The sequence below is a fragment of the Equus przewalskii genome, chromosome 26, assembly GCF_037783145.1.
Source record: "Equus przewalskii isolate Varuska chromosome 26, EquPr2, whole genome shotgun sequence".
In the NCBI taxonomy this organism is placed as follows: Eukaryota; Metazoa; Chordata; class Mammalia; order Perissodactyla; family Equidae; genus Equus; species Equus przewalskii.
In genome coordinates this window covers 4,001,401-4,073,489 of record NC_091856.1, presented here as the reverse complement: position 1 = coordinate 4,073,489, position 72,089 = coordinate 4,001,401, and the positions used below count along the sequence as shown (strand labels likewise).

The 72,089-nt window shown below is 42.3% G+C and overlaps 1 protein-coding gene, 1 long non-coding RNA gene and 2 pseudogenes across 2 annotated transcripts; 2 read left to right on the top strand and 2 right to left on the bottom strand.

The window, feature by feature from the left end:
• The first annotated feature begins 5,600 nt into the window (after window positions 1-5,600).
• LOC103541917 (olfactory receptor 2S2-like) lies at window positions 5,601-6,685 on the top strand (annotated as a pseudogene).
• Window positions 6,686-37,793: 31,108 nt separating this feature from the next.
• On the bottom strand, window positions 37,794-44,040 carry SPATA31F3 (SPATA31 subfamily F member 3). Its single transcript, XM_008536011.2, has 6 exons — window positions 43,803-44,040; window positions 43,262-43,307; window positions 42,667-42,727; window positions 41,524-41,626; window positions 41,264-41,426; window positions 37,794-38,310 (listed from the first exon to the last, which is right to left on the bottom strand). Exons 1-6 carry the CDS (start codon window positions 43,944-43,946, stop codon window positions 37,874-37,876), a joined length of 954 nt encoding a protein of 317 aa, XP_008534233.2. The 5' UTR covers window positions 43,947-44,040; the 3' UTR covers window positions 37,794-37,873.
• On the bottom strand, window positions 38,739-40,222 carry LOC139079721 (protein SPATA31F1-like; annotated as a pseudogene).
• LOC139079655 (uncharacterized) lies at window positions 44,037-70,944 on the top strand. Its single transcript, XR_011533434.1, has 4 exons — window positions 44,037-44,744; window positions 45,979-46,061; window positions 58,128-58,538; window positions 68,081-70,944. It is a non-coding gene; the product is annotated as an uncharacterized lncRNA (long non-coding RNA).
• The last annotated feature ends 1,145 nt before the right edge of the window (window positions 70,945-72,089 follow it).

Sequence of the window (72,089 nt, the reverse complement as noted above, 5' to 3'; positions counted from 1 at the left end):
TGGAATTAATGAACTTAGTTACAGTCATAAACGTGAACGAATCTCACAAACAGTATTGAATAAAGAAACAGGTCACAAAGAACAGCTCCAAATGGTTCAATTCATACAGAGTTTACAAAGAGGAAAATCTAAACTATGCTGCTCAGGGATGCATCATAGGTGATAAAATTCAAGAAAAGCAAGGAAATGATTTTAACTTAAATCAGGAGTGGCGTTATCTCTGGGAGGAGAGAGGACCAGGAGGGGGAAGGGATAGCCAGGGAGCTTCTAACACACTGGCAATGCTGTATTTCTTAAATTAGGTGATGATTCCTTTATTGCTCTTTAAATTTAAAATGTGTGTTTTACATACTTTTATATGCATTTATATATGTGAATCTGTGTTTCACATTTTGAATTATATTTTTAAAGCCAAAAGTTTTAAATACAACAATGCGATGTCACTTCTCACCTGTCAGATTGACAAAGACCAGAAAGTCTCCAGAGCAAGATGCGATGTTGGCAGAGTGTGGGAAACAGACATCCTCACACACTGATGACAGGAATGTGTAAACCTGGCAATATCTATCAAAATTACAAGTTACATAAAACAGATACATTTGACCATGTGCTAAATTACAAATATGCAATGGTATTTAATGTAGCACTGACTATAGCGTGAGATTGGAAAATCTAAATGCCCATGAACATGCAACTGGCTAATTAAATCGTGGTACATGCTTACAATGAATAAATGCAGCCAATTAAAAGAATGAGGCAGCCCTATGTATGTTTTTTTTTTTCCAGGAAAACTCTCCAAGGTATATTGTTAAGTGACAAAAGTAAGATATTAAGACAATGTATTTTTGCTAAATTTATCTCCAAAATACTTCTTAGTATATGCCTAGAATACCTCTAAAAAAATACAAGAAATTGCCTTGAGGGAGAATTACCGGGTGACTGGAGACAAAGACTGAATTTTTATTATATATTCTTCTATATCTTTTAAATTCTATTTCAAGTACAAGTGATACTCACTAATCATGATGATTAATGGTTAATGGTGATGATGCTGCTGCTGCTATCAATGATGATAAAGAGACTGAGATGTATTGACATTGAAATCCCAGCTCTGCCATTCACAAGACATGTGGTCTTTGGTGAATTGCTTAACTTTTTAGTCTATTTCCTCAAATGAAAAAAATAGGGGGATAATAATGCAATCTCCAGGGAAGACTAGAAGGAGATACTCACTACACACGTATCGCTGGATTTTATGGAATTTATATAATGTGTGTAAAGTGTTTGTCACAGTGGCTGGCACATGGGGCCAGCTCAATGAATGTAGCTAATTCTGCTGCTGGTTTTTGTTAAGCATCTGTCCTAGCACCTCCCCCCGCCCCCCCATTCTGAATGTCTAGGACTTCAACTTGGGGACGTTTGCTCTGTCCCTGATGCGAGTGCTGGCTTCTCTGAGACCAGGGAAAAGCTCAGGAGGAAGCCTGCCTCTGCTGCGCCCTCCTCTCCACATCCAGTTGGCTGCGTCCCAGTCACTGCCTCTGACTGGGACGGGGAGGTGTGGTCCCTGGACCCCCCAGGTATGCTGAGGGCCTGCACCCTGGGCACACTTGACGTTCCAGACTTTAAATTGCTTCTGGAATTAGCAGGATTCCTGTTGGCACCCACGGCTGCTGCTTGAGGTCTCCCTTCACTGCTGGGGAACGTGTACCCTTGGGACTTCTGGGCCTCAGACCAGGATGACATGTCCTCTGCATGAAGAGTCTGCAGCTGAGGCCCAGTCAGCCTGCACAGCTGGGAGGAAGGAGGGAGAGAAACACCCACCAGAGGCTCAAGTTCCCACAAGGTGCTGGGAGGAAAAGGAAGAAGGAGGGTCTCAGAGTAAAGGACGTCGGACAGGGGAGGGTCTGGGGTCCTTCTCTGGCATCCAGAGTCTGGCCCGGGGCGGTGTGAGTAGTTGAGAATCTGGGATCGGGAGACTCAGAGGAGTGGCCACAAGCAGGATGCAGGCGCGAGAGCTGGGCTGCGGCGAGGACAGAGGTGGCGGCTATGCTCTCTGCAGGGCGTTCCCGAAGACGGACTGTCCTCCTCGCCCCACTTCTGCCCCAGGAATCCTTCCCGCAGCTGGCGCTGGAGCAGGGAGGGGCAGCCGAGAGGAAGGCCAGGCAGTCCTTCATGCTCTCTGGTCTCACCACTGTCCAGCCCCTGCCCTGCCCTTTCCGCTCCCTCCTCTTATGAAGCCGGAGCTGGGAGGGAGGTGGGCAGGATTCCCAGCACATCCTGCAGAGACCCTCAGAGGAAAGGGCCTTCCTCGGAGTCAGAGGGTGAGAGGACAGGTGAGCAGAGATCTGCACCCTGTTCGACTGACTCCCAGTCTGCGGCTACTTCTTTCCTTTTTCCTCACTTTCCTTTTATAATGCTGAGATTTTTCCCCTGAATGCAGATTAACTTGCGCCCACTGTATGAATAGAAAATTTGGTGATGCTGAAGAGGTTCAAAGAGGAGTCCTCCCCCTATTGATCTTGCTATAGTTTTTCCAGTCACTTTTATCCACACGTCATTTACCTGGTTGAGATCGTAACAGTATATACAATTTTGCATTCTCTATTAATTTATCATTGTAATGTAATAATATTACAGTGTACAAATAGAAACTTGACTTTAACATCTGCCTAATATTCCCTTACATGAAATGGCATAATTTCCTTAGGCGTCTATTGGTGGACGGTTATTTTGATCCCTGCCTTGACTCACAAATGTTGCTCTGACGGACGCCTTTGTTGAGAGATGTTGGCCCTCCACTCTCATTGGTTCTCCGGACTTATTTCCCGGAGGGGGGCTTGCTGAGGCGACGGGTGTGCAGGTTTTTCAGGTTTCTCCTTTTTGTAGGCAAAGTTTCTCCAGAAAGGCTGTATGAGAGGCTATGCGGCTCTTTTGGCCACACTGCACTGCCTCCCATTTCTCACTTTCCTGCTGGCTCCCAGGAGAGGTAGGGATGTAGGGACGAGACCACAGCAAGACCAGGTCCCTGGGACATGTGGAGGGACCACACCTGCAGGATGCAGCCGCAGAGGTCAAAGCTTCCTTCCTCCTCGCTCTCCCCGCCAGCCTCCCTGCCCTCCTCTCATCAGGAAGTGGGTGTCAGAGCTCTTTGTTTGCCTCCATCCCCAGTCCCTCCAGAGCCTGACACAGCTCTGTTTCCTGCTGACCATTTCTTGGTGGGAAACCAAGCACTCAGATCTCACCCTATAACCACCCCCCCCAGAGGAGTGTGCAGCCGCCTTCACCAAGGACCGCTTCCTGCCTGCCGAGCACAGCACCGGGCAGTCCACGACAGAGCTGGGAGGCCCTGGGAAGCCCCTGATTCAGCCTTCTCATGATGCATGTGGGGAAACTGAGGCCTTGGGAGGAGAAGGGACTTGCTCAAGCTACACAGAATATCCATGTCACAGGCGGGGCAGGCTCCACAGCTCTGGTCTCAGTGTGCAAGTTCTTCCTAGCTGTTCACTTCATTCCAATTGAACCAGCTTTCATTCGGCAACTTTTGCACAACAGGCACGAAGACCTGCATGGATGCAGCTCTCACACAGCTCAAGTCCTGGGCATCACTCAGGCCCACACGCATTGTTTGTGGGCAGGAGCTTCTGTGGGCAAGGATTTGTCTGACAGGAGTGGACAGGATGGCTGCTCTAACAGAAGCCACTTTCCTCGGCCTCTGCGGCCACAGCCTGTCCTTGTCACTGTTGAATCTTGTTTGTGACACTGACTGTAGTGTTGACTTTTGAGTTTCTGGAGGGGCTGGGAGAGCCAGTGGGAGGAAGGTGAGGCAAGTTGGGCGCCCAGCGGGGCCTGCACTGAGCAAACATTCCCCATGGGCTGCTGGCTGGGGGAAGGGCCCGAGGCTTCGCAGGAAGTACGGTGAGGCCTCTGACTGCAGACAGGGAGACCTCTCCGGGATTAGTTCTCTGCTGGCCTCAATCCTGCACTTCCCTCTTCTCCGGAAACATTTGGCAATGTCAGGAGACGTTTTCAGTTGTCACGACTCAGGGAGCAGATGATACTGGCAACTGGTGGGCAGAGGCCAGGGATGCTGTTAAACATCCTGCGGTGCACAGGACAGCCCCCTCCAACAAAGGGTTCTCCAGCCCAAAATGTCAGTGGTGCCGAGGTTGGGAAACCCTGGGTTCAATTCAGGCGGGAGCTGCGCTGCCTGACAACACGTCTGACATAAACTCTCTGACTGAGAAGGGAGCGTGCTGGACAACGAGCCATCAGAGGATACGGAGAGTGGGTTTGGAGAGACGGACTCTTTCAAAACTCTGCACCAAGAGAGAGAGACAGCTGCCTGGTGGAAGGAACTCCGAGTTGGGGCCTGAGACCCAACCCCAGCTCTGCATTCAACCCCACGTAGCAAAATCTTGAGCGTCTCTGAGCTTTGGTTACTTCATCAATAAAACTTGAGTAACAATATCTTCCCCATAGTGTGTTCCAAAGACTGTGGCACAGAGTAGATGCTCATTAACACTAACCACTCATCTCCCATCGTCCACCCACTCCTACACATACACACCATTGCAGTTAAGAAGGAGCTATAGAAATACCATCAATGAGGTTTTTGAGTTTACAGTCTGGGCAATTGCAGCTAGGAGACCAGAAATCCTCCACACAAGGGCATACGGGCCTTCCTATAAGCTAGCTGCCTGTGTGGAACACAAGAATGGTGTCAGAGAGCCAGAATATTACAAGAGAGCATAATAAAAACATAAAAGAACAAAGGAAAAACCTTCCTTGGTCACCCCTGGCTAAGAATTTCACCAGTATGCTAACAGAATGGGATTAGAAGTCACTGTCCTAAACCCTACTATCTGACGAGTGTAGGCAGTGTGGTTATTAATAACTGAGCTGACTTGTCAGTGAGCTGCCCAGTTGTCATGCCATCATGTGGGCTCAGTCACCTCATGAAGTGTTGACTTCATAAAGTTCTTCCCCTTGTGGGAACCACCCCATGTATTGCCATCAATCCGTATCTAAAATAGGCAAATCCCAAGGCAGACGACAGTCAGGTCTGTGTCGCGGGTGGCGGACAGACTGAAGAGGTAATCCTCCTGATGGCTGAGCCTTCGCCCAGGCATGTCTGTCTGGATGTGGATTAACACTAAGCTCCTTCCAAATGTAATCAAAGTTTAAAAAGCCTTGAAAATTTGATAGTTCTAAGTTTAGGAGTTTTCCTGAGAATCTAAGAAAGCTCAGATTAAATGAAATTTCTATACATTTACCTTAAAGAGAAAGAATTCACAGCATTGTCCAGCCATTCATCATAATGCAGAGGGAAAGCCCTTCCTGACCGCAGATTAGCTCTGCTGGGTTCAAGTCCTGTCTCTGGCACCAGCTGGCTCAGAGGGCTTGGACGGGCCACTTCCCCTCTGTAGGCCTCAGTTGCTTTTATGGGCCACGAGAGGATGCAGCAACGTTGGAGAATTCCTCGCATACGGCTGGAATATTTGAGGTCCTCACCCAGTGCCACTCCCTTGTAAACTCTGTTCCAGCTCTGACCTCCTCCCATCTAGGAGCTGAGGACTTCCCTGCTGCCTCCCTTGGTTATTTTTCTCTTACGCACATACGCTGTGCTGTTATGCAGCGTGGACTTGACCACATACCGGATGCCTGGGACCCTTCTCAGGAAAACCTGACATGCTGCTTTTGTACTTTGCTGATGACAGAGGGGATATCACATGGAAGAAGCCAGCTGGACCTCCCCGGTGGTGGGCTTCATTTCCCTGGGCCTCTCAGCCCACCCAACGCTGGAGAAAATGTTCTCTGTGCTCGTCCTGCTGATGTACCTGGTGGTCCTGCTGGGCAACAGGGTCGTCATGCTGGTGACCACTCTTGACTCCCACCTGCACACGCCCATGTACTTCTTCCTGGGGAACGTCTCCTTCCTGGACATCTGCTACACCACCTCTTACATCCCTCTGGTCCTGGATGGCCTCCTGATCTGTCCAGGAAACCATCTCCTTCTCAGCCTGTGCCATGCAAATGTTTCTCTCCTTTGCCATGGGAGCCACAGAGTGTGTGCTGCTGGGCATGATGACATTGGATCGCTATGTGGCCATCTGCAACCCCCTTAGATACCCTGTGGTCATGAGCAAGGCTGTGTACGTGCCCATGGCTGCCAGCTCCTGGGCCATTGGTGGTGCTGCTTTTGTGGTACACACATCTTTGACAATTCAGCTGGCCTTCTGTGGGAACAATGTCATTGACCACTTTACCTGTGAGATCCTGGCTGTCCTGAAGCTGGCCTGCGCTGACATCTCCATCAATGTGATCAGCATGGGGGTAACAATTGTGATCTTCCTGGGGGTCCCAGTCCTGTTCATTTTTGTCTCTTACGTATTCATCATTGCTACCATCTGGTGGATCCCCTCAGCTGAGGGGAGGCAAAAGAACTTCACCTGCTCTGCCCATCTCACAGTCATGGTCGTCTTCTGTGGGACCAACCTCTTCAAGTACAGGAAGCCCAAGTCCACAGCCCCGTGGGGGCAGACAAAGAGGACCTCTCAGATGAGTTCATCCCCCTCGTCTATGGAGTGCTGGCCCCCATGCTCAACCCCATCATCTACAGCCTGAGGACAAGGATGTGAAGGCCACTGTGAGGAACCTGGTGGCTCAGGAATACTTCAGCCAGTGATATAGGGGATCGTCTGTGGTTCTCATTGCCGTATAACATAGGACTTCCAGTCATTATGGCTGCCATTGAAAAGCCAAGTCAAGATAACTGGAATGGTCTCTTGCCCTTAAGTCCATTTTCGTGGAATGTTTAACTTTTCAGAGTCTATCTCCTAAGTTTTGGCTATATGTCTAACAGCTTCACAGATGCCAGGCAATAAATACTCTAATTGAATGTATGAAGGCATCCTGAACACATGCTAAAACCAAGGAGACAGGCACATTAGAGCAAGCCAGATGGCCCTTAGTGTCTAAGCTGTGGAGTTAGTCCAGGGGAGGGCATGGCTCTCCCAGCCATGTTGCCGCCCCTCCTGCATTCACCAGGAGTGTCAGAGGTACAAAGAGGAAGTGGAACTTTCACTTGGGGCTTTCGTTTACTAGATTCAGTTTGCCTGAAGTGCTAAGAAGAGACAAAGACGAGTTCAAAAACTAGTATTCTGGTAGATGATAACTCAAGTTCTGAAAAAAAAAATAGATGATAGGTAAGTAGGTAGGTCAGTAGATAGATAGATAGATAGATGGTAAGAAAGAAAGAGAGAGAGAGAAAGAAAAAGAAAGAAATAGAGAGCCATTAAACACGTTTGAAGACTTTGGGGCTAAAACGTGATAGGTTTCTTTGCTCCAGGAATTCTCAGAGCCTGTACTATGGTAAAGTACACTGTGAATGTCCAAGAGGTATAAAGTCTGCAGCGTTTTCTGAACCTCCATAGTTTAGCACAATAAGAACTAGGAAGCATGTTCTTACCTATGACTTTGGGAAGGTTGCTCAGCTTCTCTCAGCTATTTCTTCATATTTTAAATCCTAACCACTTGATTTTACAATTAAGTTGGTTGGGATTAGACAAGATACTAGAAATGAGTGCTTTGTAACTGGTAATTATTAGCAGTAGTATTATGAAGGCTGCACAGTGCTATGTGCCATCTAGAAATGAGCAAGACATAGTTCCTGTCTAGAACAATAGACACAGAAGACAGGTGAGTGATTCAGAGATGGCAGTGGAAGGACACACCTAATCTGTTTTCTTCTGATATATGAAGATAGTTCTTCTGGTCCCCTGAGTCTATTTCCCTCCAGCCTAGACAGCCCCAGTTCTTCCTCCTGTGCCCAAATCACCCAGCATTACCCAGCTGGCAGGTACTAAACTATGTCGAGAGCATCATCTAGTTTATTCCAGCAATGAAAGAATGTGATATTTTTGAAAATACTTTGGGAATAATAATGACACTGCTAAGCTAACTCTATTTCCCCAGGGTGCCTGACATCAGTCTACACCGGACTAACCTAACAAGGTCCCCTTCTTGTAAGCTGTCATCTACTCATTTCCTTTCCCCCTGAGTAATGGCAGCCATGTCCTTTTCTATTACAAATTAAATGATCCTGATGTAACTGTTAAGTTAGAAATTGCATGATATGTTTTCTCTAGGAACAATGGCTACCTCTGCTCCAACCCTCCAACTTCACATTCCTTGCCTTTCAAAGTCAGTCACCCTTCTCCTGGACCATGCTTTCAAAAACAACAAGATGCAGACGACATCAGCAAAATGGCAGAGTGAGCAGTTTTCTTTGTCTCTCCCCCTTCGAATCTACAACTAATTGGACATTCATTGGTCAACAAAGGCTATCCACATCGCATCTCAGGATGCCTGAGAGACCTGTGCTGCTATACATTGGAAGGCGGACCAACTTCCCCCCAGAAGAAGGTGGAGATAGGTGAAAACTCTCCAACCCCCGACCCCTGGACAGCCTAGTACCTGCAAGCAACTTTCTTCCAGCGGACATGCTCACAGCATTGCCAAGCACAAAAGGCGGGCGTGTGCGGGTATTGGTGGAGCAACGGTGGAAACAGGTGACTACAGCCCTATCTAAAACCCCTGTGACTGCCCCTAAGCCTAGGGGGAAAGTCCACAGTCCTGCACCAGTGGCAGGGAAAGCCTCTACTCACCATTAGTGGAGAGGCTACGCCCAGCATTCAGAATGCTGGGAGGCTCTGGGAGAGGAGGATCCCAGGGAGGGCAGCAGCCCGCCAGCCGCCTCTGACTCATGGACTTCAGCTGTGTCCCAGAGGGGGCAAGGGACACCCAGTGTGACTGTGTGCGAGGAAGGGGGCGCGTTGTAGTCCCAGCTGCCCTGCTCTGTGGTCCAGGGGAAAATCCATGGTCTCACAGCAGCCACAGCAAAAGCCTCTGGGCAGCATTAGTGGAGAGGCCCTGCCTGACAATCACAAGGCTGGAAGACCCTGAGGCAGAAGTAGCAAAGCTGGGTGAGCTAACCACAGACTGCAGTAGATACCCATAGCTCTGCTGTGGCCCATAGTGGACAAATGAGATCTTGTGGGCCCTGAGAGTGACAGAGCTGCGAATATAGGTGATCCTGCTCCTGGCTGCTGGGAAAGCCCATAACACCACTGCAGACCCTAAGGAGGGAGCGCGTTTAGGTGGTCTGTGACAGTAGGCACCAGCAACCTGAGGCCCCCTTGCGATTGTCCCCACAGTTGATGAGGAACCCCACAGGACCACTGTGACTACAAGGAGGGGCTCAGGTCCGGGCAGCAATAGCTGACAGGGATCCCAGTCAGTGTGGATTAATAAACAGCTCCCCCCCACTCCAGTAGAAGCAAGTGGAAGCAGTAACTAAACTCTATCTCTATGCGGAGGCATAAATCCATGCCATCAAGCAGTATGAAAAAATATATTAAATCTCCAGAACAGAAGGAAAATGACAAGTACCCAGAAAACAATCCCAAAGACAATGAAATCTACAACCTAAATGACAATGAATTCGAAACAGCCATCATTTAAAAACTCAACGAGTTAAAAGAGAATACAGATAGACAACTCAACGAGTTCAGGAGCTATGTCACAAAAGAGCTTGATACCATAAAGAAGAACCAATCAGAAATACTGGAGAGGAAGAAGACAATGGAGGAGATTAAGAAAAATCTGGACTCTATGAACAGTAGGGTCAATAATATGGAGGACAGAATTAGCAATTTGGAGGATAGGAATATAAAAATGCTGCAGATAGAGGAGGAGAAAGAACTAAAACTAAAAAGAAATGAAGAAACTCTCCAAGAATTATCTGACTCAATTAGGAGATGCAACATAAGGATTATAGGTATCCCAGAGGGAGGAGAGAAGGAGAAGGGGGCAGAATGCCTGTTCAAAGAAATAATGGCTGAGAACTTTCCAAACCTGGGGAGAGAGATGGAACTCCATGTGACAGAAGCCAATAGATCTCCAAACTTTATCAATGTTAAAAGACCAACCCCAAGGCATATAGTAGTGAAGCTTGCAAAAGTAAATGACAAAGAGAAAATACTAAAGTCAGCAAGGCAGAAGAAAATAACCTACAAAGGAACCCCCATAAGGCTGTCAGCAGATTTCTCAGCAGATACCTTACAGGCTAGAAGAGAGTGGAATGATATATTCAAAACTGTGAAGGACAAAAACTTACAGCCAAGAATGCTCTATCCAGTGAAAATATCCTTCAAATATGATGGAGAAATAAAAACCTTCCCAGATAAACAAAAGTTAAGGGAGTTCATTGCCACAAGACCTCCTCTACAGGAAATGCTCGGGAAGACCCTCATACCTGAAAAGTCAAAAAAAAAGGAAAAGGGCTACAAAACCCAGAGCATAGGAGATAAGTAGAAAGACAAAATCAGAAAGTTGCAGCTCTCCATCAGAACAGGTTAGCAAAAGTCAAGGATAACATTAAAGATAAAAGGAACAGAAACACCAAGGATAAATATAATCTTGTCATTTTAACCACAAACTCACAACACAAGAAGGAAGAAAAAAAAAATCTGACAATAACAACCAAGAAGGAGAAGAGGAAAAGGAGAGAACGTCTTAATCTAAGGAAATAAGAGGCTATCAGAAAATGGACTATCTCATCTGTGAGATGTTTTACACAAACCACTTGGTAACCACTAAACAAATAACAAGAATAAAGACACAAATTTCAAATAAGAAAATAACCAATATAGAAATCTACCTACCTCAATTAGTAGTCCAAAAATCATGGGACAGGAAACAAAGGAAATGCAAAAGAACCAGAAAACAAGTGATAAAATGACAGCGTTAGGCCCCCACATTTCAATAATCACTCTAAATGTAAACGGATTGAACCTCCAATCAAAAGACATAGAGTGGCAGGATGGATTAAAGAACAAGACCCAACAATATGCTGCCTCCAGGAGACACACCTCAGCCCCAAAGACAAAGACAGACTCAGATTGAAGGGATAGAAGACGATACTCCAAGCTAATAAGGAACTTAAGAAAGCAGGTGTCACCATACTTATATCAGACAAAGTAGACTTCAAAGCAAAACGTACAGAAAGACAAAGGGGGCAGTTTATAATGATAAAAGGGACACTTAACCAAGATGACATAACGCTTATAAACGTATATGCACCCAACACAGGAGGACCAAAGTTTGTAAAGTAACTATTAACAAAACTAAAAGAAGACATCAACAACAATATAATAATAGTAGGGGACCTCAACACTCCATTAACACCAATGGATAGATCATCCAGACAGAAAGCCAACAAGGAAATTATAGAATTAAATGAAAAATTAGACCAGTTGGACCTAATAGGTATATATAGAACACTCCATCCAAAAACAGCAGGCTACACATTCTTCTCAAGTGCACATTGAACATTCTCAAGGATAGACCATATCTTGGGAAACAAAGCAAGCCTCAACAAATTCGGGAGGGGTGAAATAATAGCAAGCATCTTTTCTGATCATAATGCTATGAAACTAGAAATTAACTACAAGAATAAAGCTGGGAAAGGGGAAAAAATGTGTAGGAGACTAAACAGCATGCTACTGAGCAAACAATGGATTATTGAAGAAATTAAAGAAGAAATCAAATATTATCTGGAGACAAATGAAAATTAAAACATGCCATACCAACTCATTTGGGATGCAGCAAAAGCAGTCCTAAGAGGGAAATTCATTGCAATACAGGCTCACCTCAACAAACAAGAAAAATCTCAGATAAGCAATCTCAAATGACATCTAACAGAATTAGAAAAAGAAGAACAAACCAAGCCCAAAGTCAGTAGAAGGAGGGAAATAATAAAAATTCGAGCAGAAATTAATGATACTGAAACAAAAAAGACAGTAGAAAGGATCAATGAAACGAAGAGTTGGTTCTTTGAAAAAATGAGCAAAATTGACAAACCCTTAGCCAGACTCACCAAGAACAAAAGAGAGAAGACTCAAATAAATAAAATTAGAAACGAGAGAGAAGAAATCACAACAAATACCACAGAAATACAAAGGATCATAAGAGAATACAAATTTGACAACCTAGAAGAAATGGACAAATTCTTAGACTCTTACAACCTCCCAAAACTGAAACAGGAAGAAATAGAGAATCTGAATAAACCAATCACAAGTAAAGAAATCAAAACAGTAATCCCAAACCTCCCCAAAAATAAAACTCCAGGACCAGACGGCTTCTCTGAGAATTCTACCAAACATTTAAAGAAGATTTAATACCTATCCTTCTCAAACTATTCCAGAAAATTGAGGAAGATGGAGCACTCCCTAACACATTCTATGAAGCCAACATCACCCTGATCCCAAAACCTGACAAGGACAACACAAAGAAGGAAACCTACAGGCCAATATCACTGATGAACATAGATGCAAAAATCCTCAACAAAGTTTTGGCAAACCGAATACAGCAATATATCAAAAAGATTATACACCACAATCTAGTGGGATTTATACCAGGGACACAGGGATGGCTCAACATCCGCAAGTCAATCAACGTGATACACTACATTAACAAAATGAGAAACAAAAACCACATGATCATCTCAATAGATGCAGAGAAAGCATTTGACAAGATCCAACATCCATTTATGATAAAAACTCTCAATAAAATGGGTATAGAAGGAAAGTACTTCAACATAATAAAGGCCATATATGACAAAACCACAGCCAAGATCATACTCAATGGGCAAAACCTGAAAGCCATCCCTCTGAGAACAGGAACAAGACAAGGGTGCCCACTTTCACCACTCTTATTCAACATAGTACTGGAGGTGTTGGCCAGAGCAATTCAGCAGGAAAAAGAAGTAAAAGGAATCCAAATAGGCAGTGAAGAAGTAAAACTCTCACTGTTTGCAGATGACATGATCTTATATATAGAAAACCCCAAAGAATCCATAGGAAAACTATTAGAAATAATAAACAGCTACAGCAAAGATGCAGGGTATAAAATCAACATACAAAAATCAGTAGCATTTCTATATGCTAACAATGAACTAACAGAAAAAGAACTCAAGAACTCAATCCCATTCACAATCACAACAAAAAGAATAAAATACCTTGGGTTAAATTTAACCAAGGAAGTGAAAGATCTATACAACAAAAACTACATGACTTTCCTGAAAGAAATTGATGATGACATAAGAGATGGAAAGACATCCCATGCACATGGATTGGAAGAATAAACATAGTTAAAATGGCCATACTACCTAAAGCAATCTACAAATTCAACGCTATCCCAATCAGAATCCCAATGACATTCTTTACAGAAATTGAACAAAGAATCCTAAAATTCATATGGGGCAACAAAAGACTCCGAATTGCTAAAGCAATTCTGAGCAAGAAGAACAAAACCGGAGCCATTACAATCACTGATTTCAAAGCATAATACAAGTTACAGTAATCACAATGGCATGGTACTGATACAAAAACAGGTGCACAGATCATTGGAACAGAATTGAAAGACCAGAAATAAAACCACACATCTATGGACAGCTAATCTTCGACAAAGGAGCTGAGGGCCTACAATGGAGAAAAGAAAGTGTCTTCAACAAATGGTGCTGGGAAAACTGGACAGCCACATGTGAAAGAATGAAAATTGACCATTCTTTTTCACCATTCACAAAAATAAACTCAAAATGGATCAAAGACCTAAAGATTAGGCTTGAAACAATAAGTCTTCTAGAAGAGAATACAGGCAGTACACTCTTTGACATCAGTTTCAAAAGAATCTTTTCGGACACCGTAACTCCTCAGATGAGGGAAACAATAGAAAGAACAAACAAATGAGACTTAATCAGACTAAAGAGCTTCTTCAAGGCAAGGGAAAACAGGATTGAAACCAAAAAACAACCCACTAATTGGGAAAAATTATATACAAGTTATTTATCCAACAAAGAGTTAATCTCCATAATATATAAAGAACTCACACAGCTCAACAACAAAAAATCAAACAACCAGATCAAAAAATGGGCAGGGGACATGAACAGACATTTCTCCAAAAAAGCTATATGGATAGCCCACAGACACATGAAGAGATGCACACCATCACTAATCATCAAGTAAATGCAAATCAAAAGTACATTAAGATATCACCTTACACCTGTTAGAATGACAAAAATTACCAAAACAAAAAGTGACAACTGTTGGAAAGGTTGTGGAGAAAAAGGAACCCTCATACACTGTTGGTGGGAATGCAAACTGGTGCAGCCACTATGGAAAACGGTATGGCAATTTCTCAAAACATTAAAAATAGAAATACCTTGTGACCCAGCTATCCCACTACTGGATATCTATCCAAAGAACTTGAAATCAACAATTCCAAAAGTCCCATCCACCCCTATGTTCATTGCAGCATTATTTATAATAGCCAAGACGTGGAGGCAACCTAAATGCCCATCAACTGATGATTGGATAAAGAAGATATGGTATATATATACAATGAAATACTACTCAGCCATAAAACAAGACAAAATCATCCCATTCACAACAACATGGATGGACCTTGAAGGTATTATGTTAAGTGAAATAAGCCAGACAGAGAAAGACAAACTCTGTATGACTCCACTCATAGGTGGAAGTTAAACATAGAGACAAAGAGAATTGATTGGTGGTTAGCAGGGGAAGGGGGGGTGGGGAGAGGGCACAAAGAGTAAAATGGTGCACCTACAACATGACTAACAATAATGTACAACTGAAATTTCACAAGGTTGTAAACTATCATAATCTTAATAAAAAGTTAAAAAAAAGAACAAAGGTGCATTAACAGCAAGAAGAAGAGAGAAGATGGGAAATTTTTCATCGCCTAGGTCATCAGTCTTTCTGAACAATTATTGCTATGGTGCTATACCATATAGGAACCCATTCCTAAAGTCCCCCAAATGAAAATGATCAGAATGGATAAACTCCTTCGGGGGCCAGGCATACTCTCATGTTATTGTACGTATTCAAACAAATATATTATTTCAACTTCACAATTCTGGGTCAGTGATTTTTCAGGCTTTTATTCTAGTGAGCAAATTCCCAATGAAATCTATAAGCTGAAACTCCAAATGTAAAGTGGGTCTGCTTCGGTGGAAGTGGGGCAGGAGTCAGGGTAGAATGGAGGTGGGAGAGAGTGGAGGGAGGAGTGCTCCACCTGCTTAGCCTGCCCTTCCTCTCCATCCCCCAGGGCTTCCCCAATCCAGAGGCACCACCCAACTCAAATATGATACATACTGCTGTTGCCAAGAAAATGAGAAATTCTATAAGAATATTTTTGCTCCACTCTTCAGAAAAAAATTTGTGGAATGACATCAGCATCATGGCAGAGTGAGCTGCTCCAGTAATGTCTCCCCACCAACCTACAATGAAAAGGACATTCATACAACAACAGAGGACATCCAAACACAACTGGAGAAATGTTGGAGAGACCCATGCAGCCATATGATAGAGGGTGGAGAGGCTGGAGCCCCCTTGGAGAAAGTGGAATGGGGTAAGAGAAAACTTCACTTCCTCCCCTAAAGACTGCAATTGGGACCACAGGAGGATCCATGAAGGAAGGAATGGAGAGGGGGCGTTCATTTGTGGGATCACCAAGGATCCCTGGTGGGCCCTTGCAGCCTAGAAGGAAGCCCTCTACCGGGGCAAAAGTTTTGCAGGGGGTGACCTCACCAAGCCAACAGCCCAGGAGAGCAGATAGTGAGAGTGGAGTGATAAAACCCCAAGAGCAGGCAGGAGAAAGCACCCCTCCTTCCACCCACCCAGCCAGGCTCCAGTGCCTGAGATCTCAGTTGAAGGTAGAGGGCTCAGAGTATGCAGCTCTTGACCCCCACCCAGTGGTGATAGGTGGTAACTGCGACCAAATAACACCAGGATGCTAAAAACACAGAGTCACTCCCTCTAGCAATATCCAACATTATATTAGATCTCCAGAACAGAGACAAAATGACAAGTACCCAGGAATTAGTCTGGGGGACACAGAAATATGTAATCTAAATGACAATGAATTCAAAGTAGCTATCGTAAAAAGACTCAATGAGTTAAAAGAGAATGTAGAGAAACAATTAAATGAGTTCAGGAGCTACTTCACCAAAGAGATTGAAACTATAAAGAAGAATCAATCAGAAATATTAGGGATGAAAGACACAATGAAAGAAATAAAACAAAATATGCCTTCCCTGAACAGTGGAGCTGACATCATAGAGGAATGTATCAACATAATCAAAGATAGACATGTTGGAATCCTTCAGATAGAGAAGGAGAGAGAACTAAGACTAAAAAGAAATGAAGAAAGTCTCTGAGAAATATCTGACTCAATTAGGAAATGCAACATAAGAATTATAGGTATTCAAGAAGGAGAAGAGAAGGAGAATGGAGCAGAAAGGTTGTTCAAAGAAATAATAGCAGAGAACTATTCAAACTAGGGAAGAATATGGAAACCCATGTGGAAGAGGATATCAGATCTTCTAAACATGTCAATGTAAAAAGACCCGTGACGTGGCATATAGTAATTAAACTGGCAAAAGTGAATGACAAAGAGTATAAAGGGCAGCAAGGCAGAAGAAAATAACCTACAAAGGAACCCCTATCAGGCTTTCAGCAGATTTCTCTGCAGTAGCCTTACAGTCTAGGAGAGACTGGAATGACATATTCAAATCTTTGAAGTGCAAAAACATTCATCCAAGAATACTCTATACAGAAAAATTATCCTTCAGATATGTTGGAGAAATAAAAACTCTCTCAGACAAACATAAGCTAAGGGAGTTCATAGCCATGAGACCTCCCTCCCAAGAAATCCTCAGGAAGGCCCTCATACCTGAAAAAAAAAGGGAGAAAGGGGTTACAAAGCACAGAGTAAGGAGATAAATAGGTAGACAGAATCAGAACAGGATAGCAAATTCTCAAGTAAAGCATTAAAGACAAAGGGAAGCAAAACACCAAAAACAAAGATAATCTTGTCATTTTAACCACAAACTTATAACACAAGATGGAATAAGTTGTGAGAAAAACAACTTAGGAGGGGAAGAGGAAAGGAACTGAATCGGTCTAGTCTAAGGAAATAAGAGGCCATCAGAAAGTGGACTATCTTATCCATGAGATTTTGAATACAAACCTAACCAGAAAAGCAGAATAGAGACACAAATAATAAGGAGAAAACAAAGAAACACAACATAAAAGACTACTTAACTCGACTGGTAGATCAAAATACAGAGAACGAGAAACAAAGGCAATGTAGGAGAACTGGAAAATGAGTGATAAAATAGCAGCATTAAGCCCTCACATATTGACAATAATCCTAAACATAAATGGATTGAATTCTTCAATAAGAAGACAGACAGTGGTGAGATAGAGTAAAGAACAAAACCAAACAATATGCTGCCTCCAGGAAATACATCTCAGCTCCAATGACAAACACAGGCTCAAAGTGAAGGGATGGAAGATGATACTCCAAGCTAATGGTAAACAAAAGAAAGCACATGTGGCAATACTTATATCAGACAAAGTAGACTTCAGGGTAAGACAGGTAAAGAGAGACAAAGAGGGGCAATATATAGGGGCTGGCCCCGTGGCTGAGTGGTTGGGTTCACGCACTCCGCTGCGGGCGGCCCAGTGTTTCGTTGGTTCGGGTCCTGGGCGCGGACATGGCACTGCTCATCGGACCGCGCTGGGGAGGCGTCCCACATGCCGCGACTGGAGGGACCCACAGCAGAGAATGTACAGCTATGTGCCGGGGGCTTGGGGGAGAAAAAGGAAAAAGTAAAAAAAAAATTAAAAAAGTAAGAGGGGCAATATATAATGATCAAAGGAACGTGCTCTCAAGAAGAAATAACACTTCTAAATATATATGCACCCAACATAGGAGCACCAAAGTACATAAAGCAACTATTAAGAAACCTAAAATAGGATATTAATAATAACACAATAATAGTAGGGGACCTCAGCACTCCATTCACATCAATGGATAGATCATCCAGACAGAAAATCAAAAAGGAAACAGTGGAATTAAATGAAAAAACAGAACAGTTGGACTTAATAGAAATATATATAGAACACTCCATCCAAAAACAGCAGAATACACATTCTTCTCAAGTGCGCATGGAACATTCTCAAGGATAAACAGTATGTTGGGAAACAAAGCAAGCCTCAATAAATTTAAGAAGATTAAAATAATAACAAACATCTTTTCTGACCAAATGCTATGAAACTAGAAATTAACTACAGGAAACAAGCTGAGAAAGGGACAAAGCTGTGGTGACTAAACAACATGCTACTTAACAACCACTGAATCATTGAAATCTTTTAAGAAATTAAAAGAGAAACCAAAAAATATCTGGAGACAAATGAAAATGAAAACATCCAATACCAACTCATATGGGACAGGAAAAGGGGTCCTAAGAGGGAAATTCATCACAATACAAGCTCACCTTAACAAACAAGAAAAATCCTACATAAGCAGTCTCAAAGTACACCTGAGTGAATTAGAAAAAGAGGAACAAGCAAAGCCCAAAGTCTTCAGAAGGATGGAAATAATAAAAATCAGAGCAGAAATAAATGCAATTGAAACAAAAAAAGCAGTATAAAGGATCAATGAGACAAAGAGCTGGTTCTTTGAGAAGATAAACAAAATTGACAAACCCCTAGCCAGACTTACAAAGAAAAACCGAGAGAAAGGTTAGTTAAATAAAATTAGAAATGAAAGGGGAAATTATAATGGATACCTCAGAAATACAAATGATTATAAGAGAAGACTATGAAAAGCTATATGCCAACAAATTGGACAACCTAGAAGAAATGGATAAATTCACAGACTCCTACAACCTCCCAAAGTTGAATCAAGAATAAATAGATAACCTGAGTAGACCAATTAAAAGTAAAGAGATTGAAACAGTAATCAAAAACCTTCCCCAAAACAAAATACAGGACAAGACAGCTTCCCTGGTGAATTCTACCAAACATTCAAAGAGGACTTAATACCTATCATTCTCAAACTATTCCAAAACATCAAGGAAGACAAAACACTTCCTAACACATTCTATGAGGCCAACATCACCTTGATAGCAAAGCCTGACAAGGAAACACAAAAAAGGAAAAGTACAGGCCAATATCACTGATGAACATAGATGCAAAATTCTCAATGAAATATTGGCAAACTGAATACAGCAATACATTAGAAAGATCATACACCATGATCAAGTGGGATTTATGCCAGGGCCACAGAGATGAGTCAACATCTGCAAACCAATCAATGTGATACACCACATTAACAAAATGAAGAATAAAAACCACATGATCATCTCAATAGATGCAGAGAAAGCATTTGACAAGATCCAACATACATTTATGATATAAACTCTCAATAAAATTGGTATAGAAGGAAAGTACCTCAAGATAATAAAGGCCATATATGACAAACCCACAGGCAACATCATACTCAACAAGGAAAAGTTTAAAGCAATCCCTCTGTGAACAGGAGCAAGACAAGTGTGCCCACCATCACCACTCTTATTCAACATTGTACTGGAGGTTTTGGCCGGAGCAATTAGGCAAGAAAAAGCAATAAAAGGAATCCAAATAGGAAACAAAGAAGTGAAACTGTCACTGTTTGCGGATGACATGGTTTTATATAGAAAGAAACATAAAGAATCCATTGCAAACTTATTAGAAATGATTAACAACTGCAGTAAATTTGCAGAGTACAAAATCAAATTTAAAAAATCAGTTGCATTTTTACCCTCTAATAATGAATTAACAGAAAGATAACTCAAGAATACAATCCCATTTACAATTCCAACAAAAAGAATAAGATATCTAGGAATAGATACAACCAAGGAGATGAAAGATGTATACAATGAAAACTATAAGAAGTTATCAAAAGAAATTGATGATGGCATAAAGAAATGGAAAGATATTCCACACACATGGATTGGGAGAATAAACATAGTTCAATGTCCGTACAACCCAAAGCAATCTACAAATTCAATGAAATGTCAATCAGAATCCCAATGACTTTCTACATGGAAGTAGAACAAAGAATCCTAAAATTCATATGGGGCAACAAAAGACCCCGAATAGCTAAAGCAATCCTAAGAAAAAAGAACAAAGCTGGAAGCATCAAAATCCCTGACTTCAACATGTACTACAAAGCTATAGCAATCAAAACAGCATGGTACTGGCACAAAAACAGACACAGATCAATGGAACAGAATTGAAAACCCAGAAATAAAGCCACACATCTACGGACAGCCAATCTTCAACAAAGGGGCTAAGAACATACCATGGAGAAAAGGTAATCTCATCAATAAATGGTGTTGGGAAAACTGGACAGTCACATGCAAAAGAATGAAAGTAGACCACTATCTTACACCATAAACAAAAATAAACTCAAAATGGATCAAAACCTTGAAGGTAATACCTGAAACCATAAAACTTCTGGAAGAAAATATAGGTAGTAGACTCTTTGAGATCAATCTTAAAGGATCTTATTGAACACCATGTCTTCTCAGACAAGGGAAATAAAAGAAAAAATAAACAAGTGGGACTTCATCATACCAAGGAGCTTCTGCAAGGCAAAGGAAACCAGGATCAAAACAAAAAGGTAACCCACCAAGTAGGAGGAAACAATTACATATCATATATCCTCAAGGGGTTAATCTCCATAATATACAATAAACTCACAAAACTGAACAACAACAAAAAACAAACAACCAGATCAAAAAATGGACAGAGGATATGAACAGACATTTCTTCAAAGAAGATATACAGATAGTCAATAGGCACATGAAAACATGCTCAACATCACTAATCATCAGGGAAATGCAAATCAAAACTACACTAAGATACGACCTTACACCCATTAAAATGGGTATAATAACCAAAACAAAAAGTAAGAAATGTTTGAGAGGTTGTAGAGAAGAGGGAACCCTCATAAACTGCTGGTGGGAATGCAAACTGCTGCAGCCACTATGGAAAACAGTATGAAGATGCTTCAAAAAACTAAAAATTTAAATACCATATGACCCATCTGTCTGACTACTGGGTATCTATCCAAAGAACTTGAAATCAACAATTCGAAGAGACTTATGCACCCCTATGTTGATTGCAGCATTATTCACAATAGCCAACACGTGAAAGCAACCCAAGTGCCCATTCATTGATGATTGTATAAAGAAGATGTGGTATATATATATACAATGGAATAGTACTCAGCCATAAAAAAAATACAAAATTGTCCCATTTGCAACAACATTGATGGATCTGGAGGATGTTATGTTAAGCAAAGTGAGTCAGACAGGGAAAGATAAACACTGTATGATTTCACTCATACGTGGAAGATTAACAAACACATGGACAAAGAAAACTATTTAGTGTACCAGGAGGAAGGTGGGTGGGAGGTGGGCACAAAGGGTGAAGGGGCACACCTATGTGGTGACTGACAAATAGTAATGTACAACTGAAATTTCACAGTGTTGTAAACTATCATAACCTCAATAAAAATAAATTTAAAAAAATGCAAAAAACAAAAATGAATGAGAAATACAGACTTTCCCAGAGAAACAAAAGCTGAGGGAATTAACCACCACTAGACTTGCCTTACATAAAATCCTAAAGGGTATCCTTCAAGTTCAAATTGAAGGTTGCTGAACAGGAAACCAAAAGCATATGAAAGTACAAATTTCACTGGTATAATCGAACATATAGACAAATGCAGAATAGTATAAATCTGCAATGGTAGTTTGTAAACCACATTTGATTCTGGCATAGAAGTTAAAGTACAAAAGTAAAAAATAACTTTAATTATAAATATATATATATATATATACACAATATAAAAAGATGTACTTTGTGCCATTAGTAACAGAGAATGGAAGGAAAGTCAAATTTTAGAGTTTTTGTATGCGATTGAACTTATTTGTTATCAGTTTAAAATAGATTGCTATAACTATTTGATGTTGTATGTAAGCCCCAAATAATCACAAAGAAAATACTCATAGAAGGTACACAAAAGAAAATGAGAATAGAAATCAAAGCATGTCCTAACAAAAATCAAAAAGCACAAAAGAAGACAAGAAGAGAGGAAAAGAGAGACGAGGAAGAAGAATCACGTAAACACAGTCAACTGATCTTTGACTTGAGAAAAGGCAATGCAATGGAGCAAAGATACTCTTCCATCAAATGGTGCTAGAACAACTGGACAACTATATGCAAAACAAATGAACCTCGGCACAGACTTTACACCTTTCACATAAATTAACCCAAACTGTTTCACAGATCAAAATGCAAAATGCAAAACAATGTAACTCTGGAAGATAACATTGGAGAAAACCGAGATGACTTTGGGTATGGTGATAACTTTTAGATAAAACACCTAAGGAACAACCCATTAAACTCCTAGAAGAAAACATAGGCAGTATGGTCTTCGACATCGGTCTTAGCAGTACATTTTCAAGTACCATGTCTGACAGGGCAAGGGAAACAATAGAAAAAATAAACAAATGGGACTTCATCAAACTAAAAGTCTTCTGCACAGCAAAGGAAATCATCAACAAAATGAAAAGACAACCTAACAACTGGGAGAAGATATTTATTTGCCAACCATATATCTGATAAGGAGTTAATATCCAAAATATATAAAGAACTCATACATTTCAACAACAAAAGAACTAACAACCCAATTAAAAAATGGGCAAAAGATCTGAACAGACATTTCTCCAAAGGAGATATGCAGATGGCCAACAGGCATATGAAAATATTTTCAACATCATCAACTATCAGGGAAATGCAGATCAAAACTACAATGAGATTATCACTTCACTCCCATCAGAATGGCTATAATTAACAAGTCAGGAAACAATATGGGTTGGAGAGGAAGTGGAGATAAGGGAACACTCATACACTGCTGGTGGGAGTGCAAACTGGTGCAGTCACTATGGAAAACAGTATGGAGATTCCTCAAAAAATTAAGAATAGATCAATCATATGATCCAGTTATTCCAGTGTTGGTTATTTACCCAAAGAACATGAAAACATGAATACATAAAGATATATGCACTCCTATGCTCATCACAGTATTTGTCACAACAGCCAAGACTTGGAAGCAAACTAGCTGTCCATCAAGGGATGATTGGGTAAAGAAGATGTGGTATATGCACACAATGCAATACTACTCAGCCATAAGGAGCAATGAAATCCTGCCATTTGTGACAACATGGATGGACCTTGAGGGTATTATCCCAAGTGAAATAAGTCAGAGGGAGAAAGTCAAGTACCATATGATCTCACTCATAAGTGGAAGATAAAAATGATGACAAATAAACACATAGCAATGGACATTGGATGGGTGGTTACCAGAGAGGAAGGGGAGAGGGAGGAGGAGGGAAAAAAGGGTGATTAGGCTCATGTATGTGGTGATGGATGGTAATTAGTCTATGGGTGGTGAACATATTGTAATCTACACAGAAATTGAAATATATAATGATGTACACTAAAATTTATATAATATTATAAACCACTGTTACTGCAATAAAGAATAAAAATTTTATGAAAGAAGGCTAAATAAGGAAATTAATGTTCAAAAAAGAAATTATTGATAAACTGGACTTCATAAAAATGATAAACTTCTGCTCTTTGGAAAACAATGGCAAGAGAATGAGAGGACAAGTCATAGACTTGGAGAAAATATTTTCAAAGGACACATACAAAAATGGACTTTTATCCAAAATATACAAAGAATACTTGAAACTCAATGATGAGAAAACAAAAAACCCTATTTAAAAATATTCCAAGACTTTAACAGACATTTCATCAAAGAAGATATGGAGATGGAAAATAAGCATATGAAAAATTACTCCACATCATATGTCATCAGGGATATGGAAATGAAAACAACAATGAGATATCACTACACACCTATTAGAATGGCAAAAATCTAAAACACTGACAACATCCAATGTAGGTGAGGATGTGGAGCAACAACCACCCTCATTCATTGCTGGTGGGAATAAAAGATGGTACAGCCTCTTTGGAAGACACTTTGGTGGTTTCTTACAAGGCTAAATATACTCTTTCTGGCTTTGAAAACCAACTGGGAGTATGCTCAGGAAAACTACAGAACTTCTAGGAAAGAAAAACCTGCTCTTAAAGGGCCAGGACACAGACTCTCAACTTGGAAACCAGCACAGTCCCTTGGCAAAAGAGACTCACTTACTAAGCTCAGAGTGCCTCCCAGAGAGGTATGAAGTGGCTGGACCCACCCCCTAGGGACTGAGAAACTGGTAGCAGTCATTTTTTGACCTAGTTCAGTCATGCTGACATAGATGCTGGCAGATGCCATTGGAATCCTTCCTCTGGCCTGTTAGCCCAGGGGTCTGCATTGCCCACTAGATCACTCAAGGCAATTGAGTGTAGCTAGACAGCAGGCAGCCCACCCCAGGGACTGGTTTCACCCACCAATGAGCCAACAGCAAACTTGTGAGCCCACAGCTGACTTGTGCTGCTGGACATTGCAAACAGCCACATGGGGGATCTTCTTCACCTACCAATGCTCGAAATGGTTGTATGGTGACACTCCTGGGGCCTGTCCCATACATTATCACTCCTGAGGCAGCTGTGCACCAGTGGGCAGCCTAGCCAGTTCTTACCAGAAGTCTGCCCTGCCCCAAAGGGAGCTGACAACAGTTGTGCACCACACAGCTAGCCTCACTTGAAGCCCACCCCACCCACCAATGCAGAGGCACCTTGTACCCCAGGGAGCCACACCAGGGGCCTGCAGCAATTGTGTGCCCTAGACCTACCAACCAATCACACAGGGGGCCCGACTCACTAGCAAAACTGCAGTAGTTGTGTGCTACCATATCTTGCAGCCATCATGGGAGTTTACCCCCTCAATAAAGTGCCCATAGCAGCCACATGCAGCTGAGGCTCACCACCAGCTGGCCCAGGGGCTAATGTAGCCTACCTCTGTGCCCGCAGCAATAGCAACCCTACAGCTGCAGAAGCACTCATGCAGCCCACATAGGGGACAGCCCTAGTGCATATGATGGGGGTGATGAGAGGGGAGCATGCTGCTGAGTGCCATAAGGCCTCTCTTACATAAGACCACATTTCCAAGATTAGGAGACATAGCTGATATACCTAACACATAGAAATAAACACAGAGAAGTAGGCAAAATTAGGACACAAAAGAATATGTTCCTAATAAGGGAACAGGACAAATCCTCATAAAAGGACCAAATGAAACAGAGGTAAACAACCTACCTGATAAAGAGTACAAACTAGTCATAAGGATGCTCACTCATCTTGGGAGAAGAATAGAAAAACACAGTGAGAACTTCAACAAAGAATTAGAAAATACAAAAAAGAACCAATCAGAGCTGAAGAGTACAATAATGGAAATGAAAAATTCTCTAGAGGGAATTAACAGCAGAGTAGATGATATAGAAGAACAGATCAGCAAGTGGGGCAAAAGAATAGAGGAAATCAAGCAGAACAGAAAAAAGAAAAAATTAAAAAGAACAAGGATAATATAAGGAGCCTCTGGGACAACCTCAAGCATACTAACATCCGCATTATAGGTGCTCTAGAAGAAGAGAGAGACAAAAAGACAGAGAACTTTCTCAAAGAAGTAATAGCTGAAACTTCCCTAACCTGGTGAAGAAAACAGACATTCAGGTTCAGGAAACACAGAGAGTATCAAACAAGATGAACCCAAAGAGCCCCACACCAAAACACAGTATAATTAAAATGTCAAGAATTAAAGATAAAGAGAGAATCCTAGAAGCTCAAGAGAAAGGCAGCAAGTTACATACAAGGAAAACCCATAAGGCCACTAGTTGACTTTTCAGCTGAAACCTTACAGGTTAGAAGGGAGTAGCACGATATACTCAAAGTCCTGAAAGGAAAAATCTATAGCCAAGAATACCCTACCAAGCAAGGTTATCATTCAGAATGGAAGGACAGATAAGAGCTTTCCAAACAAGCAAAAACTAGAGGAGTTCATCACCACTAAACTGGCCTTACAAGAAATATTAAAGGGAATTATTTAAGTGGAAAAGAAAAGACCACTAAAAGAAAATTATCAAAGAAAAAATAATACCGGTAAAGGCAAATATACAGGAAAGGTAGTGGATCAACAACCTATAAGCTAGTATGAAAGTCAAAAGGTAAAAGTACTAAAATCATCTATACCTATGATAAGAGGTTAAGGGATACACAAAAATAAAAGAGGTAAAATATGATATAAAAACATCAAATGTGGGGGGGGGGAGTAAAAATGTAAGGCTTTTAGTAAGAGGCCAAATTTAAGAGACCATAAACTTAATATAGATTGATATTTACATAGGTTATTATATGTGAACTTTGTGGTAACCACAAATCAAAAACCTATAATAAATACGCAAAAATAATGAGAAGGCAACCCAAACATAACACTAAAGAAAGCCATCAAGTCACATGTGAAAAAAGCAAGAGAAGGAGAAAGGAATAGAAAAGAATTACTAAAACATCCCCCAAAAAGTAACAAAATGGCAATATGTACATACTTATCAATATTTACTTTAACTGCAAAGAGATTAAATGCTCCAATCAAAAGACATAAGGTAGTTGAATGGATTAGATAAACAAGACCTCTATATATGTTGGGTACAAGACACACATTTCTGACCTAAAGACACTCATAAACTGAAAATGAAGGGATGGAAAACATATTCTATGCAAATAGAAGTGAAAAGAAAACTGAGGAAGCAATACTTCTTTCAGACAAAACAGACTTTAAAACATAAACTGTAACAAGAGACAAAGAAGGGCACTACATAATGATAAAGGGAACAATCCAACAAGACGATATGATACTTGGAATTATCTATGCACCCAACATAGGAGCACCTAAATATATAAAGCAAATATTAACAGACATAAAAGGAGAAATTGACAGTTACACAATAGTAGCAGGGAACTGTAACACTCCACTTACATCAACAGAGAGACCATTCAGACAGGAGATCAATAAGGAAACATTGGCCTTAAGTGATGCATTAGACCATATGGACTTAACAGATAGATACAGAACATTCCATCTCCAAACTGCAGAATACACATTCTTTTCAACTGCATGTGGAATTTTCTCCAGGATAGATCATATATTAGGCCAAAAAACAAGTCTCAATAAATTTAAGAAGATTGAAATAATATCGAGCATCATTTCTGATCAGATTGATATGAACCTAGACGTCAACTACAAGAAGAAAACTCAGAGCCAGCCCTTATGACCTAGTGGTTAAAGTTTGGTGTTCTAACAGTTTCAGCGGCCTGGGTTCAGTTCCCAGCTGCAGAACCACACCACTCATCTGTCAGTGGCCATGTTGTGGCAGTGGCTCACATAGAAGAACCAGAAGAACTTACAGCTAGAATATGCAGCTATGCACTCAGGCTCGGGGGATGGAAAAAAAAAAGAGGGAGATTGGCAACAGATGTTAGCTCAGGGCAAACCTTCCCCAGCAGAGAAGGAGAGCAAGAGGGAGATAGAGAAGGTGGAAAAGTCACAATACGTAGAGATTAAACAAAAATACCACTGAAGAACTATTGGATCAATGAAGAAATAAAAGTAGAAATAAAAAAGTACCTGGAGACAAATGAAAATGAAAATATGACCCACCAAAATCTATGGGATAGAACAAAAGGAGTGCTAAGAGAGAAGTTCGTACCCATAAAGCCCTCCTCAAGAAACAAGAGAAATCTCAAACAACCTAACAATGCACCAAAAGAAACTAGAAAAGAAGAACAAACAAAGCCCCAAATCAGTAGAATGAAGGGAATAATAACAATCAGAGCAGAAATGAAATAGAGACTAAAATAGAAAGGATCAATGAAACTAAGAGCTGGTTCTTTGAAAACACAACAAATTAATGAATCTTTAGCTAGATTCACCAAGAAAAAAGGAGACATTGCTCAAATAAATAAAATCAGAAACAAAAGAGGAGAAAGTATAATGGACATGACAGAAATGCAAAGGATTATAAGAGAATATTACATAAAACTATTCACCAACAAATTGCATAATCTAGAAGAAATGGGTAAATTCTTAGAATTATACAACCTCCCAAAACTGAATCAAGAAGAAATAGAGAATCTGTATAGACTGATCAGTAGTAAGGAGATTGAAAGAGTAATCAAAAACCTCCCAAAAACAAAAGTCCAAGACCAGATAGCTTCCCCAGTGAATTCTACCAAACATTCAAAAAAGGTTTAATACCTAAACTTCTTAAACTCTTCCAAAAAATTAAAGAGGAGGGAACACTTCCTAACTCATTCTACAAGGCTGATGTTACCTTCATACCAAAACCAGACAAGGTCAACACAAAAACAGAAAATTACAGGCCAATATCACTGATGAACATGGATACAAAAATCCTCAAAAAAATATTAGCAAATCAAATACAACAATACATTAAAGGATCATACACTATGATCAAGTAGGATTTCTTCCAGGGATGCAGGCATGGTTCAACATCCTCAAATAAATCAACACGATACTCCACATTAATAAAATGAAGGATAAAAATTACATGATCACCTCAATAGATGCAGTGAAAGCATTGGACTAGATACAGCATCCTTTTATGATAAAAACTGTCAATAAAATGGGTACAGAAGGAAAGTACGTCAACATTATAAAGGCCTTACACAGCAAAACCACAGATAACACCGTGCCCATTGTTGAAAAAACTGAAAGCCACTCCTCTTCTGAGAACAACAAGACAAGGGGAGTCTGTCTCACACTCTCAATCAACATAGTATTGGAAGTCTAAGCCAGAGCAATTAGGCAACAAAAAGAATAAAATGTGTTCAAATTAGAGAGAAAGAAGTAAAATTCACTATTTGCAGGTAGCATGATTTTATATATAGAAAACCCTAAAGAATCCACACAAAACTATTAGAAATAATAAACAAACACAGTAAAGTTGCAGGGTACAAAATAAACATACAAAAATAAGTTGCATTTTTATACAGTAAGAACAAAATAGCAGAAAGAAAAATTAAGAATGCAATTCCATTTACAATCACAGCACAAAGAATAAGATATCTAGGAATAAAATAAATTTAACCAAAGAGGTGAAAGACCCATACACTGAAAACTAAAAAACATTATTGAAAGAAATCAAAGACACAAAGAAATAGAAAGATATTCTGTGCTCCTGGATTGGAAGAATTAACATAGTTAAAATGCCCATACTTCCTAAAGCGATCTACAGATTCAGTGCAATCTCTATCAAAGTTCCAGTGATATTTTTCATGGAAATAGAATGAGGAATCCTAAAATTTATATGGAAAAACAGAATTACTCAAATAGTGAAAGCAATCCTGGGGAAAAAAAAAAACAAAGTTGGAGGTACCACACTCCCTGATTTCAATATACGCTACAACGCTAGGTAATCAAAACACACATGGTACTGGCACAAAAACAGAGACACAGATTGATGGAACAGAATCACAAGCCCCAAAATAAAACCATATATTTATGGACAGCAAGTTTTGACAAAGGAGCCAAAAACATACAATGGAGAATGGAAATTCTCTTTAATAAATGGTTTTGGGAAAACTGGACAGCCACATGCAAAAGAATGAAAGTAGACCATTATCTTACACCATGCACAAAAATTGACTCAAAATGGATTGAAGACTTGAATATAAGATCTGAAACCATAAAACTCCTAGAAGAAAACATACACAGTATGCTCTTTGACATCAGTCTTAGCAGTATCTTTTTGCATATGTCTCCTCAGGCAAGGGAAGCAAAAGAAAAAGTAAACAAATGGGACTATACCAAACTAAAAAACCTGCTGCATGGCAAAGGAAACCATCAACAAAATGAAAAGACAATCTACCAATTGGGAGAAGATATTAGCAAACCATATATCTGATAAGGGGTTAATATCCAAAATACATTAAAAATTCATACAACTCAGTGACAAAACAACCAACGACCTGATTAAAACATGTGCAGAGGATCTGAAAAGACACTTTTCCAAAGAAGATATACAGATGGCAAACAGGCACGTGAAAAGATGTTCAACATTAGTAAGTATTAGAGAAATGAAAATCAACACCACAATGAGATATCACCTCATGCCCGTTGGAATGAATATCATTAAAAAGACAAGAAATAACAAGTGTTAGAGAGCATGTGGAGAAAAGGGAACCCACATACAATGCTGGAATGTAAACTGATGCAGCCATATGGAAAACTGTGTTAAGATTCCTCAAAAAATTAAAAATAGAACTACCATATAATCCAGCTATCCCACTTCTGAGTATTTTCTCAAAGGACACAAGAACACTAATTCAAAAAGATAGATGCACTCCTATGTTCATTGTAGCATTATTCACAATAGCCCAGAATTGGAAACAACCTAAGTGCCTATCGATGGATGAATGGATAAAGATGTGGTCTATATATAAAATGGAATACTACCCAGCCATAATAAATCTGAAATATTACCATTTGTGACAAAATTGATAGATCTTGTAAGTATTACGCTAAGTGAAATAAGTTAGATGGAGAAAGCCAAACACTGTGATTTCACTCATGTGGACTATAAAAAACACATAGATTCGGAGAGCAGATTGGTGCTTACCAGAGGGGAAAGGGGGTGGGGGGTGGGTGAAAGTGATAAAGGGGCACATGGGAATGGTGATAAATGGCAACTAGACTTTTGGTGGTGAATACGATGTAGTCTATACAGAAGTTGAAATATAATGTTGTACAGCTGATATGTATATAACCACTGTTACCTCAATAAAAAATAAACAAATTTAAAAAATTTTCACACCAATAGGGTTATGATTTCCCTAAGACAGAAATCATTTATTTGTCCTAAGGACATGATGGAAATTTAAAATTAAACAATAAATATAGCAAAAAATAAAGAAAAAGGAAATATATACATCATTATAAGCTTCAGGAAGGCAGGGCTTATGTCTATGTTGCTGACTCATGTCTATGCAATGCTTGAAATATAGTAGGTACTGTATGTCATACTGTGGAATGACTCTGTGACACAAGGGGGAGAATGAATTGTGGAATTGTGAGAAGAAAAGAGGACTGTCCGTCTACTTGCTGTATTTAGAGGAAAATTTATAGGAAGCAACAGCTAATAAGAAAAGGAGGCCCATTGCAGAGCTAGGAGAAATGGGCCAAGACCCTCAAGGAAAATCAAACCCTCTGGTTACTGCGGTGGGTCAAAGAACCCTGTCCTCTGAAAGGAGAAATTAGGGGGAGATAATATCTGGGTAAACACAGAATGCATTTAAAGGGACGAAGCAGATATATCTGCATTACAGGGGAGATCAATCCTAAACACAAAGAGTTTAGAAAAAAGCAGCAAACACATGACAAAAGAGTACTATGGTACGTTCTCATATTTATGCTTGTGTGTATATATGCATGTTTGCATTTGCATATACACACCAAAAGAATATACGGCAAACTCTTGGCAGTGGTTTTCTGTGGAAAATGATAGGATAATAAGGTGAAAATTGATTTTTATAAGCCAAAGGAAGTGTGTCTTAAAAAAAATCAGTTGTCAACCACCAGAAGACAAAAAACCCCATTCAAAAATGGGCAACAGACTTGAATAGACATTTCTCCAAAGAAGATATACAAATGGCCAATAAGCACATGAAAAGATGCTCAATATCATTAGCCATTAGAGAAATGCAAATCAAAACAAGAATGAGATGTCATTTCACATGGTAGCCATCAGGATGGCTATTATTAAAAGAAAAGAAAAAAACGTGTTGGCAAGAATGTGGAAAAATTGGAATCCTTGCGCTTTGCTGGTGGGAATGTAAAATGGTGCAACTGCTGTGGAAAACAATCTGGCAGCAGTTCCTATAAAAGTTAGACATAGAATCACCATATCATCCAGGAATTCCACTCCTAGGTATATACCCCAAAAGAACTGAAAGCGGGGACTCAAACAGATACTTGCATACCAACGTTCATAGCAGCGTTTTTCACCATAGCCAAAAGGTGGAAACAACCCAAGTGTCCATCAACAAATGAATGGATAAACAAAATGTGATATATACATACAAGGGAGTATTACTCAGCCATGAAAAGAGGCTAAATTCTGATACATGCTACCACATGGATTAAACTTGAGCACATTATGCTAAGCAAAATAAGCCAGACACAAAGGACAAATACTGTATGATTCCACTTATATGAAGTACTTAAAATAGGGAAATTGATAGAGACAGAAAGTAGAATAGAACTTACAAGGTGTTAGAGTAAGATGGGGGAAATGGGAAGTTATTGTTTAACGGGCACAGTTTCTGTTTGGGTGGATGAAAAAGTTTTGGAAATAGTATACTGGTCAAAACCCACAGCATGTATAACACAGACTGAACCCTAATGTAACTATCAACTTTAGTTAATAATAATGTATCAGTATTGGCTCATCAGTTGTAACAAATATACCACACTAAATGCCAAGATGTTAATTATAGGGGAAATTGTGCATGTGGCCAAGGGCAGGAAGGGGGTATATGGGAGCTCTATGTACTTGCTGCTCAATATTTCTGCAAACCTAAAACTTCCCTAAAAATAAAGTCTATTAATATTAAAAAATAAGACTAAAATATGAATATTTTTGTAACTTGTTTTTTTCACTATGTTCATACATTATTAACATCTTTCCAAGGATTCAGCCTGGACAGGCAGGGGCAAGCACAGGGTGGTGATGGGAAGGTTAGCCGAAATAGAGATGAGGCTGTGGAAGGAGGATGAGATTTAGAGGATGCAGGAATTTAGGGGCAGGGGATGTCTTACCAAAGACCCACAGAGGAGAGGGACTAGAATTGGAGTGGACGAGCAGAGATAACTGAGCCCTTGAGGCTGAGCATCTCCAACAAGCTGGGAAATTCAACAGGGCAGGGAGTTACGGCTCATGCTCAAGGAGTGCCGGTCCCCCGCTGGAAGAGGCTGGCATGACAGGATTGAGCAAGAGCAAGATGAAGTTTCACACATTTGATTCCTGTGCCCAGCATATTCTATGACCTCCCTGCTAAGGTGGAGTGAGCAGGTGCAAAAAGTCAAACACTCGTGATGGTCGGTTGCCTGAAATTTCCTTGACAGAAATCTGCTGGGGCAGGTAGGAGCCTGTGAGGGATTATGGGAAGGACCTGCTCCGCCTAAGACAGGATGTGTGCACATTAACCTTGGCTTCCCGCCTCATGCTCCTGTGACCCATCTGAGTCACATTCCTTCTCCAGGACATCCTCCTACGTGGCTCCTGCCCAACTTCCACCAAGCAGGAAGATGTACCTGTCACAAGACCTCCTGTGATCTTTGGGGGTGCTTTAGAAGACACCTGGAGGGTGTTGGCTTAACAAGCCTGGGCCTTGTGCCTCCTTTCCCTAGAGGCCACAAGAGGGGCTGGGCCCCATCCCTTAAGCACAGAGTCACCATTCAGAGGAGGGACACATTCACGCTTCTTCCCATCATGGCTTTTCTTTATCCTGCTGGCAGTGGACACTTTGTGATAAGTATTGGGGTTTATCAGAGGAAGAGAGTTCTGTCCCCACCTTCTTCTGGTCTGATGGGATTATTGAGTCTTCCTTGATTTCCTTGGGAATCAGGGCAGGGCATCCTACGGTCCCCTATACCACATCATAAGGAAGCTACGTCCCTTCTTGCACTTCCTCCAGCTCTTGGCTCCTCTGTGGTAGGTCAGAAGGTGGGAATGCAGAGGTGCCACCTTCTGAGACATGAGGTGTTGATAACAGAGGTCCATCCATCCACTCAGGGCCTTCTTTGTCTTTCTGCCTCCCAGTCCTCACCTCCCACCCCCAAACACCCTGGTCTCTGAACACTAGGATGCCACACCTGCCTTCTTTCTTCATTGCTGGCTCCATCCTCTTCCTCATGCTTTGTGCATCTACAGCTTTCTCTGTGATCTCTCCCACTGCTCCAGTGTTCCAAGAACACATTCAACCACCTTTTTATGTCAGTTGGCCACTGACTCCTTAGGCCCTAATAGAAACTTGCCATGGTAACTTCCAGAATCTCTCTCTTCCTCTGGCTTTCCAGCTTTGGTACTCCACACCCTTCTCCCAGCCCTGGCCATGGTCCCTTCTCAGCTCCTCAATCACCCATCTGGGTCTTTTCCCACGCTCTCTTACATGTGAGAGAAACCTTTCTTCTCCTGATATACAAAGTCTTACCTCATTAATGTTTCCTTCTATTTACCACCAGCAAAGCAACTGTGCTTTTTCCAAGGCTAACTATTGGGGCATTCACTCCCACTCCCTGACCCCTATACCACCAAGTTGCTCAGCAGTTCTCTTGTGCCCTCCAACATTATCATTATCTCTCTCAACCGGATCTTTCCCAGTGACATCCAACATGCCATGTCTTCCATCTATTTTATTAAAAACCTTCTGAATCCCACTTCCCCCTCCAGATATTTCCTCATTTTTCTGCACCTCTGTGGACCAAAATCCTGGAAGGAATTGATTATACTTGCTCTCACCAATTGATGTCCTGCCATTCTCTCTTGAATCCACTCCAGTCATGCCTCCACCTCCATCATTCTCCTGAGTCTGTTCTTCTCAAGGCCATAAGTGATCTCTGTGTTGCTTAATCTCTGGTCAACTCCGAGTCCTCATCTTACTTGATCAATTCACAACTTTTCATGCAGTTGCTCACTTTCTCCTTGCAATACTTTCCTCTCTCGGCTTCCAGTATACCACACTTTTCCGGTTTTCCTCTTAACTCATTGGCTACTACTTCTCAGTCTCCTTTGCTTATGAGTTCCTCCTTTTCTTCCCACTTTCTTGACATTGAAGAGTCCCAGAGCCCAGTTCTTAGATCTCTCCATTTACACTTATTCCCTTGATGATCTAACTAGTCTCATGGTTTTATATACATCTATCATCTGTCTGTCTATTTATCCATCTATGATCTACAGCTAAGACCTACCCTGAGCACCATCAGGCTTCTGTATTGAGAATAGACTGTTGCAGGTATGGTCTCAGGAAGAAGGGGAAAGATTGGTTATGATACTATTGCTGTAATCAGAGCAGCAGAGGAGGTGGGAAGTGGTCGTATTCCAGATTCATTCTGAAGGTAGAGACCACAGGATTTACAGATGGATTGGAGTGAACTGTTAGAAACAAAAGTCAAGGATGACACCAATGTTTTTGATCTGAAAAACTGGCAAGAGAGGTGCCATTAACTGATATGGGAAATACTGCAATTGGAGCAGGTTTAGTATGTGTGATTGGGGGGTGGGGAGGCGGGCAGAGGAGGGAATCAGGAGTTTACTTTTGAGATGAATATTGGACATCCGAGTGTATATTTTTACTAGGTAGTTTGGGCATGTGACACTGTCTACCCCATGAGATCATAACCTCCATGGAGACGAGTCTTGGTGACTATTGTGTCTGGCATTCTTCCTAGAACACAGTAAGTACTCAGATATTTTAATTGTTGAGTGCAAGATGCCTCTCAAGGTCATTTTTATTGTGACCCTTTATGTGACCCTCCTCATCAGCTGAGTACTTCTTCCTGCAGCAGGACCCACACAGCACAGGACTCATCACACTGTTGTAATAATTTATCTGCCTCCACAGCCCAGTCTCATGGTTCATAGTTTTAAATATATCCGTCTATCTATCTATCTTTCTATCTATCTATCTATCATCTATCTACCTATCATCTATGTATATCTATTTATCTAGCTGTCTGTTTGCCTCCCTAAAGCCTGGACTTTCCTCAACTCCAGGGTCATATGCCCAAATTGTCTAATCAACATGTACACTTGTATGTCCAATATCCATCTCTAACTGTACAGAAGTGACTTCCTGATTATCCCACCACCACCACCACCACCACCACCACCCAGTCACATATACCACTCTATTCCAGTCATAGTATTTCTCATAGCGGTTCATGGCCACTCCATCTTCCCAGTTGTTTAGGCCAAAAACCTCGTGTCATCCTTGATTTCTTTTTACTCCAACTATCCACATCCAATCTATCAATAAGTCCTGTTATCTCTACCTTCAGAATGATTCCAGCATCTAATCAGTTCTATCTCCTCTACTGCTACCATTGCTGGAGTAACCTCATAACTAATATCCTTGCTTCTACCCAAGTCTATACCTCCAATACTCTGTTATTAGCACCACAGCCTAAGTGATCCTTTTAAAACATAATTCATATCTAAGCAGACCCTCAAACAGCTCCTAGTTTACTCAAAGGAAGAGTTAACATCTTGCAATGACCTTCTGGGCCTCACCCCATCTGGCCCTTTTACTGCTCTGACCTCATCCTCTGTGACATTCTCCCCTGATTACTTGGCGTCAGGCTCACTGTCCTTGTTCCTTGGAATAGGCTCGGCATGCTCCAGCCTCCAGACATCTGCATTAGCTATAATTTCTGACTGGAATGCTCTTCCTTAGTCATCCGTGTGGTTTACCCTCTCACCTCCCACTAGTGCATGCTCATGCATTAATTTCTTAGTAAGACCTGCCCTGAACTCCCTGCTTAAAACTGCACCCCACCTAAGTCTTCCCCAAACCTCTTACCCAGGTTTCTTGCATACATTTGGTCACCTTCTACAGACTATATTTTTACTATGCTTTTTTAATCTCCTTTCCTAGTGCACCATCAACCTAAGCTCCTTGGGGACAGGTTTTTTCCTCTTTTGTTCACTGCTGTCTTCCCAGTGTCTACACCAGTGCCTGGCATGTAGTAGGTGCTCAATATTAGTTGAAAGAATGGAAAAGGGATGAGTGAATGCCATCCATTCTCCAGCGTGGCAATGCCATTCTTATCCCTCAAACATTTCAAACTCAGTCTACATATCAGCTCTTCCAGGAAAATTGCCATGAACACCACCCCAAATTAGGTGACGTGCCTTCCTTTGCATTCCATCTACTTTTTCTAACCAGCTCTTTCACATTGCTTTCAGTGATTTTTGACTTGACTGTTGACTCCATGGTTCCACAAGCTCCATGGAAATGAGTCCCTGTCCCATAGGGACACTATGGTGTCCCTAGTGTCTACATAGTTTCTGGAAGACAATAGGTATTCGAGTATTTGAATTGTTAATTGTTGAATGCAAGACTCAGCTGAAAGGCGTTTATATTGTGACCCTTTTGGAGACCTTCTCATCAACTGAGCTTCATTGTAGGAGGCATTTATTCCACGCAGCTGAAAGGCAATGGGGGTTGAACGGGTGGCAGGGCTCCAGCAGGCTCCCAGATGGGTTACCCCTTAAAGAGCTAATCAGTGACAACAGGGCACAGAGAGGGGAGATGCTCTCCTTTGCTTCTGACATCTGTCATATTCTCCGTGTGCTTTGGATAAACACAAAGCATCTCAAGGATGGAGCCCCGTGACACTCCTCTAAAACCTTCCCTCCAGACTGTGGGCACATAGAGAAGCTATTGATGAATTGTGCCTGTGGGCCAGGAATGCACTGGGTTCCTGGCCACTCCCTCTGGACTATCATCATGCCCACATTGCTCCTCTGAAGCTTCCCTTTCATGGGAAGCCATGAAAGAATTCAAGCCTGACCTTTACCTTCAATGTGCCTTAGACAAGGGTCTTCCTTCTCTTCTCAAGCCCCTTGATCCACAGTCCAGGGTGGGGCTGAAAGAGTTGTGTGGAATCTGGCCCATCTGAAATGTGGGGTTAACCTCCTATACCACATGAGAAGTACTGCCTCCCTCCTCCACCCTCTCCATCACGTATCACATTGAAAATAAGGAGGCACAAACAGGCAGTTCTTTGCTCAGGGGTATAAAGTATATTTGGACAGGGTCCTGCATCACCTGCACGTTAATGGAAATAATGATGACAGTCTTTTTCAGGGGGATGCAGAGGTTTGGGAACCTCTGAACTGTTTTTCCCTGGAATGGGAATTCTCCTTGTATAGACCAGTGCCTTCTGCTGAGGTGAAAGTTGAGACCTGGGATGGATTTTCTGGTTGAGTGGCATAAGTCAGCTGAGGATGGTGCTTGGAGCTGCTGTGAAAGGCACAGGAACCAGGAGTGGCTGGACTGAAGGAAGTAGGGGCATCGAAGAAGGTCATGCCCTCCTCCTGTGCTGTCTTCTCCAGCTTAGCTCCCCTCACCGGGTCTTTGGTGGGAGGTGCACTCTTCAAAACCTTTTTTGTTGTGGTTTTGGCCACCGTCTCGTTCTTAGAGAGGAGAATGTGTTCCTCAGGCCCTTGACCTTTCATCTCGGGGTTAATCCAGTGTGGAATGTACATCATCTTATTTCCCAAGCCAGCTTCTGCAGCTTCTGGAAGGGTGAGGCACTTGTGAGTATGAGCTGCCTTTACCAGACCCTGCAGCTCTTGGCCCTAGAAAGTGTGACCCTACAAATTTTGGACCTAAACAGTTTGGATCTGAAAAATGTGGCCCCTTCAAATGCTGGACTTGCAAAATCTGGCCCAGCAAATGATGGAGTAAGTTGGTCCTGTAAGGTCTGGCCCTTTAAGCTCTGGGCACTCCAGACTTGGCATTCTCAGGAATCCTTGTTTGGGTGAGGTCATTTAGCTTGCTCTAACAGCCTTGCAGACCATTCTTATCTGGTCCTTTTGTCCCAAGGAATCCTGGAGGATGCTCTAGGAGCTCAAGGTGAGGGAGAAGCTGGTAAAGGTGCTGACAGGGAGCAGTAAGCTGAAAGGATAGAGATGGTGGCTCTATAGATCCAGACAGATCCTGGCTAGTCCCTGCTCACTCAAGGCAACCATCTTGGCCAAACTAAAATTCTACCAGGGAAAGATCCTGGAGATACATTTGGGAAGTCAGGGGCTCTGGAGGTTCTCCTTAGAAGTGTCCCTCCTGGCCCCTGACCTTGGAGAGGAGATGCTCTCTGCTTGAGGAGAGCCTCAGCACGGCATCTCCTTCTCTGTGATTCTCTGCTGCTCTGAGTTTCCCTGGGTCCTCTGTTTTCTCTGCTGGGGTAGGGGTTGTCCTCACCCTTTCAGAGGCCTGGGGCTCAGGGGTCCAGGGCTCCTCCAGGCTGGGGTTGCTCTCACTGGTCTCCAGCTGTACACAAAGCACCTGGGCCTCTGTTGTGTCCCCACTGGGTTGTGAGCCCCTGAAGGCCCAGGGGGCAGAACCGAGAGGATTGCTCTGGAACTAGCTCTCTTTTGGTTCTGCTGCACTGCCTTAGTTTAACTGCAAGCTCCTCTTTAAGGTGGACCTTTCTGGGGCACATGGGATGCCTGGTGGGATGGGGAGTTTCTGCAGCAATGTTTTCCCTTGGTTGCTTAGACTCCTAGGCACAGATATTCCATGGGACAGCCACACTTTGTTCCCAGGACTCCTTAATCTTTATGAGACATCCTAAATGTATCCCCAACAATTTCTTTTTCAGCTAAAAATTAATTTGGCCGAGATGGATGTCTTGAGTGCATAGGGGCGAGCAGAATCTGTCTGACTCTCTAGAGACACCACCCCCACTGACCTGTGCTTCAGTCTGCACCACTTGTGCACCATCTGCACAAGTCTCATTGGCATCTTGAAAGCCTGGCCCAGGATACAGACATTGCTATTTAGATGAGATTGAGCCAGAGGCTCTGATGGGCCCCAACAGGCCCACGCACCATCTCTGTGATGCAGATCCAGGCCATGGCCTTGGAAAGAGCCACATAGTAAAGAGCCAGCAGCCCTGACAGGAAGGCCAAAACTTGTCTCCAGTTTCTTGGCGACTCCCTGGGAGAGCACCCAGGCAGGTGCTGATCAGGGCAAGCAGTGATAGCATCTGGTGAGGCTTGCTGCTTCTGCTCAAGCCCTCTCAGTGTTCAGGGTGTCATGTCCTGATCCATGCAGGGGTAATTGCTTTCTCCACATCTAGGGGCTTACTTTCCAGGGTGCAAGGGACCCAAGTTGCTGCCAGGGCCCCTGGAATGCTGCAGACCCAGTGATTTGCACCCCAACAGCTGCAGATGTGGGCAGGGACAATGCCCTAGCAGATCTTCCCACATTTGTAGTCGGTGTGGCTCTGCGTGGCCTAGGAGAGCAACTGTGGACTGGCCCTGCTGCCACAGGGGATCAGAACTTGTCACTATCTCACTGGTCTCTGGGCCTGCAGGCCAAGGGACACTCACACTGGTCAGTGTGCTGCCCTGGGGCAGACGCTGCAGCTCAGTATGGGGCAGGAGGAACTGGATGGCCTGCTGGATCTTCTGGGGCCACCCCAGCATGGTGAATCAGCCTGCTAATCAACCCCTTCTGAGGGTGGAACCCAGCAGCTTTGGGCATGCTCCAGGGAGACATGACCTCCTTCTCAAGGACTGAAATGGGCTTCCCCAAACAGGTGGGCCCCTGGGTCCCAAGGGACAGGTCACAACATGTCTCCTGGTTCCCTGCATCTACAGAGGCGATGTATGGTTCTCTGCATCTACAGAGATCTTGGATCACCAGCTGGCAAGCCCCATCGAAGCTGGAGCTGCCTTTGCAGCAGGTGCTACTCCAACACTTCACCCTTGGTCAGAGCAGGAAATGGGACATTGATAGGGCTTGTTGAGAGTCAGCTGGAGAAGCTCAAATTCAGGAATGTGGGAAGAAGGTAGGCTAACTGAGGTGGAGGAAATTTCATACAGTATGGAATGAAGAAGAAATCAGTGAAGGAAAGGGACTGGGGCTCCCCTTGGTGCAGAGATCTCCAGGGGCGGGCCAGGGATTCACCCTGTAGGAAAGAGGAACCATAGAAAGGTAGCTGTGTTTCTGCTGCAGATGGCACACCAAGGCCCAGCGGGTCCCCCAGGCAATGGACAGAGGCCACTTAGAGACTGAAAGGTGGTCTACAGTAGAGCCACAGCCATGCAGTTTGGGACTTGCTTGCAGTGGGACTTGTTCTGGGTCCAGAGTGGATCCTTCAGAAACCCAGAGAGTTTGAGTAACTGGCTGACCTCCCATGAGCCCCAGGTCAGGGAGACAAAAGCCCATCTTTCAACAGAGGCCTAAGAGGTGCCATTCATGATGAAAGAAATGATGGTTTTCCCCTCAGGCATGGAAAATATTTGGGGCATGTGACATAAGCTGCCATGGGAGCTCTTCCATAGATCTTGGGAGCCCTCCGGTGTAGAAATGCATGCATTTGTATGCCTGCCCTTAAAGATACCTCAGGGCATTGGGGACATAGGAACAGCAGGTGAAGGGAGTGCAAGGCCATGGGGGCTTTGAGGGTCTTGAGCTCTGGGTTCAGGGAAAGAAAGGGACTCAGGTATTCAAGGGCTGCTGACCTGGTTTCTCCAGCACACATTCGGAGTTGCTCTTCCCCTTGCTCTGCTGCTTCACAGGAGTCCCAGGCTTCTCAAGGCTTGAAGAAGACAGAGCTCCCGTGTCCCAGGACACATCTGGCACTTGAGATCCCTGCCCCAGGTCCCAATGTGGTGAACCCTGACTCTGTTCAAAAGAGAGATGAGACGTGGACAAAATCTCTGGGCAAGAGGAGCCCTGTGATGGCCCCGATGATGTGGGGGAGATCAGGGTTCTCACCCACCAGCAACTGCTGGATCTCCAGAGCCACAGCATTGCAGATGGGGCACGAGGGGTCTTCACACAGCAACCGCCGCACACTTCCCTCCTCAGGAAGCCAGCCCTGGCTGGGAAGGGAAACACGGCAACCATTTTTTCCTGATGGAGTGACATGGGAGTCTTTGGAAGAGTATGCCCTGGAGACTGGCCCTGTCCTCCCCCGGTCCTGTAAGCCCTGGGGTCTGCACCCCCTGGGGTTTACCCACCTACTTTTCTTCCTAGGACAGTGCCATTTGGCAAGTTGTGGTGGGCTGGGCAGAGGTTCTGGGGCTCGTGGGGCAGGATCTCAGACAACCCATGGGCGCACAGGGCCATGAGAGACTGGGGGGTGGGGTGAGTTCACTGCTGACCTGTGTTGAGAAGCTGAACCAGGAGAAGGGAACAAGGCAGATAGGGGGGCTGATGGCCAGGTGATGGGGCATCATCAGGTCCATCACCAGGTGGAACCTGGAGTCAGTCTCATTTGGGGCTAAGGAGGCCACAGCCTGGTGTTCAGTATTTTCAAACTGTGGGAAATGAGGTCCTTTTGGGAACTCTGCCTTCCGGGGACTATGGGGTGTCCCTGCTGCTGTCCTCAGCATCTCCTGGGAGCCAATCCCATTGTCTAGAGATCTTAAGAAGAGGGTAAGATGACAGGCTCCTGTCTGAGGGCTGTCCCAGGAACTGGCGCCCCCGAGGCCAGCAGCAGAGGAGGTAAGATCGGTAGAGTCCAGCCAGACTCCAAGGGGTCTGCTCTTGAAAGGGCACAGCTGCAAAGAGAACATGACAATGATGACGCATTCATGCACTTATTTATCATTCTCTTGACCGGATAACTTGTCTTGTGGCTGAGTGCAAACCCATGTAGGGTCTTTTACAAATTACGCACTAGTGAAATCCTGAATCCCAGGACCACTGTGAGCCCAACCCAGGACAGAACTGGAGACTCTTCCCTCCTGAGACATCTGACCCCCTCTGCTCCAGGACCCTCTCAACTGGTGCTACAGCCTCCGCTGTGTCTGGCTCCCTCCCAGCCATGATCCTTCTCCTCATCCCTGCCTCTGACCAAGCAGAGAAATCATCACAGGCCAGGCTGGGAGCTGGGAGACGGCAGAGAGCAAGAGATTACCTTTTCATAAGAGAGAGCAGCTCCATCGGCCTCTCAGCTTCTTCCCTGGAAAGTCTCCCAGCTGAGAAACCAGGAGACAGTGTTACATGGAATCCGGGAGAACTCAGGGACGTACTAGAGGAAGCTGACAGCCTTCAAATGAGAGGAGACTGGAAACGCCAACAGTCAGTGCTCTAAGGCATGACTGCAGACGACTTCACCGGTTATGACGCGCTGTCCCGGCCCTAATCTCCTCCGATCTTCACAACCACACTGTGAGTGAGGCAGGAGCCTCAGACACCCATTTCATGGATGACAAGGCTGAGGGATGAAGTGACTTCCACAGGGTCATAAAATGAGTAAATGACCACAATTAAGGATTTGTGCCCTACTTCCTAATTTCTCGCTCCTGGGGGGTAAGGTGGGGAATTTGGGAACATTCCCAGCCTCTGATCTCCCACCCAAGAAAGTCTTCCGGGAGAATTTGTCAACTTGGGGGGTCAGAGCCTTCAGTGGTGACAGTGCCGGGCTCCCGGCACCAGCGGTCATAGAAGGACCAGATCCAAGGGACCCTCGCCCACGGGCAGGGGAGTCAGGGCAGAGACCGGGACTTTACCTCGTGACGTTCTTTCTTGGCCCCTTTGTTTGAGTCTCCGGTGACACTTAAAGACAAAAAAGTTAGTGCGTGAAGCTGGGGCACCCTTTTCTTTTCATGTCTAAAACGAGACACAACCCTCAAATATTTCCCAAACTTCTTCTGTGTTCCAATTTTCTACATTCTCCCACCTTTCTTTTCCCTACTCTGCCTTTTCCACCCCTTCATTTCCTCTCTCTTCTTATTTCTGATTCATTTCGAGGCTTCCATAGCTGATACCTCCACCCCCATTCCCTGAACAAGTTCCACGGGGAGATCAGAATCAGATAGGAGCAAAAGGGGAACAGATGAACGGATGGGTGGTCTAGTAGACGAAGAACATTAGCCACTCACAGCCCTCAATGTCTACCAGCCAGAAGGAGGAGCCATATTTGGAGCTGTTCTGCGATCCAGTGAGGAAACCCCCATAAAAAAGCACGGGGTAAGGGTAACAAGAGAAAGTGAGGGGATAAATCTTGTTTGAGGTTTAATTAGTTCAGTCATAGTCATAGTGTTTCCCTACCTGGGAACAGCTCCTGGTAGGTCCCAATCTTAATTCTCGGTATCTCTTTTTCACCTGCCACATAATTAATGCAATAATGATGATGGAGCCGTAAGTGTATAAGGGACGCCCAGCATCCCACAGAACAAAGGTGGGGCTCAGCATAATCTAAGCCTCACTAGCCATCCTCTCCCTAGGCTTTCAGGGTCTTGGAACCTAATGACTCCACATTCTAGACTTTGTCATCCCTGCCTCACAGAAGATGGAACCAGAGTACCAGACTGAGCACAAAGCCCTCCTGTTTCCCAGGACACGCACAGCATCACCGACCTTTATCTGTCCAGGAAAGCTCATGTGACTCGGTGTTAAGATGAGGGTGACTGGTTGTCTGCATGGGTTGCAGAGCCTGAGCCTAAAGGTGCCAAGGTCACAGGCAGCATACACTCTTTCATGTCTCTCTAGTCCCTTTACCCTGATGGTTCAGCTGTCTCCTTAAGACCATAGTCTGGCATCTACCCCCAGATAACTGAGTCTTTATGAACACTGCATGCCCTATAAGAGAGAGAGTGGCTAGGCCAGAGGAACTCCATGACCTACATCACCTGTGCTGGGAAGGTAACTAAGACACACACAAGAGGATGGGGCACACGTTGTCTTGTGAAGTCTTAGGAAGTGGGGGTTCTGACGTCACAGGTAGTAAGGTGGGCAGTATCTAGAGGTTCAGGAAGAGGACCATGTCCGATGTGGGAAGGAAGGGACACAGCCGCTGTCCTCTTAAATAGCTTCCTGAGAGTTAAATAAGGACTCCTTTCAGCCTGTGGTCAAGCTTGAGACAGGTGAGAAGAAACGTAAACAATGCCTTCCATGGAGGCCCAAGATGAGGCTCACTTCTGAAGCTGGATTTTCCAGAACAGCCTCTACAGATCTTAGAGCATCCTGCCCACCCACGGAGATGGGTTATTGGTAAGGCTTTTGATTAAGGGCCACAAACTTGTGGCTCTTCAGTTGAACACACCGTGGTTGCAATGTTTGGCTGAGCGTTTTATGAAAATCTGAATTTGAGCACCTTTAGGCAGGGAAAGCTTTTTTCTGTTCAACCTCAGTACCCATCGCTCCTGTGTCCACTGATCCACATGTTAATGTTAACTTCATGGCCCCATCGACACTGTGATTTGCCTCCAACACTCCAGGACTTTGGATTTTCCTTAAGAAGTTCTCGCCCTGATCAGAGCGGTCCCACAGCCCCAAAATTCTTAGGCTCAAAATCTCTAAAGAGGCTACTTGGTCCTTCCCCCAGCATCCAGTCCACCACTGAACACCTGTGGCGAGCATTCAGTCTGTGCTCACCCCTGAGCTGGGCAGGGTCAAAGGCACAAAGACATTTGAGTCGTGTTACCTGCCTGCTCTCAAGACACTTAAAAATCTAGTTTCAAAGACAAGACTAATTCACATGAATCAAGAACAAACCTTCCCAGGGGATGGGGAACAAAGGGGTAGGGAGCTATTACTTAGTGGGTACACAGTTTCTCTTTGGGATGATGAAAATTTCTGAAAATGGATAGTGGTAATGGTTGCACAACATTGTGAATGTAGTTAATGACAATGAAATGTACACTTAAAAATGGTCAAAACAGTAAATTCTATGTTAAGTATATTTTACCACAATTTAAAAAACAAAAGGCCCAAAAATCCAGTCATTAGCATGAGGGATTTTTTACTAGCTAGAAGGTAGAATATTGTGAAAATGATTTGACAGAGAAACGGATTAGTGAATGTTTTTCTTAGATGTCCTTAAATAGAGACTAAAATAAAACCAAACAGGTCCTTACATTTAAGATCATTTAAGAAGAGTCTCACTCTGAAGACGGGACGAATTGGAGACAGTTCAACACGTTTCCTGAACTTGCAAATTCCGTAATACGGGAAGGGGATGACTCTTTCAGCCAAAGAGCACTGAATGACAGGTTAACAAAAATCAGTTAAAAAGCAGCTCACAGCAGCTTCTTAGAGGCAGGTCAAGATACCCACAGAGCAGCTTGAATCCTTCGTTATTTCTGTTGTTCCTACCCTCCCTGCCCCCGCCACCTGCAGCTGCTGCTGCAACAGTTCTGATCCCCATGAGCCTGACCCAGTGGGCCTACACGGTGCTTGGTGTCCTCCTCCCCTGGGCTGTGACACTATGATGTCTTTCTCATAGGTCCAGCATCAGGCGTTGAGCGTTCGGCCATCCCCAGAACCTTAGGGTGGGCCTGTCTCCCTCGCCAGTGGGATGAAGAGGAGGTGAGTAGAACATGGCATCTCCTACCCCACCAGCTCCTGCTTCCTGCAGCGGCTGCTGCCTTCTATGCCGCTGCCGCAGCTCGCAGTCTCCCATTAGCCTGACCTCCTGCCCAGGCCAAGCCATCAAGTTCTGCAGACATCGTGCCTGCTCCAGCCGGTGCACTATTTACCTCACAGGTTACCCACAGTCACCAAGAGGATGACACGAAGCCGTCAGAACCTTCTGCTGCAAACTTCTCTCTAGCCACTCACGCAGCCCTGCCTCAGAGCTGGGGAGTTAGAGCGAAGGACAATCTTACGCCCTCCTGCAGAGCAGGCCTTGAGTACAAGCTTGTTACTGGTTTGGTTCTCACTGATGGAGGGTGCTCGTGTGGATGGGACGGGGGGACCAGTGTCTTCCTAAACAAGGGCACATTCATGTCGTGAACACACTGTCTGTCACTGTTAACCGTGTGACCTGGATCCTCCCATTTGTCCTTCCTGATTCGTGGTTTACAGCGAACAGCAAACAGGGAAGAGAAGGACCTAGAAAGCCTCCGTGGACTCTGGAGAGTTACACAACTATAAAGGGCTCACATCCATTTATTTCTAGGAAACTCGCTAAAGCCAGACCCTGCTTCCATGACAACGCTACCGCGCCACAATTACCGTAATGGAGTTTCTTCAGGAAACTGTTCACAGTTGCTGATTCATGTGTACCGTGGGTCACCTCACACCCCCACAAAGGAAAATCCCCACACACATGCCACTGACCTGTTTGTCCCTCTGTACAAGCCTTGCGAAGGAGGTGTGCTTCATCTCATTCACAGAAAGTATTACCCAGCACCTTAGATGTGTCAAGGCACTGGGGACGGAGCAGCATGGTGGCTGTTATTCAGCAGCAGCGCTTTTATATTTGAGCATTTTCATTCATGCCCAGGAACCGAGATCTCCAGGCAGCTGGACAGGAAGCTCCTGAGTCGTGTCAGGGACAACACCATCAGCGCTCACACAGCCGGTCACTCGCTCACAGCCAGAGGCACTAGAGGGCAGCACTGCCCACCCAGTGCTCCTAGTCCAAGGACTGAGTGACACGAACTTTCAAAGGCCGTCTGCTCCAGTGGCTCTCAGTCCTGGCCTCACATCAGAATCACTGGGAGACATAAAAATGTGGATTTCCTGGCCTCGTCCCAGACTTAATGAATCATAATCTCTAGGCGCAGGGTCCAGCAGTCTATATATTGAGTATCAAAAATAATCCTCAATCAATAAAGCACTGCACTCTGGGTGTGAATTTGGGGGCAATTGGCCTCCAAAGAGCAACAGTTCTTCCCCCACCCCCAGTTTTGTTGAGATATAACTGACTCATAACACTGTGTTAGTTTAAGGTGTACAACATAATGACTTGACGTCTGTATATGATGTGAGGTGATGACCACAATAAATTAGTTAACACCCATCACCTCGCATAGCTGCAATTTTTTTCTTGTGGTGAGAACTTTTAAGACCTACTCTCTTAGCAACAGTCAGGTTGAGGAGCTGCAGACGCAGGTCCTGTCTGAACCCCGGCCAAGACAGCCAGGGTATGAAATAGATTAGAACCCAAAATGAGGCTGATGCATTGACCTGACACAAACGATGGTGTAATTCAGTTGTGGACTGTAATTTACCGACATGTGCACAGCTGGTGCCTTGCCCATTTTGACTCTGTAGGATGAACTCACACTGTGATAGGAATCACTAGATTGGAATCACCAGGGGAGCTTTCAAAAGTCCTGATGCCCAGCCCACCCTGGACCAATTAAAGTTGACTCTGCTGGAAATCAGGAGTTGTAAAACTTCATAGGTACTTCCCATGCACACCAATCTGCTATGTAAGTCAGTGCATTCTCAAAGAGGGGACAAGTACAAAAGGTTTTGAAGACTTTCTGTAGCGAAGTCACAGCAAGGAGAACCCAGGCTTGCACCTCTAGGCATGGTTTAGAGGAAAGGCTGTCTGCTGGGAGATGGCCCCAGGAGGAGACCAGCAGCCGTTCTGGGGAGATTTCTAATGCAATGTTTGTCACAATCACCTACAGTGCAGCCTTGACACATGGTAGCTCTCAATGCATTTGATTTTTGTGCTTGGGATTTCACCCTGAGAGCTCAGAGGATAAGTACCATATTTTCCTTGGCCTTACAACCACTACTGTACAATATTTATTTATATTTATTTTTTGTCTACATGATAAATCCTGTTCCTCTCTCTCTTCTCCCATAGGCTATCCAGTCACACGAAGCTTATCAGTGTCATGCAAATGTCTCTATTTCCTAAAAGGGTGGCATCCATGGGTTTACTGGTTTCCTGTTTTCACCTCAGGCCATGTGAGCCTCCACTCTGGCTGGCTGGCTGGCTCCATCTGAGGAGCATCACAGTAAGCAGAGCAAGCAATGAAATTAAGTGTAAATATTCACCAACATATAATATCAAGATCTAATTTTAAAGTGACAATCTGAAAATCAACTTTTAGCTGCCCTCAGCTTTGCAGGATTCTGTGGGGCTGGGAGAGGAGGAGGAGATGGCAGTGGACAGAGGTCCCCGTCTTATTCAGGTGGAGGATGAAGGTACTCATTAACCCTGGACAAGGACAGAAAAACACAAGATAAAATGAATTCATGTGTAGCACCAGTCACCTGAAGAATAGATATGGGATATGTGAATTCCACATCTCTACGGGAATGAAAAAGGGAGAACTTTTAAAACCCTGATAGATGAACAAGTGACCTTAATATATAGGTTCAAGAAGAGCTAGAAAAGTCAATTAATAACAATTAACTAAGGATATGTCTATTTCACTATTTATAAAAGGGAAAATGTAAACAAACTGAATTCTTATAGTAATTGCTCTAGAGTGTGATACAGACATTCAGTGGGCCACCATGATGCATTTCCTAAAAAGAACAGGGAAGGAGCTGACCTAGAAAGATGCCATCATGTATGGATACAGTGTCCCCTCTGGTTGGAGTCAGGGACTAGGGGAAACAGTCAAGATTTTGTTATATAGATATGTAATATCTAAGTTTTTAGAAATGAGAGTGTGAGGATTAATTTTGTCAACTTGGCTAAGCCATGATACCCAGCTTTTGACCAAACGGCAGTCTAGATAAATGTTTCTGTGAAGGTATTTTTTATATGTGATTAACACATAAATCTGTAGATTTTGAGTAAACCAAATTATTCTCCAAAATGTGCGTGGGTCTCATCCAATCAGTTGAAGACCTTAAGAGAAAAGACTGAAGTCCTCCAAGGAAGTGGGAATCTGCCTCCAGATAGCATTCAGATGCAAGCTGCAACATCAGCTCTTCCCTGAGTCTCCAGCCTGCCCTGTAGATTTTAGACTTATCAGCTCCCACAACCACATGAGACAATTCATACACACACACACAGGTTCTGTTTCTCTAGAGAGCCCTGACTAATACAGATTTTAGTACCGAGAGTGGTTCTAGAGGAACAGAATCTTAAGGATGAGTTGTCTCAATTAGCTCTCTAATCTGATTAGATTTAAAGGCATTAATGACTATTTCCAGTAGTAAAGAGAGCACTAATCATCCATTATGTGGCAATGGAAATATGCAAAATACTGGATACTCCTAATCAAGTTCTTATAAGAGGCAAGATTCTTGGTGACCATGCATTTGGTGCCTTAGTATATTTTTGTCAAACTAACAAGTGTAATGAGATTAGCTGTTTGCTCTTAATTGTGTTGGACAAAGAAAGGAAAGAAAAGAATGAGCTCAGGGATCTGAATTCTCAGCTCAAGTGCAACATAAGTGGCCAGCAAGTTTCTGTGTCTGCCCTAAAAGAAACCCTTGTGTCTTGCAGCTGCAGAGCTGAGACTGCTGAAAACAAAGCCTAGGTCTCACCCTGCGAGTGGCTGAATTGCAAGGCAGACTGAATTCCCAGACTTGCATCGTGTCTTTATGAGAGCATTGATTGGGAAGGAATGGGATCCTGAGAACTGAAATAGGAACAGCTGGAAGATCTTGATGAAATTGGGGACACTGAACCCCCTAAATTCTGATGAGTCTGCTTTGCCAGTAGAAGGAGCTGCTCCACTCCTAGCTGAAGAGATTAAACCTGCTTTGCCTTAAAAAGCTGTGATGACCTCCCATGAGGTAGTTGCTTGGCAAGACACTGCTGATTCCCCTCAGGACCCACCCCTTCTCACCTCTTTGTTTCTCAACCTATAACTAGACTCAAGTCCCAGCAGACCCCAAAAGGTGAAATACAAAGTATGACCCTTGAGGAGGTGTGCTAACCTCCGAAAGGACTATGTGATTTTTCCAATATATGCTGACAAAAAAGTGGAAATGTGTGTGGGAATGAATGTTAAAAGTGTGGGATAATGATGGAAGGGACGAAAAGTGGATGGGGACAAATTTGTGATATGGGCCGACTAAGCAGAGATTCTGCATTTAATGTTGCAGCCTGGGGTTAGAATGTGCTCTAATAGTTTGGATGGTTGCTTGGTTGGCTGAAACATGAATCAAAAGGTGGCCTACACTAAATGAAATGCCAGACTCGCCTTGCTCTGCTACAAAGGAGGGATTTGAAGGCTAAGGGAGTTTCTTAGGTCAGTTTAGGTTGCTATAACAAAGTATCATAGACTGGGTGGCTTATAAACAACAGATATTTATTTATCACAGTTTTGGAGGCTGGAAGTCTGAGATCAGGGTGCCAGCATCGTCAGGTTCTGGTGAGGACCCTCTTTCCGGTGGCAGACTGCCCATTTCTCTTTGCTACCTCATATGGCAGAAGGGTGGAGGGAGATCTCTGGAGTCTCTTGATAAAGGCTCTAATCCCATCCATGAGAACTCCATCTTCATGATCTAATTATCTCCCCTAGGAACTCCTCCTAATACCATCACACTGGGGATTAGGATTTCCATTTATGGATTTTAGGAGACATTCAGTCTATTGCAGAGAGATGGGAAAGTTAGAGTGGATTTGTCATTTAAGACACACCCACCCTGGGAGAGACCAGAAGACACACCTTTCACCAGGACCGCAAGAAATAAGTTTGTGAGGGGAGGCTCAAATCCTTGAAATGCTTTGTGATTGCTTTTCTCTGTAGGTCAGACCTTACAGTGCAAACTGTGATTACAGAAGTGGGAAACCTAAATGCAGAGGGAGCAATTGGATCCCAGGGTGGCAGGGACCAAGTGGCAGCACTCAACACCAAAAACAATGTGGACAAGGTGACCGTAGTGGACAGTAGAACCAAAGCAGCATTCAGAAGAGTGTGACTCACAGAGACCTATGGCATTGGCCGCTCGATCATTGTCTTTCTAGAAATGAAATAAATGAGAAGTCAGATAAATTCTTACTTTACCTATATGAACAGAAGAGTGCTAGGTCAAGTGAACAGAATTCTAACTTGAGTCATAACAACAGAGAATCACAGCCCTTCAATCAACTTCCAGACTTGGGCCAGTTTACAGACCCCCAAACCTCTTGAATGAAAGGAGGCCAGGAGGAATGACTTTGCTACACTCCAAAAATTGTTACTGTTAATCTTTCACCTAGACTTCCTCAAAGGGACCTCTGGCCTTTGACAGGGTACTGTGCATTGCAGAAAAGAAAATAATCTTTTCAGGAATTTTGGGACACTGGCTCTGAACTGACATTAATTTCAGAAGACTCAAAACTACGTTGTGATCTACCAGTCAGAGTAGAGGCTTATGGAGATGAGATGATCAGTGGAGTTTTTCTCAGGTTCATCTCAGAGTGGGTCCAGTGGATCCCTGAATCCACTTTGTGGTTATTTGCTCAGGTCTGGAGTGCATAAGTGAAAAGACATTCTCAACAACCAGCAGAATCCCCACACTGGTTCCCTGATCTATGGAGTGAGTACCATTATGGTGAGAAAGGCTAAGTGGAAGGCATTAGAACTGCCTCTACCCTAGGAAAATAGAAAATCAAAAGTAATACCACATTCCTGGAGGGATTGCAGAGATTGGTGCCACCACCAATGACTTGAAGGTTGTTGGGGTGAGAATTCCCACCCTATCCCCACTCGACTTGCCTATTTGGTCTGTGCAGCAAACAGATGGAACTTAGAGAATGACAATGGTTTATCATAAGCTTAACCAAGTGATGACTATAATTACAGCTCCTGTACCAGATGTGGTTTCATTGCTTGAACAAATTAAAACATCCCCTGGTAACTAGCCTGCAGCTATTATCTGACAAATGCTTTCTTCTTCATATCTGTTAGTAAAACCCACCAGAAGCAGTTTTCTTTCAGCTGGCAAGGCCAATAATACACCTTCCCTGTTCTACCTCAGGGGTATATCAACTCTCCAGCCCTATGTCATAGTCTGGTTCACAGGGCTCTTGATTAAATTTCCCTTCCATGAGATATCACACTGGTCCATTACACTGATGACATTATGCTGATTGGACATTGTGAGCAAGATGTAGCAGCTACTCTAGACTTATTGGTAAGACACTTGTGTGTCAGAGAGTGGGAAATAGATCAGACAAAACTCAGGGGCCTTCTACATCAGAGAAATTTCTAGGGACTCATTAGTGTGAGTCATGATGAGATACCCCTTCTAAGATAAGGGATAAGTTGTTGCATCTTATCCCTCCTACAACCAAGAAAGAGGAACAATGCCTAGTGGTCCTCTTTGACTTTTGGAGACAACATATTCCTCACTTGGGTGTGTTACTCTGGCCTATTTACTGAGTGACCCAGTAAGCTGCTAGTTTTGAGTAAGGCTGAGGACAAGAGAAGGCTCTGCAACGGGTCTAGGCTGTTGCGAAAGCTGCTTTGCCACTTGGGCTGTGTGATCAGGTAGTTCCAATGGTACCTGAAGTGGCAGTGGCAGATAGGGCTGCTATCTGGGGCTTTGGCAGGCCCCTATAGGTGAATCACAGTGCAGCTCCTTAGGATTTTGAAGCAAAGCCCTGCCATACTCTGTGGATAACTTACTCTCCTTTTGAGAAACAGCTCTTGACCTGTTAGAGGGCCTTAGTAGAAAATGAATGTTTAACCTTGGCCCCTCAAGTTACCATGTGATCTGAGCTGCCCATCTTAAACTAGGTGTTATCTGGCATACCAAGCCCTAAAGTAGGGCATGCACAGCAGCATTCTATCATCAAATGGAAGTGGTGTAAATGTGATTGGGCCCCGGCAGTCCCCGAAGACACAGGTAAGTTACATAAAGAAGTGGCCCAAATGTGCACGGTGTCCACTCCTGCTACACTGCCTTCTCGCTCCCAGGCTGCACCTGTGGCTTCTTCAGGGAGAGTTGCCTATTATCAATTGACAGAGGAAGAGAAAACTTGTGCCTGAATTGCAGATGGTTCTGAACGATATACAGGCATCCTCTGAAGGTGCACAGCCAGAGCACTACAGCCACTGTCTGCGACATTCCTGAAGGGAAATGCTCCCAGTGGGCAAAACTTCAAGCAGCACACCTGTTTGTTCATTTTGCTTGAAAGGAGAAGTGGCCAGACATGCAAATTTATACCAATTCATGGGCTGCGGCCAATGGTTTGGCTGGATAGTCAGGGACTTGAAAGAAACATGATTGGAAAATTGGTGACAAGAAAAATTGGGGAAGAGATATATGGACGGACTTCTCTGAAGAGGAGAAAAGTGTCGAGATATTTGTGTCCCATATGAATGCTCAACAAAGTGTGACTTCAGCAGAGGAGAATTTTAATAATCAAGTGGATAGGATGGCATATTCTATGGATACTATTTCTTCTTTCCCCAGACACCTCTGTCCTCACCCAATGGGCTCATCAACACAGTAGCCATGGTGGCAGGGTTGGAGGCTATGCATGGGCTCAGCAACATGGGATTTCCACTCACCAAGGCTGACCAGGCTATGGCTACCATTTAGTGCCAAGTCTGCCAGCAGCAGAGTCCAACACTGAGTCTCCAATATGGCATCATTTCCCAGGGTGGTCAGCCAGCTACCTGGTGGCAGATTGATTACATTGGACTACTTCCATCATGGAAGGGGAAGAGATTTATCCTTCCTGGAATTGACACTTGCTCTGATATCAATTTGCCTTCCCTGCACACAATGCTTCTGTCAAAACTACTATCCGTGGACTTACAGAATAGCTTATCCACTGGCATAGTATTCCACACAGCATTACTCCTGATCAAAGAATGCATTTCATTGCAGATGAAGTACGACAATGGACCCATGGTCATGGAATTCATGATCTTACAATGTTCCCCACCATCCTGGAGCAGCTGACATGCTAGAACAGTGAAATGGCATTTTGAAGACTCAGTTGTAGTGCTGCCTAGGTGGCAATACCTTGAAGGGAAGGCTTTTCCCAGGCTAAGATTCTTCAGGAGGCTATGTATGTTCTAAATCAATAAATTATCCAATATATGATGCTGTTTCTCCCTTAATCAGGATTCATGTGTCTAGGAATCAAGGGGTGGAAATGGGAATGGCACCAGTACTACCCCTAGTGACCCACTAGCAGATTTTTGCTTCCTGTTCCTGTGGCGTTATGCTCTCCTGATCTAGAGGTCTTATTCCAAAGGGAGGAATGTTACCACCAGGAGACACAACAATAATTCCATTGCACTTGAAGTTAAGACTGCCACTGGCCACCTTAGGCTCCTCATGCCTCTGAATGAACATGCAAAGAAGAGAGTTAAGTATTTAATAATCCTGATGACAAGGAAAAATTGGACTGCTACTCCGCAATGGAGGTTAGGAAGAGTATGTCTGGAATATGGGCGATCCCTTAGGCGTCTCTTAGTATCATCGTGCCCTAAGATTATAATCAATGAAAAACTTCAAAACCCAATCCAAGCAGGACTACTAATATCCCAGACCATTCAGGAATGAAGGATTGGGTCACTCCACCAGATAAAGAACCATGACCAGCTGAGGTGCTTGCTGAGAGCAGATGAAATACAGAATGAGTAGTAGAAGAGGTAGTTATAAACATCTGCTATGACCTTATGACCAGTTACAGAAATAAGGACTGTAATTGTTATAAGTATTTCTTCCTTATTTTATTATGAATATTTGTGTGTGTATGTATCTTTGTCTTCTTCCCTCTCATTCTCTTATCATATAATGTAAGACATATTCTGTTTGTATCACAATACTTAAGTTATAGGCTGTCAAGAAGACTGAACATCTCCCAGCTCTTCTAGGGAATGTGTTAGTATCTTTTGAGTTGTATCATGTTACTTAACCTTGTTATTTTCTTTATTTGGAGGTAAAGTATGACTTAAGGAGATGTGTATGGGTGCTAAATTGACAAGGGTTGTACTGTGATGGTTAACTATATTTGACAATGCGGCTAGGCCAGAATACCCAGATATTTGGTCAAATATCTGTCTGGATGTTGCTATGAAGGTATTTTTTATATGTGATTAACATTTAAATCAGTAAACTTTGAATAAAGCATGTTACCCTCCATAAGGTGGATGGGCCTCATCTAATCAGTTGAAGGCCTTAAGAGAAAAGACTTAGGTCCCCCAAGGAAGAGGGAATTCTGCCTCCAGACAGTGTTCAGACTCAAGCTGCAACATGCAGCTCCTCCCTGGGTCACCAGTCTGCCATCAGCCTACAGAATTCAAACTTGCCAGCTCCCACAATTACATGAGCTAATTCTTTAAAATAAATCTCTCTCTCTGTGTCTGTCTGTCTGTCTCTGTCCCACTTTCTCTCTCTCTCTCTCTACACACACACACACCCTAGAACCATAATATAGAAAGTAACTGACATTTATAATTAAGAAAAAAAAGGGTGAATAAAGTGTGAGAAAAATGGGCATCATATTTACTCAGAAATTATTGTTATATGCCTTAGTTACTAGTTATATTATAAAATTCTAACAAAAAATCTCCAGTAATTTCATGATAATTCACCTATAAAGTATAGAAAGAGACTATGCTATAAAATAAAACCTAGAGAAAGACAAAATGAAAATCCAGTAACTAAATAAAATGAAATAGTAGGAAAGGTAATAATAAGGGTAAAATTAATCAAATGAAAAACATACAACACTGGAAATAAGTAAGAATGTATAACCACATGTAAAAGAAATATGAGAATGTGATATGCTTCTTCTAGAGGAAGTAGAGACAGGATGTTAGGTTTCTTCAACCTCTGAGCAAGCTGGCCTTGGTCCAAGTCCTGCCTCAGCTACAAGCTAAAGGGCTGCTCAGTGCTTTTCTTTCCTTTGTTGGATTATTGATAGACTATCATTCACACACTCAGCATAAGCCTGAGCATTAAAGAACAGTAGTGTCGACTAAAATTGTTAATATTACAAATCACTCTTATCCCCAAGCCAGCACAATATTACCACATAGACACAACCAAGCCTTGTCAGGAAGCTCTGAAGCAAAGCCCTCGCATTGGGATTCACATCTGGGACGGGGCACTTAGCTGTGGGATCAGCTGTTCATGGAATGGAATTGGGAACTCTGACTACCAACCTTCTCAGAATAATGAGTGAGTGATACTGAGGAGAGTGGAGTCACATATTGAAGAAATAAATATAGCAACTCATGACTCACTGATACATAAAAGAAAAAATAAGAATAAAGCCCTCTTTAGGCTGCACAATTAGGGAAAATGGAATGCCAGTGAGTCTTCATGACATTTGAGTTTTCAAAATAGTAATGAAGAAAATGGAGAACAATCCAACCCCCAAAACATGCCAAACATTGGAAAGAATCTCTCCCCTTTAAAAAAATTTTCCCTTGGAAACTATTTGCAAGGAAATCTTCTCTTACCCACTCATTGGATTCTCTCTGAATGTTTATGCCACTGGTATATAATGAATGCCTTTACACAGAGCACATATGAAAACAGGCAGGAGCAATCAACACAGCATCAGGAATGTGTTGCTAAGGCAACATCTGGTGCATCAGGGTTTCTTGGGCAAGATGTCAATGCAGCTGTGACTGCAGAAGATGGTAAGATGGTGTCTTTGAGGGGCTGTCCACTTATCAACAAGGCTAAGGGGCCAAAGTTACTGGCTACAGCTCACCTTCTCTAATCCATTAGGGAGATGCTCGTAGCTCAGATTTGTTCAGTAAATTGCACTTCTTTTCCATTAAAGCAATAACCTAAAAGAGCTTTCTTTGAAGAGTCCAAGTATTATTTTCAATATCTGGTGTTATGTGCTATGTGAGGGGACAGTTGGCACTTGGCGCTGGCGGGGCACAGTAGGTGATCCATAGACGTCTGTGGTTGAGAGAAGTCATACGAACCCCTAGGAGCTCCAGAGAAGCATGCACTTGCTCACAATGTTTTTTTAAGCTAAATAGAATTAGGAATTAGATTCGGTCCCTTTATGACTCACATTGCCCATTTTGAAAAAGGGTAGAGAGAATGTAGCAACAACATCATTTTATCATTTTCTGCATTAAACATGTGAAAACTCATGGCCTATATTCTATGTCCTCAGAAAAGGACAAACATCATCATGATCATACAAGACACAATCAAACAAAATTCACATACAATTTCATAATCAACTGCACAGGTGGAAACACATGTGAGAAATGAGTCATGAGACTGGAGTCACTAGCCCCAGGTGAAGTAGTCTGGGTGGAGTTTCTCCATAGAACTGCATTTTAAAGGAAATTTGCTGGAAATGAACATAAACATGACACTGGAAGCATCAACTGAGAAAAGAGCTTGGGCACTTACCTGCTCCAGCCCCAAACAAATACAAATAAATGCTTCACTGTCGAAAAAATTCATGCATCATTTCTTTTCTCTTAAATATCAGAATCAGAGTCTATAAATGCTTTGATTTATTAAAATAGAGTTTATCAACATGATAACCAATATGTTCTAATATCCTAGTACAATCTTCAAGTCTGTTTCAACTTACTTGATCCTCTGAGGATGTAAGAGACTAATTAGTATCATTTTCATAAAAATCCCCTAATATCATATATAGTGAGGGACAGTCGCTTCTTTGCTTTGTCACTTAAAGGCTAAAATAACCAAAATCATTGAACATTTCATCACGCATCCTATTTTGATCCTGATAAGATATCCAATTTTAATCATTTTTATTGTTCTTCCTAGGACCCATTCAAGAAATTTTGGAATTCATACTAAATCATGGTCAAAAATGAAACTAAGTTGCAACCAGACTGTGCCTAATGCAGAACGTTTCCGAAGAGCTGTTTCCAGGTCTTTGACTGCGAGGCTCCTTTTGTAGGGTTAGTTTGTCAGGCGTCTATCATCATAGCTGACAACTTGATCCTCGTCATCTTTCCCACACAGACCATTATTATGCCTTCAGCAGTGACCAAGAGAAAAATACTTTTATACAGGAGGGACAAGTCAGAAAGATTCAGGATGTTGCAATTCAGAAGGCTGAGCTCTGACCCTCAGCCCTTGAACTCACGGTTGATGAGAAGCCATGACTAAAATTCTACAGCAGCACATCATAGACATGAGCAAGACAAAGTTGGCCAACAGTTGCTCCTGAAGGTAGGTACAGGGTTCACACTGTGCATAGTGTGATGTGCTGGTGCACAGGAGGGTCCTTGAGGTCAAATGCACTTGAAAATGCAGCAGACAACATCCACTGTGTTGCAATACAGTTTAGCTGATAAAAAATATTAAAATGTAAGCTTATTTGTAAAGTGATTGACATAGTGTTCAAAATATATTTTTAAAAGCATTTCTCAAACTTAAGTACGTTAGAATTCCTTTTATCCACACAAAATTTGTTATTATACTATGGATACATTTTGGAGGAAAGCTGGACCAATAAGGAGAGAGAAAATATATCATTAGTTGTAAAAGCACAGGTCTCACAAGTGGGAATGTTGAATAGATTTGTCTAACTGGAGGGAAGAGCATAGATTGCGGTGTAGTCAGAGAAGCATAGTGGTCTAGGTCAGGGGAGTTGCTGTTTTCTTTTTTATGGTCTCTTGGTTCTTTTGGAAATATAGAGAGACATAAAGTAGATTGTAAATCTACTTTACAATTAAATCTACTTTACAGTTAAAGTAAATCAGAAATTATTCCAATGCCTTTTGAAAGATAACCAATTGTCATTATTTCATGATTTTACTTTCAGTTATTTTAGTGTCTTTTTAAAAACTGGATAAAAATACATCAGTGCAGCTAGTTTTATCAATTTAAACAACATATAGATGTAAAATAACTATCTCCTACAACCCTTTCCAATTCTGGTACACAGGGGTGGCTAACATTAATGGTCCAGTTTTCCATACTTTTTCTTTTTTTATTGAGGTATAAACGATATATAACATTATATTAGTTCCAAGTGTACAATATAATGATTAGATATTTATATATATTATGAACAGTAAGTCTAGTTAATATCCATCACCATACATAGTAACACGTTTTTTTCTTGTAATGACAACTTTTAGGATCTACACTCTTAGCAAATTTCAGGTATGAAATACACTATTATTAACTGTAGTCACCATGCTGTACATTACATCCCCATGATTTATTTATTTTGTAACTGGAAATTTGTGCCTTTTGATCTCCTTCACCCATTTTGCCCACCTTTCATCCCCTACCTCTGAAAACCATCTGTTCTCTTTAGCTGTGAGTTCAGGTTTTTTGTGAGTTTATTTGTTTTTATTTATTTTGTGTGTGTGTGTGTTTTTTATTGCGGTAACATTGGATTATAGCATTATATAACTTTCAGGTGTATATAGTAATATATTTCAAATTCTGTGTATATTACATCATGTTCACTACCCAGAGACTAATTACAATCTGTCACCACACACATGTGCCTAATCACCCCTTTCGCCCTTCTTCCTCCCCCCTTTCCCTCTGGTAACCACCAACCTAATCTCTGTTGCTGTGTGTTTGTTTGTCATTGTTTTTATCTTCTATTTATGAATGAGCTCATGTGATATTTGACTTTCTCCCTCTGACTTATCTCACTTAGCATAATACCCTCAAGGTCCATCCATGTTGTCACAAATGACTGGATTTCATCATTTTTTATGGCTGAGTAGTGTTCCATTGTGTATGTATACCACATCTTCTTTATCCATTCGTCCCAGGATGGGCACCTATGCTGTTTCCAAGTCTTGGCTGTTGTGAATAATGCTGCAATGAACATAGGGTTGCATGTATCTTTATGCATTTGTGTTTTCAAATTCTTTGGATAAATACTCAGCAGCGGGATAGCTGGATCATATGGTAGATCTATACTTAATTTTCTGAGGAAACTCCATACTGTTTTCCATAGTGGCTGCACCAGTTTGCACTCCTACCAGCAGTGTACAAGGGTTCCTTTCTCTCCACATCCTTTCCACCATTTGTTGTTTCCTGTCTTGTTAATTATAGCCATTCTGATGGGAGTGAGGTGATACCTCATTGTAGTTTTGATTCGTGTTTCCCTGATAGGTAATGATGCTGAACATCGTTTCATGTGCCTGTTGGCCATCCGTATATCTTCTTTAGAAAAATCTCTGTTCAGATCTTTTGCCCATTTTTTAATTGTGGTTTTGGCTTTTTTGTTGTTGAAACATATGAGTTATTCATATATTTTGGATATTAACCCCTTATGTGATATGTGGTTTGCAAATATCTTCTCCCAATTGTTAGGTTGTCTTTTCATTTTGTTGATGGTTTCTTTTGCTGTTAAGAAGTTTTGAGTTTAATGTAGTCCTGTTTCTTTATTTTTTCTTTTGTTTCCCTTGCCCTGTCAGACATAGTACTTGAGAATATGCTGCTAAGACCGATGTCGAAGAGCATACTGCCTATGTTTTCTTCTAGAAGTTTCCTGGTTTCAGGTCTTACATTCAAGTCTTTAATCCATTTTGAGTTGATTTTTGTGCATGGTGTAAGGTAATGATCTACTTTCATTCCTTGCTTGTGGCTGTCCAGTTTTCCCAGCACCGTTTACTGAACAGACTTTCCTTTCTCCATTGTATGCTGTTGGCTCCCTTGTTGAAAATTAGCTGTCCATATATGTGTGGGTTTATTTCTTGGCTCTCGATTCTGTTCCATTGATCTGTGTGTCTGTTTTTGTGCCAGTACCATGCTGTTTTGGTTACTATTGCTTTGTAGTTTATTTTGAAATAGGGGAGTGTGATACCTCCAGCTTTGTTCTTTTTCTTCAGGATTCCTTTGGCTTTCTGGGCCTTTTGTTGTTTCATATAAATTTTAGCATTCTTTGTTCTATTTCTGTGAAAATTATTGGAACTTTAATAGGGATTGCATTGAATCTATAGATTGCTTTAGGAAGTATGGACATTTTAACTATGTTAATTCCTCCAATGCAAGAGCACAGAATGTCTTTCCATTTCTTTGTGTCTTCTTCAATTTCTTTCAACAATGTTTTATAGTTTTCAGTGTACAGATCTTTCATATCTTTGGTTAAGTTTATTCCTAGGTATTTTATCCTTCTGTTGTAATTGTAAATGGGATTGTATTCTTAATGTCTCTTTCTGCTACTTCGTTGTTAGTGAATAGAAACACAACTGATTTTGGTTGTTGATTTTGTATCCTGTGACTCGACTTACTCATTTATTATTTCTAAAAGTGTTTTAGTGGATTCTTTAGGGTTTTCTATATATAAAATCATGTAGTCTGCAAATAGTGACAGGTTCATTTCTTCTTTTCCAATTTGGATCACTTTTCTTTCTTTTTCTTGCCTGATTGCTGTGGCTAGGACTTCCAAGACTATGTTAAATAAGAGTGGTGACAGTGGGCATCCTTGTCTGACTCCTGCTCTTAGAGGGATAGGGTTTCAGTTTTTCTCCATTGAGAACGATATTAGCTGTGGGTTTGTCATATATGACCTTTATTATGTTGATGTATTTTCCTTCTACATCCATTTTATTTAGAGTTTTTATCATAAATGGATGCCATATCTTGTCAAATGTTTTCTCTGCATCTATTGAGATGATCCTGTGATTCTTATTCTTCATTTTGTTAATGTGGTGTATCAAATTCATTGATTTGCAGATATTGAACAATCCCTGCATCCCTGAATTAAAACCCACTTGATCTGGGCCGGCTCCGTGGCTGAGTGGTTAAGTTCGCGCACTCTGCTGTGGCGGCCCAGGGTTTGGATCCTGGGCATGGACATGGCACGGCTCGTCAGGCCACGTTGAGGTGGGGACCCACATCCCACAACTAGAAGGACCTGCAACTAAGATATACAACTGCGTGCAGGGGGGTTTGGGGAGATAAAGCAGAAAAAAAAAAAAAGATTGGCATCAGTTGTTAGCCCAGGTGCCATTCTTTAAAAAAAAAAAAAACCTGCTTGATCATGATGTATGATCTTTTTAATGTATTGTTGTATTCGATTTGCTAGTATTTTGTTGATGATTTTTGCATTGATGTTCATCAATGATATTGGCCTGTAATTTTCTTTTTTTGTGTTGTCTTGGTCTGGTTGTAGTATCAGGGTAATGTTGGCCTCATAGAATGAGTAAGGAAGCTTCCCTTCCTCTTCAATTTTTTGGAACAGTTTGAGAAGGATAGGTACTAAGTCTTCTTTGAATGTTTGGTAGAATTCACCAGGGAAGCTGTCTGGTCCTGGACTTTAATTTTTTGGGAGGTTTTCGATTACTGTTTTGATCTCCTTGCTGGTGATTCATCTATTCAAATTCTCTACTTCTTGATACAGTTTTGGAAGGTTGTATGTTTCTAAGAATTTATCCATTTCTTCTAGATTATCCAATTTCTTGGTGTATAGCTTTTCATAGTATTCTCTTATAATCTTTTGTATTTCTGAGGTGTCCATTGTAATTTCTCCTCTTTCATTTCTGATTTTATTTATTTGCAGCTTCTCTCTTTTTTTCTTGGTGAGTCTAGCTAAGGGTTTGTCAATTTGATCTTTTCAAAGAACCAGCTCTTGATTTCATTAATTTTTTCTATTTTTTTAAGTCTCTATTTCGTTTATTTCTGCTCTGATTTTTATTATTTCCTTCCTTCTGCTGATTTTGGGCTTTGTTTGTTCTGCTGTTTCCAGTTCCTGTAGGTGCACTGTTAGCTTGTTTATTTGGGAATTTTCTTGTTTGTTGAGGTAGGCCTGAATTGCTATAAACTTCCCTCTTAGAACCACTTTTTCTGTATCCCATAGATTTTGGCATGTCATATTTTAATTTTCATTTGTCTCCAGGAATTTTTTGATTTCTCCTTTGATTTCTTCATTGACCCAATCGTTGTTCAGTAGCATCTTTTTTAATCTCCTCATTTTCGTGTTTTTTCTGGTTTCTTCCTGTAGTTGATTTCTAGTTTCATATCTTTCTGGTCAGAAAAGATGCATTGTATTATTTCCCTCTTCTTAAATTTATTGATACTTGTTTTGTGGCCTAATATATGATCAATCCTGGAGAATGTGCCATGTAAATTTGAAAAGAATGTGTATTCTGCGGTTTTTGGATGGAATGTTCTATACCTATCTACTAAGCACTTCTAGTCTACTGTGTCATTTAAGGCCAATGTTTCCCTATTGATCTTCTGTTTGGATGATCTATCCATTGGTGTAAGTGGAGTGTTAAAGTCTCCTACTATTATTGTGTTACTATCTCTCCTTTTATGTCTGTTAATAATTGCTTTATATATTTAGGTGCTCCTATGTTGGGTGCATAGATATTTACAAGTGTTATATCCTCTTGTTGGGTTGTTTCTTTTATCACTATGTAGTCCCCATCTTTGTCTCTTGTTAATAGTTCTTGTTTTAAAGTCTATTTTGTCTGATATAAGTATTGCTATCCCCCACTTTCTTTTCTTTTCCATTTGTATGGAGTGTCTTTTTCCATCCCTTCACTTTCAGTTTGTGAGTGTCTTCAGGTCTGAAGTGTATCTCTTGTCTGGAGCATATTTATGGGTCTTGTTTTTTCATCCAATCAGTCACCCTATGCCTTTTGGTTGGAGCATTTATTCCACTGACATTTAAAGTAGCTGTGTATTTATTGCCATTTTATTACTTTTTTTCTGGCTGTTTTAGTAGTTCTTTTCTGTTCCTTTCTTCTCTTGCTCTCTTCCCTTGTGGTTGATGGCTTTCTTTAGTAATATATTTGATTTCTTTCCTCTTACTTATTTGTTTATTTATTATAGGTTTCTGGTTTGTGATTACCATAAGGTTCCTATATAATATTCTACATATATAGCAATCTATATTGAGTTGATAGTCTCTTAGCTTGACCTCTTTCTAAAAGCTATGCTCTTTTACTCCCCTCCTCCCACATTTTATGTTTTTGAAATCATATCTAACTTCTTGCTTTGCGTGTCTATCCATTACCCTCTTATCATTGAAATAGGTAATTTTAGTACTTTTGTCTTTTAACCTTCATATTATCTTCATAGGTCGTTGATCTGCCACCTTTACTATATTTTTGCCTTTATGGTGACTTTATTGCCTGTTTTTTTCGGGTGGCTTTTGATAATTTTCTTCTCCCTATTCGTGGTCTTCTCTTTCCCACTTAAATGAGCCCCTTCAGCATTTCTTGTGGAACTGGCTTCTTGGTGATAAACTTTTTTATTTTTTGCTCATCTGGGAAGCTGTTTCTCCTTCCATTCTGAATGATAACTTTGCTGGATAGAGCATTCTTGGCTGTAGGTTTTTTCCTTTCAGCACTTTAAATATGTCATGCCACTCTCTTCTAGCCTGTAGGGTTTCAGCTGAGAAGTCCGCTGATAGCCTTATGGGTTTTCCTTTTCATGTCACTTGTTGACTTTCTCTTGCCGCTTTTAGGATTCTCTCTTTATCTTTAATTTTGGACATTTAAATCATAATGTGTCTTCGTGTGGGCCTCTTTGGGTTTATCTTGTTTGGTGCTCTTTGTGCTTCCTATATGTGGATATAGTTTTCCTTCTTTAGGTTAGGAGAGTTTTCAGATATTATTTCTTCAAATAGATTATCAGCCCCTTTGTCTCTCTCTTCTCCTTCTGTGACACCCATAATATGAATGTTAATGCGGTGGATATTGTCCCAGAGGTCCCTTAGACTGTTTTCATTCTTTCTAATTCTTTCTCTTTTTTCTGTTCAGCTTGAGTGATTTCCTCTACTCTTTTTTCCAGCTCACTGATACATTCTTCTGTATCATCTACTCTGCTGTTGAGTCCCTCTAGTGAATTTTTCATTTCCAGTATTGTATTCTTCATTTCTTATTGGTTCTTTTATATATTTTCCAATTCTTTGTTGACATTCTCACTGTGTTCATCCAGTCTTCTCCCAATATCAGTGAGCATCCTTATGAGTTTTTGTTTGAACTCTTTGTCAGGAAGATTGCTTATTTCTGTTTCATTTAGTTATTTTTCTTGGGTTTTGACCTGTTCCCTTGTTTAGAATGTATTCCCTTTGCCTCCTCATTATGCCTCTTTCTCTGTGCTTATATCTACGTATTAGGTGAGTCAGCTATGTCTCCTGATCTTGGAGAAGAAGTGGCTCTATGTAAGAGATGCCTTCTGAGGCCCAGCAATGTGCCTCCCTCTCGTCACCAGTCCAAATGATCCAGGAGTGACCCCTGTGTAGGCTACTTGTGTCCTTCTGCTGTGGTAGGGTTGCTTTTACTACAGGTACCCAGGGAGTCTGGTCTTTCCCTCGCTGGCTTTTTGTAAATCAGGTTTGGAGAGCCCCAGCACCATTGGCTACAAGGTCTAACAGCACACTGCTGTTGCAGTTTTCCTGTTAATTGAGTAGGTACCCAGTGTAGCTGGTTGCTAGGATCAGGGGCTTACAGTTGCTGTAGGCCTCAGGCCTGCAGGGCTGTTGTCAGCTCTCATAGGATTGCAGCTGAGTGGGGCTGGCCCTAGGCACAGGAGCACCCAATTGTTTCAGGCTTTGGAAGGTGAGGCCAATTCTCTTTGTGGCTGTTTGTGAAGCACGGTCTTCTGACACTGATAAGCTCCACCTCCCACAGGTCCACATACACCATCAACACAGCCCTGGTCCATGCACACTTCCCAACCCCCTGGAGCATACGCAGTCACCCCACTGCAGATGTTCCCACCTCTCCACACTCCCCCACAGTTCACCTGGTTCTCACACAGGCCATGCCCCACAGAGGCAGATACACTTGGCTGCCTATAGAGGATCAAGGTATCCAGTCTACACAGGCTGACAAGTAGCTTGAGGGCTTACTTTTGGGTGGGGCCAGTCCCTAGGGTGGGCTGCCTGCCCTAGCTGAATTGGATTAAATCTGTGCTTTAGAGGGTGGCAGACCCCTGGAATAACAGGCCAGGGGAAGAGCTTCAATGTTCTCTGCCAGCAAAAGTGTCAGCATGCCTGTACTAGGTCACAACAATGGCTGCCACCAATGTCTCAGTCTCTGGAGAGTTCTCACCTCTCACCAAGATGCACCCAGAGCCTACCAGGTGAGTCTCTTTTCACCAAAGGACTGTGCAGCTTTCTTTTTGGTGATTTTAGGTTGCTCTCTGAGATGGGTGAATTTGTGCATGGGCCCTTTAAGAGCCAGGTTTTTTCAGCATTTGTCTGATAGCTTTGCTGGGGGTATTCTCCCATTGTTGTTAATAGCCAGCGAAGCCAGATAATAGGACACTCGTCTCTGTTGTGCTGAGTCTGAAGGATGCTTAAAGCACTAATGCTCCCCTGCTCAGGTCCCCACTTCTCTGTGGAAGGCTGTGTACCTTAGGGTGGCTCCTACCCAGCTGACTGTGAATTTCTGCAGCTCATGAAGGTGTCTTTCTTTCTCTCCAGAAGAAATTTCTGCCTCAGTCAGGACTGTCCCTTGTTGTGTGGGTTCTTTTCATCCAGTTTTCATTTTTCTCTCCAGGGTAATTTTTCCAAGAATAGTTGTAACTTGGTTGTGTTCATGGGAGGAGATGAGTTCAGAGTCTGCCTATGCTGCCATCTTGATAAGAACTCAGGTTTTTCTAATTCTTAAATTTTTTTTTACATTCCACATATAAGTGAGATCATATTGGATTTGTCTTTGACTTATTTCATTTAACATAATGCCCTCAATGTCCACCCGCATTGTTCAAAGTGGCAGGATTTTCTTTTTTATGGTGCAATAGAATTCCATTGTATATATACCATATTTTCTTTATCTTTTCATCTATCAACGGACACTTAGGTTGTTTCCATGTCTTGCCTGTTGTAAATAATGCTGCAGTGAATATGGGGTGCAGATATCTTTTCAAGTTAATGTTTTCAATTTCTTCAGATAAATACCTGATTCCGAGCAAGGGCTTGGTCTGCTTGCCACAAGATAAAAGGCAAGCAGGCAGTGGTAGAGAAAGAACTTTAATAAGTGATAAGCTAACAGATTGGAAGATGGTGAACTATCGTCCTAAAAAAACCATCTTAAAAGGGAATTGATTGGAAATGACTTATATAAGGCAAATGTGATTGAGGAAGGGGCTCAGAAATGTCAGATGATGGGTGATTGCAGAACGTTGGGCACCTCTCCTTAGCAGATCTGCTGAATGCAGCATTCCTGAGGAATCTAAGAAAACCTCAGTTATTTCTTTATCTGGAACTAAGAGAACAGTTTGGGTAAAGGACAAAAATTTTCTGCTAACAAGTTATTCTTTCTACCAGTCACAGAGTTGCTTGCCTATGTGCAGTTCTTAGTGTTTTTCCAAAGCACCTTGTGAGAATAAGATGGGGAGGGGGAGCATGTGGCTTTGGGGGCTGAAGTTTAAAGAGTCCTCTGTGCAGGATCGACTGCTAAATGCTCCTACAAGATGCTTTGTCAGGCAGGGAGCTGTCAGAAGGCTACTCTCTTATCAGTGGTCCTCCTGCTGTTCTGCAAAGCAAGCTCAGAAACTTTGGTTACTTTGTTTCCCAGCTTAACTTTGGGGGCACAGGCACTGTTTCATCCTAATCCAGGGCAACTTTAACTCCTTCGTTCTCAGTTTCAATCCCCACTGTCAGTTGCTTATTTCTCAATCTTGAGGAATATGTGGGTCATCTCTATGTCACTACTTCATGCTGAATGAGGTCATGGTGGGGGCATGAGGGATGGAATTGACAGACCTTAAGCTGGAAGTATTCATGAGTAATAGGGCTCATTAACATAATGTGGGACTTTCTGGTTCTCTTTTTCCAGCATCTGGTACAACCCCAGGTCAAGAGGATGACAAATATGATTACAAGTATACTAAAGAAGATGATTTTTATGACTTTATCATCACCAGAGGTGGACTGGAGTAAACAAGAAAACCATCCAACAAAACCCAAGCAGGCATCTGCATAATTCTGGACAAATTGAATAATCCTTTTTCTTCCTCTGTAACAGTTACCTGTACTTGGTATTTTATTATCCCAACTTGCTGGAGAGTGTCCTGGATTTCCTGGGTTGCCAGATCTAAACTCCGTTAAGGTCATTCATTTTCCATAAGCCCTACCTCGGTAGGGAGTCTTAGTTCTAGTTCCCAATAGGCGTAATCCTCCTCATCAGTGTTGTCTTAGGTCTTGTTACCCTCTGGTAGATGGATTTTCTCTATGACTCCTGTGTTACACTAAATACTGTAAGAATTCATTATAAATGCAGTCTGGTGGCAATAACGATCTTCCAGTTGCACAGTAGGATTCATGGTTCCTTCCCAACAAAATCATCCCTTCCCCATAGACCAAATATTGTTCTGAATAGAGGTCTTTATTATAGGCCAGTTAAAGCTATTTCAGAGTTCCATTGTTCTTCTGGGAATAGCCATATTCCATTATGTTGTTTACATTCTAGGACTGAAATTGTTTCCCATTGGGGTAAGGTTCTATTTGAGGTAAAAAGGGCCCAGAGACCCCCTATGGGGAGTATCTGATAGTTGTCATAGTTAGTACCTATTCCAACAAGCTGTACTACTTCATGTTTCCTGTTTGGTTCTAGCCTGGGTGCTAAGGTGGTTAGGGAACAGTGATGTAAACTACAAGTTCCCTCAATTATTTCCCACACGTTTGGTGTTCCATAGATCTCCCATAAGTAAGTTTCTTGGGTTTCTGCTGCAGAATGGTTGGTGATTGTTTCATTGCTACTTCTGACTCCATTTTGAGAAGTGTCAATTAAACTCTGCTGGGTAGAGCCACATGCTTTTTCCGGTAACTAGGACTTGGCATATTTTGTCATGACATCCTGGGTTTGACTTATCCATTTACTTAGGGCCTGATCAGTTTTACAAGCTGCCTCCCAGCCTTTTTCTTCCTTCTGAAACAATAGTCTTCCCAGTTTTCCCAATTTTGTTAAATACAAATCTTTTATTGGCTATGACTATATTCATCCAAGGTCGCTTCTGCTTGGCCCAGAATACCTAGTCCAGCCCCATTTCTTCCTAAAATATCTCTTTTTGCTCTTTGGGGCCATCGTTGGTGTAACCAGCAGATATGTTGTTCCCGTTGGGGCATGATTGTTTTACTGCAGGTTGGATACAAGATGTTGATGAAGAAATGCTGGGTTTCCCATACCAGATTTAGGTGGGAGGTTGTAACTCCCAAATAAAGGGTGGTTTGGGTGGACCAGAGAGCTTCCCATAATCACCTTTCCTGAATAGTGGGAGGGTAACTGTCTGTGGTGGTCCACCCTTCTAGTCCAACCAGATGTAGTTGTTCTTCTTATTTCAGGATTGAGTTTTAGGTACCCAACCACAAAAACATGGTTGAGGTGAATGGGGGCACATAGCACTATGACAGGAAATGCAGGGTTTGACTAAATAGTTGTTATCATAGCTGGGCACCCTTTTTATAGATTCATCATTAACCCAATGGCAGCACAATAATGTGGGTATCTGTTGGTAGCATTGGTACTCGTAATTTCTCTGCCAAAAATATTTCCTGGCAGAAATTCCTGAGAAATTTCCCTAAGTCATATCCTATATAATAAACACACCCTGTAAAATCTAAATTAATAGGTAGGTCTAGGACAGGTTCAGAGGTCTGGACCTCTCTTAAGCTCCAGGTGTTTGCATCATATAAAAATATTAGACTCACAGAGTTAGATTGGGCATTCTGGTCATCCACCAAGGGATCAAGCTTAGTGAGTTTTCTCCATGACTGGCAATCAACATCTAGAAAGAGAAGGGGTTTCGGAAGGAAGAAGTTATGACTAACACAAGTAAGTTCTGTGGCTATTAGTAATAGGGCATATGCATATAGTCCCTTTGGTATCAGCCCAAAGGTTGGAGCATACATGGCTTTTGGCATTGTTCCCCCACCCCTGGCCCAGTAACATACAGAAGTCAGGAAACCTTATGGAATACATGTCTCAAATCCTTTATGGACTTGCACTCCCACAAGGAAGTCTTAGGCTGATCTTCCATGTCTTCTGGCAGGGCTCATTTTACTCAGGTGTGATGTATCCATAGCTTCATTCCAGCCAACTTAACAGAAGAATGGATGGTCTGCAATACGTCAAAAGGTCCTGTCCACCTGGCTGTCAATTGGTTCTCAGGTCCCTGTTCTCTCCAAGTCTTTAGGAGAACTCAATCGCGAGGGTGAAAAGTATGCAGGAACACGTCAGATGGATAGGTCGACCTGCTAGAAGTAAACTCCTGAATAGAAGTTAGTATGGAACTCAAAGATTTACCATAAGTTGTAACTGTAGTGTCCTTTAGGACTTCAAGAGATTCCTCTGTAAATGAAGAAGGCTGAAATGGCCTGCCATATAGAATTTAAAGGGGCTTAACTTAAGCCTACTTCGGAGGGCTACTGGTATCCATAACAGGGCAATGGGCAGTGCCTTATCCCAGGTTAATTGTGTTTCCTGACATAATCTTTGCAATGCTTCTTTTTAAAGCGTGGTTCATCTTCTCTGTTTTTGCGGTCGGTTGGGGTCTCCATGTTGAATATAACTTCCGTTTGATGTCCAGTACCTCAGATATCTATTGTGTGACTTGAGAAACAAAGGCAAGCCCATTGTCGCTCTGTAGAGTGTTAGGCAGGCCAAATCTAAGAATAATATCTTTTAATAAAATCCAAACTACCTCTGATGCCTTTTCACTTCAAGTGGGAGAGGCCTCTACCCACCCAGAGAAGGTATTCACAAACACCAACAAGTACTGGAAGTTTCCAACAACTTGGGGCTTTTGTGTAAAGTCTATTTGCCAGTCTTCCGTAGGCCCGTCCCCTTTATGTTGAATTCCCATGTGAGTGGGTCCTGGAGCTCTCTTGGGGTAGTTTTTTTGAAGAAGTCATGCAATTTTTAGTCCTTTGTAATTTTTTTTTTTGAAAATTAGGTCGCATAATATACTTTTGGACCCACTGTATGGTAGCATCTCTTCCATAATGGATGCTTTTGTGTATATGCTTCAAAATTGGATACAGAAGAGCCTCAGAAACTAAAATTATTCCCTGGGAATTATTTTTCCAGCCTGTCAAATGTTCAGAAGTGAAATCCCATTCTTTTGCCTGATTTAGGTCCTTCTCTGAGTGTGCTGACTGATACTCAGATAAATCTACCTGGGGGAGCAAAAAGCCTATCATAACAGGGGTCTCTGTCTTTGCTGCTTTCTTTGCTGCTTGGTCCGCCAGTCAATTTCCCTTTATTCATGAGATTTCACCCTTTTGGTGGCCTGGACAATGCATTATGGCCACCTAAGAAGGCTCATAGATTGCCTCCAATAATTATAATATCTCTAGAGTGTGTTTAATTTCTTCCTTGTTGGCAGCTAGAAACCCTCCTTTCTTCCAAATAGCTCTGTGGGCATGGACCACTGAAAATGCATATTGAGAATCTGTATAGACATTCATTTTTTTCCCTTGCTATAAGAGCAAGGCTCTGGTGAGGGCAATGATCTCAGCCTTCTGGGCTGAGGTCCCTAGGGATAACACTCTGCCTTCTAGAATCTTCTGCAAGATCACAACTGCATACCCAGCACACTTCTTACCTTGATCCGTGAAGCTACTACTGTCTGTGAAAAGTTCCAGTTTGGGCTCTTCCAATGGCTGGTCTTTTAGATCTGGCTGGCTGGAATAAACCATTTCTATGACCTGTAAGCAGTAATGATCTAAAGCTTTTGAAACCTTGTTGGGGAGCAAGATAGCCAGATTCAGAGTTGAGGTGACTTGTAACCTGACATTTGAACGGTTCAAAAGGGTGGCTTGGTATTCGCCCATCCTTCCTGAGGTGA

Bases quoted from the DNA above. Each gene is read 5' to 3' on its own strand.
- SPATA31F3 (XM_008536011.2), bottom strand. From the start codon at position 43,946: ATGCTGAGCCCCACCTTTGTTCTGTGGGATGCTGGGCGTCCCTTATAC. The intron at 42,728-43,261 runs GTAAAGTCCCGG...CTGGTTTCTCAG, and splicing joins CCAAGAAAGAACGTCACGAG to CTGGGAGACTTTCCAGGGAA. The intron at 38,311-41,263 runs GTCAGCAGCCCT...TCACCCTTCCAG, and splicing joins ATGTGTGCTGGAGAAACCAG to AAGCTGCAGAAGCTGGCTTG.